The sequence below is a fragment of the Salvelinus alpinus genome, chromosome 3, assembly GCF_045679555.1.
Source record: "Salvelinus alpinus chromosome 3, SLU_Salpinus.1, whole genome shotgun sequence".
Classification (NCBI taxonomy): domain Eukaryota; kingdom Metazoa; phylum Chordata; class Actinopteri; order Salmoniformes; family Salmonidae; genus Salvelinus; species Salvelinus alpinus.
In genome coordinates this window covers 95,239,122-95,311,210 of record NC_092088.1, presented here as the reverse complement: position 1 = coordinate 95,311,210, position 72,089 = coordinate 95,239,122, and the positions used below count along the sequence as shown (strand labels likewise).

At 41.6% G+C, this 72,089-nt stretch overlaps 2 protein-coding genes across 2 annotated transcripts; one reads left to right on the top strand and one right to left on the bottom strand.

Annotated features, from left to right (window-relative positions):
• Positions 1-24,591: 24,591 nt before the first annotated feature.
• Positions 24,592-42,912, bottom strand: LOC139571560 (carbohydrate sulfotransferase 3-like). Its single transcript, XM_071394546.1, has 4 exons — positions 42,429-42,912; positions 28,045-28,282; positions 27,521-27,700; positions 24,592-26,374 (listed from the first exon to the last, which is right to left on the bottom strand). The coding sequence occupies exons 2-4, from the start codon at positions 28,122-28,124 to the stop codon at positions 25,300-25,302; spliced, it is 1,335 nt and encodes a 444-aa protein (XP_071250647.1). The 5' UTR covers positions 28,125-28,282; positions 42,429-42,912; the 3' UTR covers positions 24,592-25,299.
• A 475-nt stretch (positions 42,913-43,387) lies between these two features.
• On the top strand, positions 43,388-68,282 carry LOC139571561 (growth hormone-inducible transmembrane protein-like). The gene is made up of 9 exons (XM_071394547.1): positions 43,388-43,504; positions 46,791-46,934; positions 57,494-57,596; positions 57,805-57,916; positions 62,773-62,914; positions 64,498-64,606; positions 64,989-65,177; positions 66,079-66,250; positions 67,540-68,282. Exons 1-9 carry the CDS (start codon positions 43,403-43,405, stop codon positions 67,622-67,624), a joined length of 1,158 nt encoding a protein of 385 aa, XP_071250648.1. The 5' UTR covers positions 43,388-43,402; the 3' UTR covers positions 67,625-68,282.
• Positions 68,283-72,089: the final 3,807 nt, after the last annotated feature.

The following is a 72,089-nucleotide window of genomic DNA, read 5'->3' as shown; positions in this document are numbered from 1 at the left end:
GACTATCACTACATGTTTCTGGCTATCGACAGCTCCATTAAGATAATAACGACTAGCTCCATTAAGATAATAACGACTAGCTCCATTAAGATAATAACGATTAGCTCCATTAAGATAATAACCACTAGCTCCATTAAGATAATAACGACTAGCTCCATTAAGATAATAACGACTAGCTCCATTAAGATAATAACGATTAGCTCCATTAAGATAATAACCACTAGCTCCATTAAGATAATAACGACTAGCTCCATTAAGATAATAACCACTAGCTCCATTAAGATAATAACCACTAGCTCCATTAAGATAATAACCACTAGCTCCATTAAGATAATAACCACTAGCTCCATTAAGATAATAACGACTAGCTCCATTAAGATAATAACCACTAGCTCCATTAAGATAATAACGACTAGCTCCATTAAGATAATAACCACTAGCTCCATTAAGATAATAACCACTAGCTCCATTAAGATAATAACGACTAGCTCCATTAAGATAATAACGACTAGCTCCATTAAGATAATAACCACTAGCTCCATTAAGATAATAACCACTAGCTCCATTAAGATAATAACCACTAGCTCCATTAAGATAATAACGACTAGCTCCATTAAGATAATAACCACTAGCTCCATTAAGATAATAACGACTAGCTCCATTAAGATAATAACCACTAGCTCCATTAAGATAATAACCACTAGCTCCATTAAGATAATAACCACTAGCTCCATTAAGATAATAACCACTAGCTCCATTAAGATAATAACCACTAGCTCCATTAAGATAATAACGACTAGCTCCATTAAGATAATAACCACTAGCTCCATTAAGATAATAACCACTAGCTCCATTAAGATAATAACGACTAGCTCCATTAAGATAATAACGACTAGCTCCATTAAGATAATAACCACTAGCTCCATTAAGATAATAACGACTAGCTCCATTAAGATAATAACCACTAGCTCCATTAAGATAATAACCACTAGCTCCATTAAGATAATAACGACTAGCTCCATTAAGATAATAACGACTAGCTCCATTAAGATAATAACCACTAGCTCCATTAAGATAATAACCACTAGCTCCATTAAGATAATAACCACTAGCTCCATTAAGATAATAACGACTAGCTCCATTAAGATAATAACCACTAGCTCCATTAAGATAATAACGACTAGCTCCATTAAGATAATAACCACTAGCTCCATTAAGATAATAACCACTAGCTCCATTAAGATAATAACAACTAGCTCCATTAAGATAATAACCACTAGCTCCATTAAGATAATAACCACTAGCTCCATTAAGATAATAACGACTAGCTCCATTAAGATAATAACCACTAGCTCCATTAAGATAATAACCACTAGCTCCATTAAGATAATAACGACTAGCTCCATTAAGATAATAACGACTAGCTCCATTAAGATAATAACGACTAGCTCCATTAAGATAATAACGACTAGCCCCATTAAGATAATAACGACTAGCTCCATTAAGATAATAACGACTAGCTCCATTAAGATAATAACGACTAGCTCCATTAAGATAATAACGACTAGCTCCATTAAGATAATAACGACTAGCTCCATTAAGATAATAACGACTAGCTCCATTAAGATAATAACGACTAGCTCCATTAAGATAATAATGACTAGCTCCATTAAGATAATAACAATTAGCTCCATTAAGATAATAACGACTAGCTCCATTAAGATAATAACGACTAGCTCCATTATGATAATAACGACTAGCTCCATTAAGATAATAACCACTAGCTCCATTAAGATAATAACGATTAGCTCCATTAAGATAATAACGACTAGCTCCATTAAGATAATAACCACTAGCTCCAGTAAGATAATAACGACTAGCTCCATTAAGATAATAACCACTAGCTCCATTAAGATAATAACGATTAGCTCCATTAAGATAATAACGACTAGCTCCATTAAGATAATAACGACTAGCTCCATTAAGATAATAATGACTAGCTCCATTAAGATAATAACGACTAGCTCCATTAAGATAATAACGACTAGCTCCATTAAGATAATAACAACTAGCTCCATTAAGATAATAATGACTAGCTCCATTAAGATAATAACGACTAGCTCCATTAAGATAATAACGACTAGCTCCATTAAGATAATAATGACTAGCTCCATTAAGATAATAACGACTAGCTCCATTAAGATAATAACGACTAGCTCCAATAAGATAATAATGACTAGCTCCATTAAGATAATAATGACTAGCTCCATTAAGATAATAACGACTAGCTCCATTATGATAATAACGACTAGCTCCATTAATAAGATAATAATGACTAGCTCCATTAAGATAATAACCACTAGCTCCATTAAGATAATAACCACTAGCTCCATTAAGATAATAACGACTAGCTCCATTAAGATAATAACGACTAGCTCCAATAAGATAATAACGACTAGCTCCAATAAGATAATAATGACTAGCTCCATTATGATAATAACGACTAGCTCCATTAAGATAATAACGACTAGCTCCATTAAACCATCCTCTACAATCTACAATAGGCCTGATAAAACATCCTCTATAACCTACAAAAGGCCTGTTCAAACATCCTCTATAATCTACAATAGGCCTGTTAAATACTGCAGTGCATCTCCTCCTCATGGACTGCACCAGATTTGCCAGTTCTTGCTGTGAGATGTTACCCCACTCTTCCAACAAGGCACCTACAAGTTCCCGGACATTTCTGGAGGGAATGGCCCTAGCCCTCACTCTCCGATCCAACAGGTCCCAGACGTTCTCAATGGGATTGAGATCTGGGCTCTTCGCTGGCCATGGCAGAACACTGACATTCCTGTCTTGCAGGAAATCACGCACAGAACGAGCAGTATGGCTGGTGGCATTGTCGTGCTGGAGGGTCATGTCAGGGTGAGCCTGCAGGAAGGGTACCACATGAGGGTGGAGGATGTCTTCACTGTAACGCACAGCATTGAGATTGCCTGCAATGACAACAAGCTCAGTCCGATGATGCTGTGGCACACCGCCCCAGACCATGACGAACCCTCCACCTCCAAATCGATCCCGCTCCAGAGTACAGGCCTCGGTGTAAATCTCATTCCTTCGACGATAAACGCGAATCTGAACATCACCCCTGGTGAGACAAAACCGCGACTCGTCAGTGAAGAGCACTTTTTGCCAGTCCTGTCTGGTCCAGCGACGGTGGGTTTGTGCCCATAGGCAACGCTGTTGCCGGTGATGTCTGGTGAGGACCTGCCTTACAACAGGCCTAAAAGCCCTCAGTCCAGCCTCTCTCAGCCTATTGCGGAGAGTCTGAGCACTGATGGAGGGATTGTGCGTTCCTGGTGTAACTCGGGCAGTTGTTGTTGCCATCCTGTACCTGTCCCACAGGTGTGATGTTCGGATGTACTGATCCTGTGCAGGTGTTGTTACTCGTGGTCTGCCACTGCGAGGACGATCAGCTGTCCGTCCTGTCTCCCTGTAGCGCTGTCTTAGGCGTCTCACAATACGGACATTGCAATTTATTGCCCTGGCCACATCTGCAGTCCTCATGCCTCCTTGCAGCATGCCTAAGGCACGTTCACGCAGATGAGCAGGGGCCCTGGGCATCTTTCTTTTGGTGTTTTTCAGAGTCAGTAGAAAGGCCTCTTTAGTGTCCTAAGTTTTCATAACTGTGACCTTAATTGCCTACCCTCTGTAAACTGTTAGTGTCTTAACGACAGTTCCACAAGTGCATGTTCATAATAAGTTTTATGGTTCATTGAACAATCATGGGAAACAGTGTTTAAACCCTTTACAATGAAGATCTGTGAAGTTATTTTGGATTTTTATGAATTATCTTTGAAAGACAGGGTTCTGAAAAATGTACGTTTCTTTTTTTGCTGAGTTTATATGTGGTCCAAAGACAGAAAATAAGATTCACACTTATTTTTAATATGCGTTAAGTTAACAAAGTGGTTGGGTTTATATAATAAAGGAGTTAGCACTGAAAGAGAGATCAAAAATAAGTTTCAGCAACCACTTATTGTTAAATATACAGTAAGCATACCTATAGTAGTTATTATGTGTGCTTCACGGCGTCAGCAGTTAAAGGGTTTGATTTAGTTCTACTTTCTGCACGCACGACAGACACTGAGAGGTGGCCTATGTTAGCATCCTGTTGTAAACCCTATATCTGATATTCACATGTTCACCTAAGCACTGTGCTCTCGCTCTCTGTTTCTCTCTGCTATTCTCTCTCTCTCCTATTCTCTCTCTCTCTCTCTCTCTCTCCTATTCTCTCTCTCTCCCTGTATCTCTCTCGCTCTCTCTCTCTCCCTCTCTCTCTGTATCTCTCTCTCTCTCTCCCTCTCGCTCCGTATCTCTCTCTCTCCCTGTATCTCTCTCTCTCCCTGTATCTCTCTCTCTCCCTCTCTCTCCCTGTATCTCTCTCTCTCCCTGTATCTCTCTCTCTCCCTATATCTCTCTCTCTCTCCCTGTATCTCTCTCTCTCCCTGTATCTCTCTCTCCCTCTCTCTCCCTGTATCTCTCTCTCTCTCTCTCTCTCTGTATCTCTCTCTCTCCCTCTCTCTCTGTATCTCTCTCTCTCCCTGTATCTCTCTCTCTCCCTCTCTCTCCCTGTATCTCTCTCTCTCCCTGTATCTCTCTCTCTCTATCTCTCTCTCTCCCTGTATCTCTCTCTCCCTGTATCTCTCTCTCTCCCTGTATCTCTCTCTCTCCCTCTCTTTCCCTGTATCTCACTCTCTCCCTCTCTCTCTGTATCTCTCTCTCTCGCGCGCTCTCTCTCTCTCGCGCTCTCTCTCTCTCTCTCTGTATCTCTCTCTCTCTACCCCTCTCTCTCTCTGTATCGCTCTCTCTCTCTCTCTGTATCTCTCTGTATCTCTCTCTCTGTATCTCTCTCTCTCTGTATCTCTCTCTGAAGTGATTTCAACCACAACAACACTTTCTTTTCCTGTTTATGCCACAAATCAGGGCTGCAACTCTGCAACTGAAAGAGGTTGGTTCTGTTGTTACAGTCCTCAGACATTGAGAGTGACTGAAAATGAAAGTGTGAAACAGTGTAACAGTGATAACTGCATTTCTAGACATTTGATTTAAGAGTAGTCTAATGAGATATTACTGTAATGAGTTACTATTGTCATGACGTTTTTTTTAAAGCGGTGTAACAATAATTAAAGATTGGCCATTCCGGCTCAGACAGGGATTTTAACTTACAGTACCTTTATAACAATAATCAAAGATTGGCCATTCCGGCTCAGACAGGGCTTCTAACTTACAGTACTTTATAACAATAATCAAAGATGGGCCATTTTGGCTCAGGCAGGGCTTCTAACTTACAGTACTTTATAACAATAATCAAAGATGGGCCATTTTGGCTCAGGCAGGGCTTCTAACTTACAGTACTTTATAACAATAATCAAAGATGTGCCATTTTGGAGCAGACAGGGCTTCTAACTTACAGTACTTTATAACAATATTCAAAGTTTGATTCCTTTGAAGATTTAACAGAGTTTCTGTAAACAAATACCATTTCATTTCCAGGCGTAACATCAAATTGGCCTGTCTGGCTTTAATAACATGTTACCATTAAGACAGTAGCTCTGAGTCTGAGTGGTAAAGCGATAATGAAAAACAGGTTTCATTGCAGAGAACTTTATTTAAAGCTACAAAATGCCAGCCAACAATGACATCCCATGTAAAGTGTCCATAATAGGCACTAGCCTACAGATTTCTAAACTCAAAGCGTCATAGTCTGATTCTGTCTATTCAAACATGACTTTGTCATTTTTATCAACCTTCAATTAGCCAAATATTCTTCAAACAGCAATTATCTAATAAAAGAACAGGCCCCTGTCCTTGAATTAGGTGCCGCAAGTATTTGTCTGATGTGAGTCTAGCCAAGTCTAGATTTCCCCTCCGTTTAGTATCGCTGTGACACAGATGCCAGAGGATGCTATGACTTTGATCTAATCCGCCCACTGCTCCTCCTCCTTTTCATCCTCTAGTAACTTTGAGGAGATATAACCATATAACAGGGAGGAGATATAACCATATAACAGGGAGGAGATATGACCATATAACAGGGAGGAGATATAACCATATAACAGGGAGGGGGAGATATAACCATATAACAGGGAGGAGATATAACCATATAACAGGGAGGAGGAGATATAACCATATAACAGGGAGGAGATATAACCATATAACAGGGAGGAGATATAACCATATAACAGGGAGGAGATATAACCATATAACAGGGAGGAGATATAACCATATAACAGGGAGGAGGAGGAGATATAACCATATAACAGGGAGGAGGAGATATAACCATATAACAGGGAGGAGATATAACCATATAACAGGGAGGAGATATAACCATATAACAGGGAGGAGATATAACCATATAACAGGGAGGAGATATAACCATATAACAGGGAGGAGGAGGAGATATAACCATATAACAGGGAGGAGATATAACCATATAACAGGGAGGAGATATAACCATATAACAGGGAGGAGATATAACCATATAACAGGGAGGAGGAGGAGATATAACTATATAACAGGGAGGAGGAGGAGATATAACCATATAACAGGGAGGAGATATAACCATATAACAGGGAGGAGGAGGAGATATAACCATATAACAGGGAGGAGGAGGAGATATAACCATATAACAGGGAGGAGATATAACCATATAACAGGAGGAGATATAACCATATAACAGGGAGGAGGAGGAGATATGACCATATAACAGGGAGGAGATATAACCATATAACAGGGAGGAGATATAACCATATAACAGGGAGGAGGAGGAGATATAACCATATAACAGGGAGGAGATATAACCATATAACAGGAGGAGATATAACCATATAACAGGGAGGAGGAGGAGATATAACCATATAACAGGGAGGAGGAGATATAACCATATAACAGGGAGGAGGAGATATAACCATATAACAGGGAGGAGATATAACCATATAACAGGAGGAGATATAACCATATAACAGGGAGGAGGAGGAGATATAACCATATAACAGGGAGGAGATATAACCATATAACAGGGAGGAGATATAACCATATAACAGGGAGGAGATATAACAATATAACAGGGAGGAGATATAACCATATACCAGGGAGGAGGAGATATAACCATATAACAGGGAGGAGATATAACCATATAACAGGGAGGAGATATAACCATATAACAAGGAGGAGATATAACCACATAACAGGGAGGAGGAGATATAACCATATAACAGGGAGGAGATATAACCATATAACAGGGAGGAGATATAACCATATAACAGGGAGGAGATATAACCATATAACAGGGAGGAGATATAACAATATAACAGGGAGGAGATATAACCATATACCAGGGAGGAGGAGATATAACCATATAACAGGGAGGAGATATAACCATATAACAGGGAGGAGATATAACAATATAACAGGGAGGAGATATAACCATATAACAGGGAGGAGGAGGAGATATAACCACATAACAGGGAGGAGGAGATATAACCATATAACAGGGAGGAGATATAACCATATAACAGGGAGGAGGAGGAGATATAACCATATAACAGGGAGGAGATATAACCATATAACAGGGAGGAGATATAACCATATAACAGGGAGGAGATATAACCATATAACAAGGAGGAGATATAACCACATAACAGGGAGGAGGAGATATAACAATATAACAGGGAGGAGGAGATATAACCATATAACAGGGAGGAGATATAACCATATAACAGGAAGGAGATATAACCATATAACAGGGAGGAGATATAACCATATAACAGGGAGGAGATATAACCATATAACAGGGAGGAGGAGGAGATATAACCATATAACAGGGAGGAGATATAACCATATAACAGGGAGGAGATATAACCATATAACAGGGAGGAGATATAACCATATAACAGGGAGGAGGAGGAGATATAACTATATAACAGGGAGGAGGAGGAGATATAACCATATAACAGGGAGGAGATATAACCATATAACAGGGAGGAGGAGGAGATATAACCATATAACAGGGAGGAGGAGGAGATATAACCATATAACAGGGAGGAGATATAACCATATAACAGGAGGAGATATAACCATATAACAGGGAGGAGGAGGAGATATGACCATATAACAGGGAGGAGATATAACCATATAACAGGGAGGAGATATAACCATATAACAGGGAGGAGGAGGAGATATAACCATATAACAGGGAGGAGATATAACCATATAACAGGAGGAGATATAACCATATAACAGGGAGGAGGAGGAGATATAACCATATAACAGGGAGGAGGAGATATAACCATATAACAGGGAGGAGGAGATATAACCATATAACAGGGAGGAGATATAACCATATAACAGGAGGAGATATAACCATATAACAGGGAGGAGGAGGAGATATAACCATATAACAGGGAGGAGATATAACCATATAACAGGGAGGAGATATAACCATATAACAGGGAGGAGATATAACCATATAACAGGGAGGAGATATAACCATATAACAGGGAGGAGATATAACCATATAACAAGGAGGAGATATAACCACATAACAGGGAGGAGGAGATATAACCATATAACAGGGAGGAGATATAACCATATAACAGGGAGGAGATATAACCATATAACAGGGAGGAGATATAACCATATAACAGGGAGGAGATATAACAATATAACAGGGAGGAGATATAACCATATACCAGGGAGGAGGAGATATAACCATATAACAGGGAGGAGATATAACCATATAACAGGGAGGAGATATAACAATATAACAGGGAGGAGATATAACCATATAACAGGGAGGAGATATAACCATATAACAAGGAGGAGATATAACCACATAACAGGGAGGAGGAGATATAACAATATAACAGGGAGGAGGAGATATAACCATATAACAGGGAGGAGATATAACCATATAACAGGAAGGAGATATAACCATATAACAGGGAGGAGATATAACCATATAACAGGGAGGAGATATAACCATATAACAGGGAGGAGATATAACCATATAACAGGGAGGAGATATAACCATATAACAGGGAGGAGATATAACCATATAACAGGGAGGAGGAGATATAACCATATAACAGGGAGGAGATATAACCATATAACAGGGAGGAGATATAACCATATAACAGGGAGGAGATATAACCATATAACAGGGAGGAGATATAACCATATAACAGGGAGGAGGAGATATAACCATATAACAGGGAGGAGATATAACCATATAACAGGGAGGAGATATAACAATATAACAGGGAGGAGATATAACCATATACCAGGGAGGAGATATAACCATATAACAGGGAGGAGATATAACCATATAACAGGGAGGAGATATAACCATATAACAGGGAGGAGGAGATAATACAATATAACAGGGCAGGGATGCAGGAGGGGGGAGTTTGGATTGAGATGCCCTTATTTCACTGGAACTCGTTCTAAGGAGTAGGAGAGCTTTAATTCAGTGGAAAGTGGTTGTTTCTGTGCTATATTTGCCCCACCCGACCTTCCAGAGGAGGACTCCACCCTCCCTGCCTCCCCACATAAAGCCACGGCTGCAATATAGGAGTTTATGAATGCCCTGCTTCACCTCAGTACGTTTCTCCCAAGAGGACTCAGATCTCTGATTCCACGGAAAGGGTTTGTGTGTGTGTGTGTGTGTGTGTGTGTGTGTCTGTGTGTCTGTGTGTGTGTGTGTGTGTGTGTGTGTGTGTGTGTGTGTGTGTGTGTGTGTGTGTGTGTGTGTGTGTGTGTGTGTGTGTGTGTGAGCTAAGGGAGAGATGCATAATCAACCAGTCTACTTGAGATAGACCTACAAAAGGACCAGTGATTTTGTGAATGTGTGGTTGCGTTGATTTAGGGGTGTTGCTGTGGTAGCCTACATATGTTATGGTGTATACAAGAACACGCTGTTTATGACTCCATGTGTGTGTGTGTATGTCCTTGCCTGAGTGTGAGCGCGTGTCTGTGAGAGTGTGTGTGCCTCTAGTTGTGTGTGTGCCCCTGCATCTGTGTCGCAGACGATAGGCTCCCATTGGTTTATGTAGGCAGGCGTTGTCAGGTGGAGGCAAAAATCACTCTGACCATATTATATGTAAAGATGGAGGAAATTGCTAGGTTGGGAAGACTTAAATAGCTAGGCCAGCACCATTGTAAACATGCTGTTAGCTGAGCAGCTGGCTCCTACAACCACCGTGCTTCCAGCTTCCTCCAAGGCAAGGTTGGAGGGTTGGTTGGAGGGTTGGGCTATGTACAAGCACATGCTGTGGACGGAGGTCGAGGGGAAGTAAAAATGGGATACGCTCAATCAAATTCATTCTCTGAACTGGAGAAAATGAATAAGTCACACTTATTAAACAGAAGTGTGCCACAAACCCCAGTGTGCCACAAACCCCAAACTGTCAAGTCTCCTGTCCCGGTTCTCACAGACCTCTTGGTTGGGGGTTCTTTCATAGAGCTTCCATGAAATGACCAGTCATTCAAAAAGTAGGCTACTGTTTGATTCTACTGTTAAGTCATAATAGAAAATGAATTGCATGTCTGAATCAGAACCATACATCTAGAATGTATTTTCACATTCTAAACATATTGCTCTGATTCAGGGCTCTCCGACCGGGAGGTGAACAGTACTACATTGTTTCAGAGTGCGTGGCAAGGAATAAGTTAGTCCTAAATATTTCCAAAACTAAAAGCATTACATTTGGGACAAAAATCATTCACTAAAACCTAAACCTCAACTGAATCTTGTAATAAATAATGTAGACATTTAGCAAGTTGAGGTGACTAAACAGATTGATTCAACAGTAGCTAAGATGGGGAGAAGTCTGTCCATAACAAAGCACTGCTCTGCCTTCTTAACAACACTATCAACAAGGCAGGTCCTACAGACCCTAGTTTTGTCGCACCTGGAATACTGTGTGATCAGGTACCACAAAAAGGGACTCAGGAAAATTGTAATTGGCTCAGAACAGGGCAGCACGGCTGGCCCTTGGATGTACACAGAGAGCTAACATTAATAATATGCATGTCAATCTCTCCTAGCTCAAAGTGGAGGAGAGATTGACTTCATCACTACCTGTATTTATGAGAGGTGTTGACAAGTTGACTGCACCACGCTGTCTGTTTGAACTGCTGGCGCACAGCACGGACACCAACGCATACCCCACAAGACATGCCACCAAAGGTCTCTTCACAGTCCCCAAGTCCAGAACAGACTATGGGAGGTGCACAGTACTACCTAGAGCCATGACTACATGGAACTCTATTCCACATCAAGTGGTTCGACCGTGATCTAGCAGAGTTACTCCACCTCAAGAACTGCATTTGGTGAAAGGCTCGGCACACACATACTCAGGCTGACTGGCTCTCCTTCAGGCAAATGAGAAATAAGTGCACTCAGGCTATCCGGAAGGCCAAAGTTAGTTACTTTAAGGAGCAGTTCTCTCTCTGTGGGTCTAACCCCAAGAAGTTCTGGAAAATGGTTAAAGACCTGGAGAATAAACCCTCCTCCTCACAGCTGCCCGTGTCCCTTAATGTTAACGATGTGGTTGTTACTGACAAGAAGCACATGGCTGAGCTCTTTAATCACCACTTCTTAAAAAACTTCTTAGGGATCAGCGTCCCGTCCACGGGACAGTTGTAAATCATGCTGCGCCTTGTGTCAAGATCGCAGATTCTAGAGAAACAGCAAATGCCGGTACATATAAGTGTCTTATATCGGCTGAAAGCTTAAATTATTGTTAATATAACTGCACTGTCCAATTTACAGTAGCTATTACTGCAAAAAAATGCCATGCTATTGTTTGAAGGGAGCTCCTAACAACAAAACACTTTCTTCAATGCAATAGGTTTGATAAATTCACCTCTGAAGGTGAAATGTGTACTTACATTCTGAAATCTTGCTCATATCCTAAAAAGGGTCCATATAGCATGCACAATCGATTTTGTATTTCCACTCGTTCAATCTGCAAAGAAAGTAATCTGTGAAAATATAACCCTAAACGTTGTTTCAACCGGTCAAATCATGTCCGTAAGTATTGCTCAGAGATCCTAGAATGTAACCAGATTTCACTATATCATTAGGGGTGTAGTATATCCTATAGGACACCGTATTTGGTCAGAGAGCGACGCCTTCATGGCACGCCGATGACGTGGCTGGTCTTCATTTGACCGACTGTATCTTTGTCAAATAAGCACCAATCGGGGTGAAACAAAGCTAGCTAGATAGCCAATGAGCTGGGCTTTATGGGAGTATCCTGAAACCCTGTGTCTGTTGCAAAATGCAGGTGCTAACCTTTTGCGACAGCATGCCTTTTCCTTTTGGACAAAAATTATAAGAGTTATGAAGTTATGAAAACTGGTTGTTTTGCAAATGTTGAACTTATAATATGGCTACTAATACTGCAAAAGCTAAATCAAAGTCCAAGTATACAGATTTGACAATATTCTTTCAGAAAAATGTAATATGAATGCAAAGGTCTCCTTCACGATTTGCCCAAATGTACCTGGGTGACTTCGCACTAAATGTCATGGAGAATGCTCGTACTTCAAGTACCATCGGAATTACAACCAGAGTGATGGCTAGAACTTGGACCTTTCTCAACAGTTGTTTTTTTATTTTGTATTTTCTTCTACCAGATCTATTGTGTTATATTCTCCTACATTCAATTCACATTTCCACAAACTTGAAAGTGCTTCCTTTCAAATGGTACCAAGAATATGCATATCCTTGCTTCAGGGCCTGAGCTACAGGCAGTTAGATTTGGTATGTCATTTTAGGCGAAATGTTTTAAAAAGGGGGCTATCCCTAAGAAGTCAGGATTCCTATTTGACTCAGCAGTGCCTCCAACATTTCCTCATCTCCCATCCCTTCTAATGTGACTATCTCCGATGCTTCTCCCTATTTTTCCCCTGCCCCGCTACAAAGTTTCTCCCTGCAGGCAGTCACTGAGTCCAAGGTGCTAAAGGAGCTCCTTAAACTTGACCACCAAAAAACATCTGGGTCAGATGGTTTAGACCCTTTCTTCTTTACGATTGCTGCCCCTATCATAGCCAAGCCTATCTCCAACCTTTTTAACCTGTCTCTCCTTCTGGGGAGGTTCCCATTGCTCGGAAGGCAGCCACGGTTCATCCTTTATTTAAAGGGGGAGATCAAGCTGATCCTAACTGTTATATGCCCATTTCTATTTTGCCTTGTTTATCAAAACTGTTGGAAAAACTTGTCAATAATCAACTGACTGGCTTTCTTGATGTCTATAGTATTCTCTCTGGTATGCAATCTGGTTTCCGCTTATGGATGTGTCACTGCAACCTTAAAGGTCCTCAATGATGTCCCCATTGCCCTTGATTCTAAGCAATGTTGTGCTGCTATTTTTAATGACTTGGCCAAAGCTGTTGATACGGTAGACCCTTCCATTATTGTGGGCCGTCAAAGGAGTATTGGTGTCTCTGAGAGGTCTTTGGCCTGGTTTGCTAACTACCTCTCTCAAAGAGTGCAGTGTATAAAGTCAGAACATCTGCTGTCTCAGCCACTGCCTGTCACCAAGGGAGTACACCAAGGCTCAATCCTAGGACCCACACTCTTCTCAATTTACATCCACAACATAGCTCAGGCAGTAGGAAGCTCTCTTATCCATTTATATGCAGATGATACAGTCTTATACTCAGCTGGCCCATCCCCAGATGTTGTGCTAAATGCTCTACAACAAAGCTTTATTAGAGTCCAACAAGCTTTCTCTACCCTTAACCTTGTTCTGAAGACCTCCAAACAGAGGTCATGTGGTTTGGTAAGAATAATGCCCCTCTCCCCACAGTTGTGATTACTACCTCTGAGGGTTTAGAGCTTGAGGTAGTCACCTCATACAAGTACTTGGGAGTATGGCTAGACAGTACACTGTCCTTCTTTCAGCACATATCAAAGCTGCAGGCTAAAGTTACATATAGACTTGGTTTCCTCTATTGTAATCGCTCCTCTTTCACCCCAGCTGCCACACAAACCCTGATTCAGATGACCATCCTACCCATGCTAGATTACGGAGACATCATTTATAGATCGGCAGGTAAGGGTCCTCTCGAGCGGCTAGATGTTCTTTACCATTCGGACATCAGATTTGCCACCAATGCCCCTTATAGGACACATCACTGCACTCTATATTCTTCTGTAAACTGGTCATCTCTTTATACCCGTCGCGAGACCCACTGGTTGATACTTATTTATAAAACCCTCTTAGGCCTCACTCCCCCCTATCTGAGATATCTACTGCAGCCCTAATCCTCCACATACAACACCCGTTCTGCCAGTCACATTCTGTTAAAGGTCCCCAAAGCACACACATCCATGGGTCGCTCGTCTTTTCAGTTCACTGCAGCAAGCGACTGGAACGGGCTGCAACAAACACTCAAACTGGACAGTTTTATCTCAATCTCTTCATTCAAAGACTCAATCATGTACACTCTTACTGACAGTGGTGGCTGCTTTGTGTGATGCATTGTTGTCTCTACCTTCTTGCCCTTTGTGCTGTTGGCTGTGGCCTACCATGCTGTGTTGTCATGTGTTGCTGCATTGCTATGTTGTTGTCTTAGGTCTCTCTTTATGTAGTGTTGTGTTGTCATGTGTTGCTGCCATGCTATGTTGTTGTCTTAGGTCTCTCTTTATGCAGTGTTGTGGTGTCTCTCTTTATGTAGTGTTGTGTTGTCATGTGTTGCTGCCATGGTATGTTGTTGTCTTAGGTCTCTCTTTATGTAGTGTTGTGTTGTCATGTGTTGCTGCCATGGTATGTTGTTGTCTCAGGTCTCTCTTTATGTAGTGTTGTGTTGTCATGTGTTGCTGCCATGGTATGTTGTTGTCTTAGGTCTCTCTTTATGCAGTGTTGTGGTGTCTCTCTTTATGTAGTGTTGTGTTGTCTCTCTTTATGTAGTGTTGTGTTGTCTCTCTTTATGTAGTGTTGTGTTGTCTCTCTTTATGTAGTGTAGTGTTGTCTCTCTTTATGTAGTGTTGTGTTGTCTCTCTTTATGTAGTGTTGTGTTGTCTGTCTTTATGTAGTGTTGTGTTGTCTCTCTTTATGTAGTGTTGTGTTGTCTCTCTTTATGTAGTGTTGTCTCTCTTTATGTAGTGTTGTGTTGTCTCTCTTTATGTAGTGTTGTGTTGTCTCTCTTTATGTAGTGTTGTGTCTCTTTATGTAGTGTTGTGTTGTCTCTCTTTATGTAGTGTTGTGTTGTCTCTCTTTATGTAGTGTTGTGTTGTCTCTCTTTATGTAGTGTTGTGTTGTCTCTCTTTATGCAGTGTTGTGGTGTCTCTCTTTATGTAGTGTTGTGTTGTCTCTCTTTATGTAGTGTTGTGTTGTCTCTCTTTATGTAGTGTTGTGTTGTCTCTCTTTATGTAGTGTTGTGGTGTCTCTCTTTATGTAGTGTTGTGGTGTCTCTCTTTATGCAGTGTTGTGGTGTCTCTCTTTATGTAGTGTTGTGTTGTCTCTCTTTATGTAGTGTTGTGTTGTCTCTCTTTATGTAGTGTTGTGTTGTCTCTCTTTATGTAGTGTTGTGTTGTCTCTCTTTATGTAGTGTTGTGTTGTCTCTCTTTATGTAGTGTTGTGTTGTCTCTCTTTATGTAGTGTTGTGTTGTCTCTCTTTATGTAGTGTTGTGGTGTCTCTCTCTTGTCATGATGTGTGTTTTGTCCTGTATTTATATATATTTTTTATCCCAGCCCCCATCGCCGCAGGAGGCCTTTTGCCTTTTGGTAGGCGGTCATTGTAAATAAGAATTTGTTCTTAACTGATTTGCCAAGTTAAATAAAGGTTCAATAAATAAATACAATACATAAAAAGTAACTGATGCAAGCAGTAGGGAGGATATAACCATATATCTCCTCTAACCAGATTTATAAAACAGATAAAAATACACTTTATGGAACAGCGGGGACTGTGAAGCAACACAAACATAGGCACAGACACACACACAATAACATATGCACTATACACACACATACACATGTATTTTGTATTGTAGCTATGTGGTAGTGGAGTAGGGGCCTGAGGGCACACAGTGTGTTGTGAAATCTGTGAATGTATTGTAATGTTTTTAAAATTGTATAAACTGCCTTAATTTTGCCAGACCCCAGGAAGAGTAGCTGCTGCCTTGGTAGCAGCTAATGGGGATCCATAATAGACCCCAGGAAGAGTAGCTGCTGCCTTGGTAGCAGCTAATGGGGATCCATAGTAAACCTCAGGAAGAGTAGCTGCTGCCTTGGTAGCAGCTAATGGGGATCCATAGTAAACCTCAGGAAGAGTAGCTGCTGCCTTGGTAGCAGCTAATGGGGATCCATAATAAATACAAATAACAACCCTGTTCCTGGAGAGCTACCGATCTGTAGGTTTTTGCTCCAACTAACCTTATTAACCAGCTAATTATTAGAATCAGGTGTGCTACATTAGGGTTGGAGTGAAAACCTACAGGATGGTAGCTCTCCAGAAACAGGGTTGGAGAGTCCTGCTCTGGCCAGAAACAGGGTTGGAGAGCCCTGCTCTTACCAGAAACAGGTTTGGAGAGTCCTGCTCTGGCCAGAAACAGGGTTGGAGAGCCCTGCTCTGGCCAGAAACAGGGTTGGAGAGCCCTGCTCTGGCCAGAAACAGGGTTGGAGAGTCCTGCTCTGGCCAGAAACAGGGTTGGAGAGTCCTGCTCTGGCCAGAAACAGGGTTGGAGAGTCCCGCTCTGGCCAGAAACAGGGTTGGAGAGTCCTGCTCTGGCCAGAAACAGGGTTGGAGAGCCCAGCTCTTACCAGAAACAGGGTTGGAGAGCCCAGCTCTTACCAGAAACAGGGTTGGAGAGTCCTGCTCTGGCCAGAAACAGGGTTGGAGAGTCCTGCTCTGGCCAGGAACAGGGTTGGAGAGCCCAGCTCTTACCAGAAACAGGGTTGGAGAGCCCAGCTCTTACCAGAAACAGGGTTGGAGAGCCCAGCTCTGGCCAGAAACAGGGTTGGAGAGCCCAGCTCTTACCAGAAACAGGGTTGGAGAGCCCTGCTCTGGCCAGAAACAGGGTTGGAGAGTCCTGCTCTAGCCAGGAACAGGGTTGAAGAGCCCTGCTCTGGCCAGGAACAGGGTTGGAAAGCCCAGCTCTGGCCAGAAACAGGGTTGGAGAGTCCTGCTCTGGCAAGAAACAGGGTTGGAGAGCCCAGCTCTGGCCAGGAACATGGTTGGAGAGCCCTGCTCTGGCCAGGAACAGGGTTGGAGAGCCCAGCTCTGGCCAGAAACAGGGTTGGAGAGCCCAGCTCTGGGCTTAATGAATGTCTCCAATGTTCGTGGCTAGTTTGCTTCAAATCGGTTTGAGATTTCTCCATATGAATAAGCAATGCTACACTACACATAGAACAAATATTTGAAAAAAATGTCACCTTACAGTTTAAAACACATCTGACAGCAAAACAAGGAAACAACAAAAGTAGACTTGTCAGTATTCAATTTACTTGTACAGCCAAACAACCACATACAACAATAGTGAACTCCACTGAAATGAAAAGCAAAGGATTTAACTTAACACCACAATGAGAAAAGGCAAAGGCATACATATAGACAAAACCATAACGCCTCCCAATGGGCAACCTGTCCCCTACATAGTGCACTACCTATGACCAGATCCCTATGGGGCAGTGGTCAAAAATAGTGCACTATATACGGAATAGGATGCCATTTGGAACGTAGACCCAGTCTTTTAGTCCCCTGGTCCTCTTCTCGTCCATCATCACCAGCCAGGAGACTTGTGTCAAAGGACAGAAAGCTGCTGATAAACACACAATTCTGCAAACCAGCTGCAGGAGGAATGTATGTGTCTATTCCCTATGGTGCATTATGGGGAACAGGGTGCCTTTTGGGACGCACGTCGTCTGTACATACAGGACCGCTGAAGACATCTGTTTTTACAGAATGAGTCGCTACGCTCACCGTCCACTTCCACCACGTGAAACACTAACAGCCAATTAAAACTAAAACAGTAACATGCATGTACAGATACTCACTCACCTAGCTGATGTGGTCATGAGGCAGACCTGGGTTCAAATAGTATTCAAAATCATTTCAAATACTTTAGCTGGTGTTATTAACCAATAGAATAATCTCAAAACAGCCAACCCCGCCCATACGGCACTCCTGGCAGGCTAAAGCAAGTGCTAAAACCGTATGAAAGATTTCGACTACTATTTGAACCCAGGTCTGGAAGTAAGTGGTCCCATCAGTTAGTGGGGAGAAAACTATCCATCTATGTAGCATGTGCAAAAGCCATAGCCATAATCTCTCAATCTCAATACAAATAAAATAATATATTAAATTAACATGAAAGAACATCCCTTCTTTATAGGCAAATGCTATAGAAAATACAAGACCAAAACATTGGAATGTCCTGCTACTGTCTTGCTATCCACACACACAGAGCAAGCCATTCATTTAACTCCCTTCTCTACAGCTCAGTTCAAAATCAGCTACTGTTATTAACCCGTGGCTTGCTTGACAGAAAAATAAAAATAAATTAAACAGGGAAACTGTTCAAGGACTCAAGCTTGGCCACCCTACAACCAGATTTAAAAAGCTTGAATTAGTTGGGGTGAGAAGGTGGCAAAGGTGCATAACAAACAACTTTTCTACCATGTAGTACTCATATAACAAGGGGTTTTCTACCATGTAGTACTCATATAACAAGGGGTTTTCTACCATGTAGTACTCATATAACAAGGGGTTTTCTACCATGTAGTACTCATATAACAAGGGGTTTTCTACCATGTAGTACTCATATAACAAGGGGTTTTCTACCATGTAGTACTCATATAACAAGGGGTTTTCTACCATGTAGTACTCATATAACAAGGGGTTTTCTACCATGTAGTACTCATATAACAAGGGGTTTTCTACCATGTAGTACTCATATAACAAGGGGTTTTCTACCATGTAGTACTCATATAACAAGGGGTTTTCTACCATGTAGTACTCATATAACAAGGGGTTTTCTACCATGTAGTACTCATATAACAAGGGGTTTTCCTACCATGTAGTACTCATATAACAAGGGGTTTTCTACCATGTAGTACTCATATAACAAGGGTTTTCTACCATGTAGTACTCATATAACAAGGGGTTTCCTACCATGTAGTACTCATAACAATTGTTTTCTACCATGTAGTACTCATATAACAAGGGTTTTCTACCACCGTATTACTCATATAACAAGGGTTTACTACCATGTAGTACTCATATAACAATTGTTTTCTACCATGTAGTACTCATATAACAAGGGTTTTCTACCATGTAGTACTCATATAACAAGGGTTTACTACCATGTAGTACTCATATAACAAGGGGTTTCCTACCATGTAGTACTCATATAACAAGGGTTTTCTACCATGTAGTACTCATATACCAAGGGGTTTTCTACCATGTAGTACTCATATAACAAGGGGTTTTCTACCATGTAGTACTCATATAACAAGGGGTTTTCTACCATGTAGTACTCATATAAAAAAAAAAAATCTACCACCGTAGTACTCATATAACAAGGGGTTTTCTACCATGTAGTACTCATATAAAAAAAAAAATCTACCACCGTAGTACTCATATAACAAGGGGTTTTCTACCATGTAGTACTCATATAACAAGGGGTTTTCTACCATGTAGTACTCATATAACAAGGGTTTTCTACCATGTAGTACTCATATAACAAGGGGTTTTCTACCATGTAGTACTCATATAACAAAAGTTTTCTACCATGTAGTACTCATATAACAAGGGGTTTTCTACCACTGTATTACTCATATAACAAGGGTTTTCTACCATGTAGTACTCATATAACAAGGGGTTTCCTACCATGTAGTACTCATAACAATTGTTTTCTACCATGTAGTACTCATATAACAAGGGTTTACTACCATGTAGTACTCATATAACAATTGTTTTCTACCATGTAGTACTCATATAACAAGGGTTTTCTACCATGTAGTACTCATATAACAAGGGTTTACTACCATGTAGTACTCATATAACAAGGGGTTTCCTACCATGTAGTACTCATATAACAAGGGTTTTCTACCATGTAGTACTCATATACCAAGGGGTTTTCTACCATGTAGTACTCATATAACAAGGGGTTTTCTACCATGTAGTACTCATATAACAAGGGGTTTTCTACCATGTAGTACTCATATAAAAAAAAAAATCTACCACCGTAGTACTCATATAACAAGGGGTTTTCTACCATGTAGTACTCATATAAAAAAAAAATCTACCACCGTAGTACTCATATAACAAGGGGTTTTCTACCATGTAGTACTCATATAACAAGGGGTTTTCTACCATGTAGTACTCATATAACAAGGGTTTTCTACCATGTAGTACTCATATAACAAGGGGTTTTCTACCATGTAGTACTCATATAACAAAGGTTTTCTACCATGTAGTACTCATATAACAAGGGGTTTTCTACCACTGTATTACTCATATAACAAGGGTTTTCTACCATGTAGTACTCATATAACAAGGGTTTTCTACCACCGTATTACTCATATAACAATTGTTTTCTACCACCGTATTACTCATAAAACAAGGGGTTTTCTACCATGTAGTACTCATATAACAAGGGTTTTCTACCATGTAGTACTCATATAACAAGGGTTTTCTACCACCGTATTACTCATAAAACAAGGGGTTTTCTACCATGTAGTACTCATATAACAAGGGTTTTCTACCATGTAGTACTCATATAACAAGGGGTTTTCTACCATGTAGTACTCATATAACAAGGGGTTTTCTACCATGTAGTACTCATATAACAAGGGGTTTTCTACCATGTAGTACTCATATAACAAGGGGTTTTCTACCATGTAGTACTCATATAACAAGGGTTTTCCTACCATGTAGTACTCATATAACAAGGGTTTTCTACCATGTAGTACTCATATAAAAAAAAAAATCTACCACCGTAGTACTCATATAACAAGGGGTTTTCTACCATGTAGTACTCATATAAAAAAAAAATCTACCACCGTAGTACTCATATAACAAGGGGTTTTCTACCATGTAGTACTCATATAACAAGGGGTTTTCTACCATGTAGTACTCATATAACAAGGGTTTTCTACCATGTAGTACTCATATAACAAGGGGTTTTCTACCATGTAGTACTCATATAACAAAGGTTTTCTACCATGTAGTACTCATATAACAAGGGGTTTTCTACCACTGTATTACTCATATAACAAGGGTTTTCTACCATGTAGTACTCATATAACAAGGGGTTTTCTACCATGTAGTACTCATATAACAAGGGGTTTTCTACCATGTAGTACTCATATAAAAAAAAAAATCTACCACCGTAGTACTCATATAACAAGGGGTTTTCTACCATGTAGTACTCATATAAAAAAAAAAATCTACCACCGTAGTACTCATATAACAAGGGGTTTTCTACCATGTAGTACTCATATAACAAGGGGTTTTCTACCATGTAGTACTCATATAACAAGGGTTTTCTACCATGTAGTACTCATATAACAAGGGGTTTTCTACCATGTAGTACTCATATAACAAAAGTTTTCTACCATGTAGTACTCATATAACAAGGGGTTTTCTACCACTGTATTACTCATATAACAAGGGTTTTCTACCATGTAGTACTCATATAACAAGGGGTTTCCTACCATGTAGTACTCATAACAATTGTTTTCTACCATGTAGTACTCATATAACAAGGGTTTACTACCATGTAGTACTCATATAACAATTGTTTTCTACCATGTAGTACTCATATAACAAGGGTTTTCTACCATGTAGTACTCATATAACAAGGGTTTACTACCATGTAGTACTCATATAACAAGGGGTTTCCTACCATGTAGTACTCATATAACAAGGGTTTTCTACCATGTAGTACTCATATACCAAGGGGTTTTCTACCATGTAGTACTCATATAACAAGGGGTTTTCTACCATGTAGTACTCATATAACAAGGGGTTTTCTACCATGTAGTACTCATATAAAAAAAAAAATCTACCACCGTAGTACTCATATAACAAGGGGTTTTCTACCATGTAGTACTCATATAAAAAAAAAATCTACCACCGTAGTACTCATATAACAAGGGGTTTTCTACCATGTAGTACTCATATAACAAGGGGTTTTCTACCATGTAGTACTCATATAACAAGGGTTTTCTACCATGTAGTACTCATATAACAAGGGGTTTTCTACCATGTAGTACTCATATAACAAAGGTTTTCTACCATGTAGTACTCATATAACAAGGGGTTTTCTACCACTGTATTACTCATATAACAAGGGTTTTCTACCATGTAGTACTCATATAACAAGGGTTTTCTACCACCGTATTACTCATATAACAATTGTTTTCTACCACCGTATTACTCATAAAACAAGGGGTTTTCTACCATGTAGTACTCATATAACAAGGGTTTTCTACCATGTAGTACTCATATAACAAGGGTTTTCTACCACCGTATTACTCATAAAACAAGGGGTTTTCTACCATGTAGTACTCATATAACAAGGGTTTTCTACCATGTAGTACTCATATAACAAGGGGTTTTCTACCATGTAGTACTCATATAACAAGGGGTTTTCTACCATGTAGTACTCATATAACAAGGGGTTTTCTACCATGTAGTACTCATATAACAAGGGGTTTTCTACCATGTAGTACTCATATAACAAGGGTTTTCCTACCATGTAGTACTCATATAACAAGGGTTTTCTACCATGTAGTACTCATATAACAAGGGGTTTTCTACCATGTAGTACTCATATAACAAGGGGTTTTCTACCATGTAGTACTCATATAACAAGGGTTTTCTACCATGTAGTACTCATATAACAAGGGGTTTTCTACCATGTAGTACTCATATAACAAGGGGTTTTCTACCATGTAGTACTCATATAACAAGGGTTTTCTACCATGTAGTACTCATATAACAAGGGTTTACTACCATGTAGTACTCATATAACAAGGGGTTTCCTACCATGTAGTACTCATATAACAAGGGTTTTCTACCATGTAGTACTCATATACCAAGGGGTTTTCTACCATGTAGTACTCATATAACAAGGGGTTTTCTACCATGTAGTACTCATATAACAAGGGGTTTTCTACCATGTAGTACTCATATAAAAAAAAAAAATCTACCACCGTAGTACTCATATAACAAGGGGTTTTCTACCATGTAGTACTCATATAAAAAAAAAAATCTACCACCGTAGTACTCATATAACAAGGGGTTTTCTACCATGTAGTACTCATATAACAAGGGGTTTTCTACCATGTAGTACTCATATAACAAGGGTTTTCTACCATGTAGTACTCATATAACAAGGGGTTTTCTACCATGTAGTACTCATATAACAAAAGTTTTCTACCATGTAGTACTCATATAACAAGGGGTTTTCTACCACTGTATTACTCATATAACAAGGGTTTTCTACCATGTAGTACTCATATAACAAGGGGTTTCCTACCATGTAGTACTCATAACAATTGTTTTCTACCATGTAGTACTCATATAACAAGGGTTTACTACCATGTAGTACTCATATAACAATTGTTTTCTACCATGTAGTACTCATATAACAAGGGTTTTCTACCATGTAGTACTCATATAACAAGGGTTTACTACCATGTAGTACTCATATAACAAGGGGTTTCCTACCATGTAGTACTCATATAACAAGGGTTTTCTACCATGTAGTACTCATATACCAAGGGGTTTTCTACCATGTAGTACTCATATAACAAGGGGTTTTCTACCATGTAGTACTCATATAACAAGGGGTTTTCTACCATGTAGTACTCATATAAAAAAAAAAATCTACCACCGTAGTACTCATATAACAAGGGGTTTTCTACCATGTAGTACTCATATAAAAAAAAAATCTACCACCGTAGTACTCATATAACAAGGGGTTTTCTACCATGTAGTACTCATATAACAAGGGGTTTTCTACCATGTAGTACTCATATAACAAGGGTTTTCTACCATGTAGTACTCATATAACAAGGGGTTTTCTACCATGTAGTACTCATATAACAAAGGTTTTCTACCATGTAGTACTCATATAACAAGGGGTTTTCTACCACTGTATTACTCATATAACAAGGGTTTTCTACCATGTAGTACTCATATAACAAGGGTTTTCTACCACCGTATTACTCATATAACAATTGTTTTCTACCACCGTATTACTCATAAAACAAGGGGTTTTCTACCATGTAGTACTCATATAACAAGGGTTTTCTACCATGTAGTACTCATATAACAAGGGTTTTCTACCACCGTATTACTCATAAAACAAGGGGTTTTCTACCATGTAGTACTCATATAACAAGGGTTTTCTACCATGTAGTACTCATATAACAAGGGGTTTTCTACCATGTAGTACTCATATAACAAGGGGTTTTCTACCATGTAGTACTCATATAACAAGGGGTTTTCTACCATGTAGTACTCATATAACAAGGGGTTTTCTACCATGTAGTACTCATATAACAAGGGTTTTCCTACCATGTAGTACTCATATAACAAGGGTTTTCTACCATGTAGTACTCATATAACAAGGGGTTTTCTACCATGTAGTACTCATATAACAAGGGGTTTTCTACCATGTAGTACTCATATAACAAGGGTTTTCTACCATGTAGTACTCATATAACAAGGGGTTTTCTACCATGTAGTACTCATATAACAAGGGGTTTTCTACCATGTAGTACTCATATAACAAGGGGTTTTCTACCATGTAGTACTCATATAACAAGGGGTTTTCTACCATGTATTACTCATATAACAAGGGGTTTTCTACCATGTAGTACTCATATAACAAAGGGTTTTCTACCATGTAGTACTCATATAACAAGGGATTTTCTACCATGTAGTACTCATATAACAAGGGGTTTTCTACCATGTAGTACTAATGTAACAAGAGTTTTCTTTTGTTAAATGTCCCTGTAAAAAGTTAAGGTAGTACTCGCTTTTGTATTCATTCATTTTTATTACACACAAAAATGTGTATTTCCTTCTACACCCTGGAGTGTAACATGTTATCATTTAATATGTATCTATAAAGGGTCTTATACATTACTCTGTTGTATACTAGTACAGTCCCCAATAAATATCCTCACATATATCACTTCATAATCGCATCTGTTTGTCCACTTTGTCTGATGAGCAGAGTTCAGAGTTACCGTAAAATGTCTATTAAAAATTTTGTATGAAAATCTTTTCTTCGATCAAACTGATAGACTTGTCCGTCAGCATCGCCTCACTGTTCACAAACCTGTACCCAAACAGTTTCATCGTGGGTCCACAAACTCTCTGCACCACCTGGGCCAGTTTGTACGGTATGCTGAACCTCCATTTCTCTACTTGCTCGGAGGAGTTCTTCTGTGTTGAATAAACTCCACTCGCCTCATTGGAAGCCTGGGTGTTCTTTAGTACCCAGTCCTTCACCTGAGGAGTGAACGGGATCCCTGTGAACTTGTACATCTCCGCTGCCTTCCTCATAGGGAATCTAGCGATGTCCTCGTAACGTACTAGCATGTACCTCCGCCTCAGCCACGACGGCTGCCTCAGGCCAACCTCCGCAGACATCCTGATGTTGTCACAGTTCCCTTTCAGCTTCCTCACCTCGTCGTCGTCAACGGGCACGTCTCCGTCCACGGCCCACTTCTTCCAGTTGTTGTACTTGGCGGAGAAGGCCACCATGCGGGAGGCCAGAACCGCCCTGGGGTCCCTCACCAGCTGGATGAACTTGATATCCAGACGAGGGTCCTCAGCGAGGGGTCTCAGGGTCTCCAGCTGACGCACCCGGACGGATTTAATGGCCCTGTGCTCCTTCTGCTGGCATGACTCGGACGCCATGGTCAGGTTGAGGGGACCACACTTCCTGGTCCGGCAATGGTAGCGTTCAAAGACTTTCTTAACGAACGGGCTACAGACGGACTCCTCACAGAGAGAGCTGCTAGATTCTCTCCTGAACAGGGCTGAGGTGACGTGGTCTACAGGAAGTGGGTCAATAAAGCTCTCCAGAGGGGTGAAGTCACACAGGAAGAGCCCCTGGAGGACTTCCCGGTAGGCCCGGGCGGCGGCTGTGGCGTTGGTCCCGCCGCCCTCTAACGTCAGCGACCTCTCGACGTGCCACAGCGGCTCGAACAGGTAGAACATGTTGTCTCCCTGCTGGTTGAAGAACTCGCCCACGAAGGAGGAGCCTGTCCGCGTGGTGGCCAATAGGAGGATGTGTTTTCTGTTTCCTGCTGACCCCATGACGTCTGACCTACAATACAGTACAAAATACAAAACTTTATTGTCCAATGTCAATCAGATCGGATACATTTTGTTTTTTAACGTTATTCCCAACCACTTGGACATCACACATACAAATACTGATGAGGAGTGGGGACACCATTATGCTAGCTTCGGGAATGTCTTTACTGAGATCAAACATGATTAGTTACACACAGCATTATAGGTACTGTAGTATCAATCAATCAATCACATATATTTTATGAATCCCTTTTTACATCAGCAGTTGTCACAAAGTGCTTTTCAGAAACTCAGTCTAAGAAACAAGAGAGCAAGCAACGCAGAGGCAGAAGCACAGTGGCTAGGAAAAACTCCCTGGAAGGCAGGAACGTAGAAAGAAAACTAGAGGAACCAGGCTATGAGGAGTGCCCAGTCCTCTCCTGGCTGTACTGGGTAGAGAGTAACCAGGCTCTGAGGGGTGACCAGTCCTCTCCTGGCTGTACTGGGTAGAGAGTAACCAGGCTCTGAATGGTGACCAGTCCTCTTCTGACTGTACTGGGTAGAGAGGAACCAGGCTCTGAGGGGTGACCAGTCCTCTCCTGACTGTACTGGGTAGAGAGGAACTAGGCTCTGAGGGGTGACCAGTCCTCTCCTGGCTGTACTGGGTAGAGAGGAACCAGGCTCTGAGGGGTGACCAGTCCTCTCCTGACTGTACTGGGTAGAGAGGATCCAGTCTCTGAGGGGTGACCAGTCCTCTCCTGACTGTACTGGGTAGAGAGGAACCAGGCTCTGAGGGGTGACCAGTCCTCTTCTGACTGTACTGGGTAGAGAGGAACCAGGCTCTGAGGGATGACCAGTCCTCTCCTGGCTGTACTGGGTAGAGAGGAACCAGGCTCTGAAGGGTGGCCAGTCCCTTCCTGGCTGTTCTGGGTAGAGAGGAACCAGGCTCTGAGGGGTGACCAGTGCTCTCCTGACTGTACTGGGTAGAGAGGAACCAGTCTCTGAGGGGTGACCAGTCCTCTCCTGACTGTACTGGGTAGAGAGGAACTAGTCTCTGAGGGGTGACCAGTCCTCTCCTGGCTGTACAGGATGTAGATTTAAGAGTACATGTGGCCATTAAGGCCAGACTGTTTGTCTTACTGTATGATAAATAGTATATCATGCTACACACACAGACCTCTGCTCGGTGTAGTTCTCCAGGCGTCTCTTCATGAGGGTGAAGACAGGGTCCAGCTTACTCAGGGTAGTGAAGGAGGAGCCATTCAACTTCAGGAGACCCAGGGCTGAGGCTGGGGCAGAGTTACTGGGCTGGAGGGGTGTCTGGGGGGTCTGCTTTGGGGTGAGCTTGTCTGAAACCCTACAAGACAGGGTTGGCAGTGTTAAACAACATGTTTTATCGTTTTACAAGACCATCTTATCCACAGACAGTGAAATCAATTAAAGTCAGTAAACAATATATGCAATTGAAATCGAGACAACATGCCTACTTCATCCAATCAGACTACTTGGAAAACACAGCATGACACTTGATACCATTTTGTGAGTAGCTGAAACGAATGTCCCAAACACACCGCTCTGAATAAAGGTGAGTCTGTTCCAATCTGAGGGAGATCAGTACAGACAGACAGGCCTAATGCACATACACACAAACACACACACACACACTCTCTCTGTTGATCATGGAGATGGGCTTAGGTTTACCGTGAGATAATGTTGTTTTCCTTCTCAATGATGACCAGTGCCACAATGAAGACAAGGGAGATTGTGTATTTCATCCTCATCCTGTGATGTAGCTGTGCCGGGATCTGCTGCTGTCACGGAATGTCTTCTTAATAGCTTCTGCCAATCTTCTTCTCTCCTCCAGACTCCCGCTGCCTATTCAAAGAGTCCTCCAGTTGTCCGTTGTTGTATTTTCCATCGTATACACGGCTGCTTCATTCTGCAAAATGAGATTAGCATTACTAAACTGTCAGTCACACTTTCACGCTACAGTACTGTAAACGAGAACACAATCCTTAAAAACGACTTAAACTGTTATAGTATAGAGGACTTAAATTGTTATAGTATAGATGACTTAAATTGTTATAATATAAATGACTAACATTGTAATAGTATAGATGACTTAAATTGTTATAGTAACGTTTACATAAATTGTTATAGTATAGTTGTGTTAGATTATGTAAATCTTCTGAAAACTAATCTGTTGATAACCAGTCAAATAGAAGAGAAAGTATCACAGGTTCTACATACAGTATGCTATAGTATAACTTGATGTAAATGTATCAGTGCCCTGTCGCTTAGTCACCATGTTGGTGGTTTGAGGTGGGAGTTTAATAGCTGTGTTTTATGGGTCATGCTAGCTTCCCGTCAATTGGAGTAGGACCCATTTTCGGAGACGATAATATCATTTCATACCACAGTGGTGTAAGAATAGAAAGCGTCAGAGTGGTTTCACAGGGGGAATTTAATCTGCTACTTCCCTTGGGTCTGCCTGTGTTTTCTTTAGGGCTACTGGGGGATTTCAAGAACCCAAGCACAATGCTAGTGTTGAAAGCTGGTGTCCCTCTAGAGATAAAACAATGTTTGCTCAGACTGAGCCTCTCTCTGTCTATCAATCTCTCTGTCTTAAACCAATTACAATAATATTTAATATTGCATATAGGTCGATCGTATTGCATCTACATGGCGATAATAGCATAAAAATGTGTTGTAACATGACCCATACACAGAGGAACAAAATATCTAGGCTTTGAATGCAACCAATACTGTCAAACATTACACGGCCAAAGGTATGTGGACCCCTGCTCGTTGAACATCTCATTCCAAAATCATCGACAAACCATTTCTGTATGGCCCTCGCTCTGTGCATGGGGGCATTGTTATACTGAAACAGCCGTTGTTGCTCCTACACATTTCCACTTCACAATAACAGCGCTTACAGTTGACCGGGGCAGCTCTAGCAGGGCAGAAAGTCACTGAGCTCTTCAGTATGGGCCATTCTACGGCCAATGTTTGTCTATGGAGATTGCATGGTTGTGTGCTCGAGTTTATACACCTGTCAGCAACGGGTGTGGCTGAAATAGCCTAATCCACATACTGTTGGCCATGTAATGTATGTCACCAAGGTACCCAATCCACCAGCTGCTCCTTTATGTCAGCACTGAATGAGGTATTTTAAGAGAAGACTCAAGAGCACTCAGTGACATGTCCAGGAGGCTACCGGAACAAACCACTGTCTGGTGAAGACGTACTGTAGCCTGGTCTCAGATCTGTTGGTGCTGTCTTACCAACTCCTAATCATTTATTCAATGATGGAGATAGGAGTTCACAAGTTAACACAAACAGATCTGGGACCAGGCTATTCATGGGTTGTTGATTTCGTCACAATATTGTTTTGAACGTTTGTTTAGGACTGAGCATTCTACTCAATGCATCGTCAATGAGCGCTGATGAAGATTTCATCAAAAGGTGCATTACAGTGGCTTGTAAATACTATGACATTCAAAAGGAGGCAAATAATTAGTAGGAAAACCTTTCGTCATAATTTTGATGTCGCCCGATTAACATTAGATGCAATATAACGTTAGCTATCTAGCTAAGATTGAGGGGAGGCCACCGGATTTTAGCTAGCTAACGTCAGCATTGCCAGCTATTCTTTAAGAACTTTGCTAGCTAATGACAACATTGACATCTGTCTAAAGTCAATTTGACAACATGATAATGCTGGCAAAGATATTTCCTGCTAAATATTTGACTACTATTGTGTAATTTAGACTAAATAGCATTTAGCCTCCGTCCAGAATGATTAGGCTTATCACCACTTTAAAAGGATCCGCCCCTTTTTTAAATATCCGTCCCTTTTTTTAAATATTTAAATATAAATTACATACTCAAATCTAAGTGCCTGTAGTTCAGGACCTGAAGCAAGGATATGCATATTCTTGATACCATTTAAAAGGAAACACTTTGAAGGTTGTGGAAATGTGTAATGAATGTAGGAGAAAATATAACACATTAGATCTGGTAAAAGATAATACAAAGTAAAAGCCAACCGTTTTTTTTTTGTACCATCATCTTTAAAATGCAAGAGAAAGGCCATAATGTATTTAGATTTTGGCCACTAGATGGCAGCAGTGCATGTGCAACGTTTTAGACTGATCCAATGAACAATTGCATTTCTGCTCAAAATGTTGTATCAAGACTGCCCAAATGTGCCGAATTGGTTTATTGATAACTTTTCAAGTTCATAACTGTGCACTCTTAGCATGGTATTATTTCACTGTAATAGCTACTGTAAATTGTGTAAACAGTGCAGTTAGATTAACAAGAATGTAAGCTTTCTGCCAATATCAGATATGTCTATGTCCTGGGAAATGTTCTTGTTACTTACAACGTCATGCTAATCACATTAGCGCACATTAGCTCAACCGTCCCGAGGATGGGACACCGATCTGTAGAGATCCTTAAGGCACCACCATGGCGCCACCGGCAGATGGCGGCTTGAGAATGGCTTGAGAATGTTCTTGACGCGACCGAGTGACGGAGGTGCTATGAATAGCGAAGAAGGGCTTTCATTATTCCAACAGAGAGCTCCCAGACGGAGCACCTAAACAGTGACCTAACACTGCAGTAAAACAGTTACCTTTGAACAGGGGGATATATGGGAAACAGCACAGAGGCAAAACGTAAACAAAAATTGAGGGGGAAAACCTACTTGTCACGGGGCCATAAATTGTAACCATTATGAGACTGTGAGAGTGTGAGCAAGCAGAACTGCAGCAGGATATGAAACCTGGTATCAGTCCCAAATGACCCCCTATTCCCTTTATAGTGCACTACTTTTGACCACTTTTCCCTTTATAGTGCACTACTTTTGACCACTATTCCTTTTATAGTGCACTACTTTTGACCACTTTTCCCTTTATAGTGCACTACTTTTGACCACTGTTCCTTTTATAGTGCACTACTTTTGACCACTTTTCCTTTTATAGTGCACTACTTTTGACCACTATTCCTTTTATAGTGCACTACTTTTGACCACTTTTCCCTTTACAGTGCACTACTTTTGACCACTATTCCTTTTATAGTGCACTACTTTTGACCACTATTCCTTTTATAGTGCACTACTTTTGACCACTATTCCTTTTATAGTGCACTACTTTTGACCACTATTCCTTTTATAGTGCACTACTTTTGACCACTATTCCTTTTATAGTGCACTACTTTTGACCACTTTTCCCTTTATAGTGCACTACTTTTGACCACTGTTCCTTTTATAGTGCACTACTTTTGACCACTTTTCCTTTTATAGTGCACTACTTTTGACCACTATTCCTTTTATAGTGCACTACTTTTGACCACTTTTCCCTTTACAGTGCACTACTTTTGACCACTATTCCTTTTATAGTGCACTACTTTTGACCACTATTCCTTTTATAGTGCACTACTTTTGACCACTATTCCTTTTATAATGCACTACTTTTGACCACTATTCCTTTTATAGTGCACTACTTTTGACCACTATTCATTTTATAGTGCACTACTTTTGACCACTTTTCCCTTTACAGTGTACTACTTTTGACCACTATTCCTTTTAAAGTGCACTACCTTTGACCAGGGCCCATTGTAGGGAATAGGGTCCCATCTGGGATGCATCCCTAGCTGTACCTGGCTTGCAGAGTGAGTAGAGTCTATCCCATTGAAGACAAAGACGGATGTAATGAGGCCTATTTAGGGATATCCTGCCCATTCTGCTGCAGGATTACTATAATGTTACTGTTGGGATAATGTCAGCTTGGCTTTAATCCCTGACTAATGATCCAAGATGAAATGGGCAATCTGGGATTTAAACTCAAACAAAGCGGTCAACCCACCACTCTTTTTTCCTTAAACAACTGAAGGATGTGGCTGGAGAAATGTAACCACTCTTAAATTAAGTTATATTCTTCAAATATCAATGGCTATTATATCATTCATAAAAATACAAAATAAATGGATGTACCAATCCCAGATTTCCCCTTTAAACTCACTGCCTGCCATTAGAAATGGTATCTTACATGACGAGAGACTGTGGCTATTCACCCACATGACGAGAGACTGTGGCTATTCACCCACATGACGAGAGACTGTGGCTATTCACCCACATGACGAGAGACTGTGGCTATTCACCCACATGACGAGAGACTGTGGCTATTCACCCACATGACGAGAGACTGTGGCTATTCACCCACATGACGAGAGACTGTGGCTATTCACCCACATGACGAGAGACTGTGGCTATTCACCCACATGACGAGAGACTGTGGCTATTCACCCACATGACGAGAGACTGTGGCTATTCACCCACATGACGAGAGACTGTGGCTATTCACCCACATGACGAGAGACTGTGGCTATTCACCCACATGACGAGAGACTGTGGCTATTCACCCACATGACGAGAGACTGTGGCTATTCACCCACATGACGAGAGACTGTGGCTATTCACCCACATGACGAGAGACTGTGGCTATTCACCCACATGACGAGAGACTGTGGCTATTCACCCACATGACGAGAGACTGTGGCTATTCACCCACATGACGAGAGACTGTGGCTATTCACCCACATGACGAGAGACTGTGGCTATTCACCCACATGACGAGAGACTGTGGCTATTCACCCACATGACGAGAGACTGTGGCTATTCACCCACATGACGAGAGACTGTGGCTATTCACCCACATGACGAGAGACTGTGGCTATTCACCCACATGACGAGAGACTGTGGCTATTCACCCACATGACGAGAGACTGTGGCTATTCACCCACATGACGAGAGACTGTGGCTATTCACCCACATGACGAGAGACTGTGGCTATTCACCCACATGACGAGAGACTGTGGCTATTCACCCACATGACGAGAGACTGTGGCTATTCACCCACCGTAACAATTACTACATTGATTGAGGTGATGATTGAGGTGAAAATGTACATCATTATTGAAACGGTTTGATATAATGGCCCATTCAATGAAAAGAGACAGGTTAACCCGTTGTCTATGTGTCTGCCACCACAACTACCATGGTTTAGTGACAAACCAGCTGTAGGCCTACAACACTATGGTCTCTTTCTAATCAAATGTCTATCTAATATCGATTTCAGGAAAAGTGTATAAACATGAAGCAGAACTTGTAAACCATCTGATTTGAATCGTATAGCTGGCTAAAACTTGTATACTTTATGTTAATAAGTGTTTAAAAAGGCACTTCTGTGTGTTGTGTGTGAAAAGGTCCGTTTATTAGGTACCTCTAATGGTTGCTATAGTAACATGTGATCATTAATACTGTGTCCTAAATGGCACCCAATTCGCTACATAGTGCACGACTTCTGACCAGAGCCCTAAAGAGGTGCCCTATATAGGGAACAAGGAGCCATTGGGGCCACATAATTGTGGAAACGTCTGTTTATGAGGCCCCCCTGGCAGTAGCTACAGTAAACGGCTGTGATCATTAAGTAGGGGCTCTCGAGTGGTGCAGCGGTCTAAGGCACTGCATCTCAGTACTAGAGGTGTCAATACAGACCCTGGTTTGATTCCAGGCTGTATCACAACCGGCCGTGATTGAGAGTCCCGTAGGGCGGCGCACAATTGGCCCAGTGTCGTCCGGGTTAGGGTTTGGCCGGGGCAGGCCGTCATTGTAAATAAGAACTTGTTCTTAACTGACTTGACTAGTTCAATAAAGGTTAAATATATACAAAAGTATCCTGAGACCGTTAAAGATCCAAGGCCTGGCTGATTCCTCCATATGGATCAAATGGCACCCTATATAGTACACTACTTTTGACCAGCACCTTCTAAATTTGGGATTATAATGACAGAACTAAACCAGTTTGTATTTTGAGTTTTGTGGTTGCAAGTACAATTCGCAAATGTGTAATTGAATTTTGCAAGGTTGTATCATGATGTGTTAAATATTTAACAGTCGCAAACATGTTACTTGCCATTATCAGAATTATTACAAATCCATTTAACGAGTATGAATATTCTGCTGTGAATCAAAAATACACTTGCAGATTTTGTATCTGCGTGCGCTCTGAGTTCTCTCAATGTTGTCACGTTACCAAGAGATTAAAATCAAATCAAATTGTATTTGTCACATGCACCGAATACAACAGGTATTCGCACCTTTCAGTGAAATGATTACTTACAAGCCCTAAACCAACAATGTAGTTTTAAGAAAAATACCTAAAAAAACTAAAAGCGGCAGTAATAAGCTTGTAGAAAGTTTTGTAAGTTTGTAGAAAGAGATTCGCAAGTAAACATATTTTGATTTGAGCAGCTCTGAGGACAGGACCTTTTTCTCCAGACCAGTGGTGGAAAAAGTCCCCAATTTTCATACTTGAGTAAAAGTAAAGATACCTTAATAGAAAATGACTCGAGTGAAAGTGAGTCACCCAGTAAAATACGACTTGAGTAAATGTCACAATCGTTAGGCGAGACGGACCAAGGCGCAGCGGATGTTGAGTTCCACATATTTTAGTAGAAAGTGAAACTAAGCAAAGACAAACACAAACAAACAATAAACGAACCGTAACTACAGCGATGCTACGTGCACTAACTCAAAACAATATCCCATAAAACACAGGTGGAAAAATTCTACTTAAGTATGATCCCCAATTAGAGACAGAGATAGCCAGCTGCCTCCAATTGGGAATCATACCAAACACCAACATAGAAAAAACAAACTAGAACCCCACATAGAAAATATAAACTAGACTAAACCCCTAGTCACGCCCTGACCTACTCTACCATAGAAAATAAAGGCTTTCTATGGTCAGGACGTGACAGTAAAAGTGTAAAAGTATTTGGTTTTAAATATACTAAAGTATCAAAAGTAAATGTCATTGATAAAATATATTTAAGCATCAAAAGTAAAAGTATAATAATTTCAAGTTCCTAATATTAAGCAAACCAGACGGCATCATTACATTTAAAAAATATATATTTAAGGATAGCCAGGGGCACGCTCCAACACCCAGACATCCTTTACAAACGAAGGAGGTGTTTAGTGAGTCCACCAGATAAGAGACTGTAGGGATCACCAGGGATGTTCACCAGGGATGTGTGTGAATTAGACAATTTGTATTGTCCTGCTAAGCATTCAAAATGTAATGAGTACTTTTGGGTGTCAGGGAAAATGTTTGGAGTAAAAGGTACATCATTTTCTTTATGGAATGTAGTGAAGTAAAAGTAAAAGTTGTAAAAAATATAAATAGAAAAGTAAAGTACAGATACCCCAAAAAACGACTTAAGTAGTACTTTCAAGTAGTTTTACTTAAGTACTTTGCACCACTGCTCCTGAGCAATCAGTTCCCTCTGCCAAAACTATAGCTGCCTAACTATTGGCTGGGTTGTTTCATCAATCAAATCTCAGGAAGTAGCTAACCACATCAGCAAGAGAGGATGAGGTAAACACAACCAAAACGTTCTACTCTCTCTTTTATCTGCGTACATACATTTTTGGGGTGTAAAGGCAAGGCAGTAGTTTGTTTATCTTGTGAAATACAATGTACATTTCAGATGAACTCCAGACAAGCCATAGCATTGACAGCTGATATTGTGTTAGCTAGCTGGCCTCTGACGTTCATCCTAGCTTTACTATCAACTGGCTAGCTTTATCAGGCAGTTTTAGATGTGAGGGGAAAACGTCAATATTTTTTTGTTAACCATCTGATTGATGTAAAAATCTAGCCAATGGTTAGGTAGCTATGGTTTTGGCAGAAGGAACTGATTGGCCAGGAGTAAAAGGTCCTTTCCTCAGAGCTGCTCAAATCCAATTTTTTTAACTTGCGAATCTCTTTCTACAAACGTACAAAACTTTCTACAAGCTTAGGAATGTCTTGGTAACGTGACAACATTGAGAGAACTTAGAGCGTGCGCAGATTCAAAATCTGCAAGTGTAGTTTTGATTCACAGCAGAATAGTCATACTCGTAAATTAATAAAAACATGAGCTGGTGCACAACCAGAGAACATTATTTTATGTAGAGGTGCTGACTAATGGCGAAAAAACTATAAGCTATGGAAATAAAGAGAGTCACACTCTACAGTTGTGGCCAAAAGTTTTGAGAATGACACAAATATTAATCTTCAAAGAGGCTGCTGCCTCAGTTTGTATGATGGCAATTTGCATATACTCCAGAATGTTATGAACAGTGATCAGATGAATTGCAATTAATTGCAAAGTCCCTATTTGCCATGCAAATGATCTGAATCCCCCAAAAACATTTCCACTGCATTTCAGCCATGCCACAAAAGGACCAGCTGACATCATGTCAGTGATTCTCTCGTTAACACAGGTGTGAGTGTTGACGAGGACAAGTTTGGAGATCACTCTGTCATGCTGATTGAGTTCGAATAACAGACTGGAAGCTTCAAAAGGGGGGTGGTGCTTGGAATTATTGTTCTTCCTCTGTCAACCATGGTTACCTGCAAGGAAACACGTGCCATCATCATTGCTTTGCACAAAAAGGGCTTCACAGGCAAGGATATTGCTGCCAGTAAGATTGCACCTAAATCAACCATTTATCGGATCATCAAGAACTCCAAGGAGATTGGTTCAATTATTGTGAAGAAGGCTTCAGGGCGCCCAAGATAGTCCAGCAAGCGCCAGGACCGTCTCCTAAAGTTGATTCAGCTGCGGGATCGGGGCACCACCAGTACAGAGCATGCTCAGGAATGGCAGCAGGCAGATGTGAGTGCATCTGCACACACAGTGAGGTGAAGACTTTTGGAGGGTGGCCTGGTGCCAAGAAGGGCAGCAAAGAAGCCACTTCTCTCCAGGAAAAACATCAGAGACAGACTGATATTCTGAAAAAGGTACAGGGATTGGACTGCTGAGGTCTGGGGTAAAGTTATTTTCTCTGATGAATCCCCTTTCCGATTGCTTGGGGCATCCGGACAAAAGCTTGTCTGGAGAAGACAAGGTGAGCACTACCATCAGTCCTGTGTAAAGCCAACAGTAAAGCATGTGTGGGGTTGCTTCTCAGCCAAGGGAGTGGGATCACTCACAATTTTGCCTAAGAACACAGCCATGAATAAAGAATGGTACCAACACATCCTCCGAGAGCAACTTCTCCCAACCATCCAGGAACAGTTTGGTGACGAACAATGCATTTTCCAGCATGATGGAGCACCTTGCCATAAGGCAAAAGTGATAACTAAGTGGATCGGGGAACAAAACATCGATATTTTGGGTCCATGGCCAGGAAACTCCCCAGACCGTAATCCCATTGAGAACTTGTGGTCAATCCTCAAGAGGCAAACAAAACCCCACAAATTCTGACAAACTCCATGCATTGATTATGCAAGAATGGGCTGCCATCAGTCAGGATGTGGCCCAGAAGTTAATTGACAGCATGCCAGGGCAGATTGCAGAGGTCTTGAAAAAGAAGGGTCAAGACTGCAAATATTGACCCCTTGCATCAACTTCATGTAATTGTCAATAAAAGCCTTTGACACTTATGAAATGCTTGTAATTATACTTCAGTATTCCATAGTAACAGCTGACAAAAATATCTAAAGACACTGAAGCAGCAAACTTTGTGGAAATTAATATTTGTGTCATTCTCAAAACTTTTGGCCACGACTGTATATATAAACTCTGTGTAATTTATTAGATAAATCACCAACGTTTCAGCATGACTGTGCCTTCTTCAGGGCCTGTATGGTGACACACTTCTGCTTCAAGCTGCCTGCCTGAATACGGAGGCCTTCAGTAGTACCTTCCCTTTGATTACAGCAAGAGTCTCATTATCTCTGTCTTGTAACCATTTAACATGTACTGTATGTAACCACTCAGATTCATACAAACTGCAGCAAACACAACAACTGACAATTCACTTGTCTCTGGCTGCGTTTAGCCCAATTCTGATCTTTTTTCCACTAATTGGTATTTTATCAGATCAGAGCCTATGTTCGAAAGCAGTGCACTATACAGGGAATAGGTGCCATTTGGGACACAACCCCAGAGAGATGGCAGCTCCCATTAAAGATGAGGATGAAGCTGTTGTTGTAACTCCTGACCCAAAGACACTGCAGCCTTGGTGTATTTTAGACATTTTCACTCTGACACTATAGCCTTTGACATTAGCTTAGTGCTTTGTCATGTAACACACTGTACTTTACTGTAAAGTACCGTGATACGTGGTTACGTGGTTGACCGTGATACGTGGTTGTCTCACCCAGCGACCTTAAGATGAATGCACTAACTGTAAGTCGCTCTGGATAAGAGCCTCTGCTAAATGACTAAAATGTCAAACAAATGTACTCTACACTGTATCAACCATGGAAGTATATGGAAATGAAGAAAGACTAACACGTCCAAAGCCTGATTGCAGATGACCGGTTGTTCAGAGTAAACCACACTTAAAGGGATACTATAGGATTTTGGCAATGAAGCACTCTTATCTACCTTCCCGGAGTCAGAGGAACTCGTGGATACCATTTTTACGTCTCTGCGTGCAGTTTGAAGGAAGTTGCTAACTAGCGTTAACGCAATTGCTAGCTAGCGTTGGAAGTCTATGGTAACTGCTAACATGACTTCCAGTCATGGTGCCATCGATAGTTAGCATTAGCTTGCGAAACTACCTCTAACTTCCTGTGTGCCATCGCTAGTTAGCATTGGCTGCGAAACTACCTCTAACTTATTTTATACTGGATGCAGAGGCATACAAATGGTATCCATGTATTCATCCAAAATCCCAGTATCCCTGATGTTCCCCCCTTTCTGTCTTCTGAATTCCCATGATGCCTCAGATTTCCTATCTATTTTTTTGGTGCTATGAAGGCTGAGTTCCAACACCCTGTTGCAACCTCTGTCTGCCTCAGGCTGCTACTGTAGCCTGTCCAAAAGACTGCAAATCTTAACACACAAAATGATTAGACAAATCCTGTGAAATTCTCTCAAAAAGTGAATGAGTTATAGGACTTAGAGTAAAAGTTTTGAATTGGAACTAGACCCAGCACTCACTGTTGACGTGGACTAGTTGGTATTCACAAGTTGGACTTGGAGCACACTGAGTCTGTGTTTTCCCCCAGAGAGGAAATCTCCCTCTTACCATCTCCGTCTTACACCGTCTGCCCGCATGACACAGACACAAAGGTCACAGTTCAGACTGTAAAAAAACTTCTGGCCTGAGAGCACAGCATTGTTGTCACGACTCCCGCCGAAGTCTCCTCCCCCGCCTGTTCGGGGGGTGCTCGGCGGTCGTCGTCACCGGCCTACTAGCCGCCACCGATCCCTTTTTCCTTTTCTGTTAGTTTTGTCTTATTAGTTGCACCTGTTCCGATGTGTGTTTTCTTGATTTGCTTCCCTATGTAAGCGTGTGGAACCCGCCCTTTGTTGTGCAGGATTATTGTGTGCTCCGGACCGTGTTGACCCTGTGTTTGGGTTGGTCAGTGTTTTGTGCCCTGTGTTTTGGGCATTACCATTTTCGGTGCCGGAATAAAGTGCATTTTTCCCCTGGAACTCTCTGCTCTCTGCACCTGATTCCTACTAACACACCTAGTCAGCCGTGACAATTGTGATCTTTTTCAGCTCCAGAGTGGCGCAGTGGTCTAAGGCACTGCATCCCAGTGTGAGAGGCATCACTACAGTCCCTGGTTCAAATCCAGGCTGTATCACATCTGGCTGTGATTGGGAGTCCCATAGGGCACTGACAATTCGCCTAGCGTTGTCCGGGTTTGGCCGTCATTGTAAAAAAGATTTTTTTCTTAACTGACTTACCTAGTTAAATAAAGTTTAAATTAAAAAATATATAAATTTATTTCAAGTCTATAAGCAGGCCTTGTTTAATTCACTCCGTGGCTCTTTCCCAATTCATCCTTTCTCAATTCCCTGCATCCTTTCTCCTCAAAACACATTGGAGGATTAGGTCAGAAGGGATGGACCTTGGATCTTTTCCCCCAACGCTGTTTCAGAAGGAAGAGGACGCAAGGAATCATGGAAAGACTAATCGAGGAGGACATTTGAGTGCAGGCACTCAGCATTGTATAGCCATAGACCACAGCCAATGGGAGACATGCCATCCTCATATAGCCACCGACCACAGCCAATAGGAGACATGCCATCATCATATAGCCACAGATCACAACCAATGGGAGACATGCCATCATTATATAACCACAGACCACAGCCAATGGGAGACATGCCAGGGGAAATGCATTGAGAGCTTCCTGACGATTGCTTAACAATTGCCCATAGCTGGATGAAGATTGGTTCATTTGTTATTTGTCATACGGGTGATTTCTGGCATAGTTCAATAACACCATGTAACTGTGTGGGGTCCAATGGTTGTTCTCTAACATGTTGTATTTTTACCTTCAGTGAAAACTCTACTACAGTGCCTTAGAACGTTGTGCCACTCGGGATCATAGATTACTGTGAAAACCATCAAAATAACATCTAGGAAATAGTATTTTCTTTCAAATGGTTTCGTGATTGATAATGTAAGCCAGTACACACCAATTATCTGAGCTTATTATCCCATAGCAGCGTGGTGTCACAAAGAGCTCATCTTTATAGCGCTGCCATGGAAACATTCACAACCCACTGAGGCGTAGGACACATTTGATGATCAGCTCATGAAGGAACCACCATCTCCCCATTTATCAGCATGTTACAAATGCTTTTAATGGATGCCTCCTTCTTATGGCTCAAATATGATATTATTTTTTATTTTTTTTAATGAAAGAGGACTGAAGATAGAAGAGCCAGCATGACAATCACATTTGTAACCATTTCTCTGTGTGAAATTTCAATTAATGCAGTCAGCGAAGCTTGAAGAACATATGGTTTTATTTTCACCTGTTCTGGCGGTGCAAAGCAGTGTATCAAGTGAAATCTTGAATCATTTCAGAATAGAAGCGATCAGCTGTTTTTTTTTTTTTACCCTACCTTGACAAAGTAATTAACCGTTTACCATTGCAGGTATATTAGGCTACCATAGGCACCACAGACGTATAGCAACATGACTTCACTTCAGGTGATTTTGCCTTACCCCTATCAACAAACGTTTAGCTTAACATACTGTAATACTTTAATCACACAGGGCTTTTAAAGCATGATACTCTAGTCGACGTGTATGATAAAGTAGAGGCTGTGCCCCATGCCCCTATGGCAGGTTGTCTCATATTTACAGAGAGCAGTTCAGTGGTACGCTTTAATGGATCTAGCCTGGACTAAGATCTGTTTGTGCTGTCTCGCCAAACCCTATGGCCAAGAAAGTACAAACAGATCTGGAACCAGGCTAAGATTAAGATCAAGATTACTTTATTGGTCAATTGCACACAAGGTCCAACTGAAACTTCTGACTTTAACCAACCCCTCCAAAAGAAACACATACATGGACAGGTTTTGGAGCGGTGCAGGGGCTGCCACACTGGGTGTCCGGGAGATGTTGTTGAGAGGGGTTAAGTGCCTTGGTCAAGAGCACGACGGCAGGTAATGCATCTAGGATTTGAAACCAGCAACCTTCCGGTTGCCAGCTCACTTCCAGAAAGATTTGTCCTATCAGACCCGGGATTCAAACCAGCAACCTCGCAGCCACTGGCCCGCCTCTAACCACTAGGCTACCTGCCGCACCAGGCTGTATTGGATCCTGACAGGCTGGCACATTGACAGAGGGCAGCGCTGGTATCATATCACTGTGGGTTGTTTGATACCCTAGGGCCTAGAAGCTCTCATCCATTGGTGGTCCTTCCAGCTCATGCAGGTATATGCCCAGCCAGTGGTTTTTAGAAATCAATAGCCAAGGGCTATCGGTTGAGATACAGCACAAATATTGTCTAGTCATCCACACTGGATACAGTACATCATTTATACAGAAGGAAGTCCTCATACAGTAATTAGTAAATAGGCTAGTAATAAAGTAGGCATACGTCATCATAAATCATCAATAGACCATGCCATGTTATTTGTTCTCAAATAATGAAAAGTAGCAAACACTTTTTTTAAATAATGAAAACACTAAAGCAACAACTTTAAAAAAATAAATGAAAACATTTATTAAAAAAGAAATTGGTTTAAAACGGAGCATTCCTTACCATTTTATTTTGACGCTCTCAAGCAACCAGTCGCCTAATCGACAGTTGTGCGCTCGATAGGTTCCCTCATGGTCTAGTCTTCCAAAAGCACGCTGCCTTATTCACGAACAAAAGGCACCTTGTGTGGGAAAAGTTGATAAACTCCTCCATGTCCGTTAGGCTATTTCTAATATCCCCAAGAAGATTCCATAGACGAAGGTAGGCTACAAAAACACGCGAGCAAACTTTGACATTTTAGAAAGAAAAGTTTAGAAATAAAAATAATATCTCAAAACGTCCACACGAAAAATAAAAGTGGGGAAATCCGATCAATAATGAGATTAAATAAACTGGGGAAGATATATGTAACAAACAAAAAAAAACGTATTAAAGGTTGAATAATAATTATTTTACATCTCTAATCCCAACTAAAGGGCAAGAACTCCAACCGTGACCGAGTGTGTCGATCTTCCTCTAAAAATGGACACTGTAGTCACATGTGGAGAGGTTGGCCCCTCACCCATCGCTGTTTTTACATAGCCGAATTATAGAGGGCCACTCTTTCTCGGTCTCGCTCGCTTTCGCCTCCCTCGCTTCATCTTTCCCTCTCTCAATTCAATTCAGAGACCTTTATTGGCATGATAAACATATGTTTACATTGCCAAAGCAAGTGAAATAGATAAAAGTTAAATAAACAATCAGAAATGACAGTAAACATTACACGCACAGTAAACATGTATTTCTCTATCAACGTAAATGTACAATGACCCATTTAAAACAAATTTGATTTCCAAAGAGTCATAAGCAAGTTGAAACTGAAAGATATGCTATCCTAAAAAGTTGACTTGCAGAGGTTGCAGCACTTTTTGGTGGATGAAGATGTGCCGCCACCTGTTGGAATTAATTTTACACGTCTTTAGAATCTCTAGAAATAAAATAAAAAACGACCGAAGAACTACAAGTCACATAATTTCACTGAAATTCGTCCCTTGATTATGATGACATCGGTCAGAACGTTCACGAAACTGCGTCATATTACGTCAGTGAAGTGCGCACTTATCTCAAGGAAGGTGAACAGAAATCTAGCTACACGCTTGGTATGTAATATATTGCGATTTGACTTGTCTTTTAAACATTGTAAGTAGGATTACTGTGCTTTATTGTTGACATGATCAATCAATGTCTATTTGTAGCAACGCGTTCAAGGAGGAAACGAGGTTAACTTGTCAACTCGATATGATTCACAACAGCGATTAGCTACTATAGCGAGCAAGCTGCTAAATTAACTGACTTACGCAATGGTTACAAAACAAGGAACATTCTCTGCCAAATTCAATCAAATATATATTTTTTATGACTATGAAAGATAGGTTTGGTACTTTTGTGTTCATGATCCTGGTTATTTAACTTTTCCAAGCTTTGGGATTCTGTAGTTAGCTAATGTTAGCTAACATGCTGTGTTATGAAAACCAGAATGATCAGCTTGTAATCTAGCTATGTTTATCACTCGCCTTTGTATACTGAACAAAAATATAAAAGCAACAATTAAAAGATTTGACTGGGTTACAGTTCTTATAAGGAAATCAGTCAATTGAAATAAATAAATTAGTCCCTAATCTAATGATTTCAAGTTTCTGGGCAGGGGCACAGCCATTAGGGAGCCAGGCCCAGCCAATCAGAATGAGTTTTTCCACAAAAAAGGGCATTATTACAGACAGAAATTCGCCTCGGTTTCTTCAGCTGTTCGGGTGGCTGGTCTCAGACAATCCTGCAGGTGAAGAAGCCGGATGTGGAGGTCCTGGGCCGGCGTGGTTACATGTAGTCGGAGGTTTTGAGGCCGGTTGGACTACTGACAAATTCTGTAAAATGATTTTGGATGCGGCTTATGGTAGAGAAATTAACATTACATTCTCTGGCAACAGATCTTGTGGACATTTCTGCAGTCAGCATGCCAATTGCACGCTCCCTAAACTTGAGACATCTGTGGCATTGTGTTGTGTGACAAAACTGCACATTTTAGAGAGGCCTTTTGTCCCCAGCACAAGATATGCCTGTAATGATCATGCTGTTTAATCATCTTCTTGATATGCCAAACAATGGAAAACTGCTCACTAACAGGGATGTAAACAAATTTGAGCACCAAATTTGAGAGAAGTAAGCATTTTTGTGGGTATGAAACATTCCTGGGATCTTTTTTTCAGCTCATTTAACATGGGAGCAACACTTTACATGTTGTTTATATTTTGTTCCCTATAGAAAACGAGTTAGTGGCCTGACAATGACTGTGATAGCAAAGATTTTTTATAACTAACCCAAGATAGACCAGAAACTGTCGTTTCCAATGGGAGCAAATTAGTCATAGTTTTGGAAATGAACTGTATGGAGATCAAATATTTCATTGATGAGAAAATTCCGGCCACATCCTCTCATCACCATATTTGGTATTGAGTGGAAACGCCAACTGGATGCTTCATATTTACACATCCTTTAAAATATCTGTCTCATTGTTCTATCTGTGGTGATACCTCTGGTTCACAGTCTGAGATTATTGGCATATATTTGTCTGGAAAATTTCTTCTCACAAGCTCTACAAGCCAGAATGTTGAATACAATTATATTTTAACTTACTTTACCGGTTGTCTGTGCGGTTGCTCCTTTTGCAGGTTGGGATGTGAGACAATATATCCACAGGAAAGTTGAATTTCAAACTTTTCAGAGCGCTGGTATTGAGTTAATAGTTCTATCACCTGAGGCCTGTGCAGAACCATGTATTCACATGGACGAACTCTGCAAGCAAAGACCTACACTATAGAGACAGGCAGAGACTGCTTTTTCAATAGAAATCCCAGATCATGGCGACGTTGATTAGCTCATACGCAGAAACGTCATCGGCTCGTGCCAAACTGCGGATGTGTAGGCCATGAAATCAAAGGCACTCCTTCGATTTAAAGTTGTTTTTGAAGAAAATGAAAACGTGTCAGTTTGTCACTTTTACGAGGTTGAAGTAATAACATGTTCAACTACTGAAGACATTGGCTCCGATGTAGGTTGTGCCTTTTTAGATTGAGAAAGTTAACAACTAAGGAAGAATTGTTCACTTCTCTCGTTGACTTCTCAAACCCCGGCCTGGCCTGCTTGGTCTGTTTCGCAAGGGTACCCAGAAGTCTGGCGATGTTGCTACAAGTATCCATGCTTCTCCTGCCCGTATTTTCAAGTATCCATGCTTCTCCTGCCTGTATTTTCAAGTATCCATGCTTCTCCTGCCTGTATTTTCAAGTATCCATGCTTCTCCTGCCTGTATTTTCAAGTATCCATGCTTCTCCTGCCTGTATTTTCAAGTATCCATGCTTCTCCTGCCTGTATTTTCAAGTATCCATGCTTCTCCTGCCTGTATTTTCAAGTATCCATGCTTCTCCTGCCTGTATTTTCAAGTATCCATGCTTCTCCTGACCCTATGTTCAAGTATCCATGCTTCTCCTGACCCTATGTTCAAGTATCCATGCTTCTCCTGACCCTATGTTCAAGTATCCATGCTTCTCCTGACCCTATGTTCAAGTATCCATGCTTCTCCTGACCCTATTTTCAAGTATCCATGCTTCTCCTGACCCTATTTTCAAGTATCCATGCTTCTCCTGCCTGTATTTTCAAGTATCCATGCTTCTCCTGACCCTATGTTCAAGTATCCATGCTTCTCCTGACCCTATGTTCAAGTATCCATGCTTCTCCTGACCCTATTTTCAAGTATCCATGCTTCTCTTGACCCTATGTTCAAGTATCCATGCTTCTCCTGACCCTATGTTCAAGTATCCATGCTTCTCCTGCCTGTATTTTCATATTGTGCTCATGCTTCAGGTGATAGAAATGTGAACTCACTACCAGCGCTTTGAAAAGTTGACGTAATTATACTTTCCTGTAGAGATATTGTATCACATTCCTAAAAAGGAAAGTAAGTTAAAATATATTATGTATTTGACATTCTGGCTTGCTGAGGTCGTGAGAGGAAACCTTCCTGATCCAAACGCTCATTAATACCCGACGTAGAAATCAATGCAATTCAACATTTGGTTTTCAAGTTAGTGAACTAAAGTTAGCTGCTTTTAGCCACACGGTTGTATTTACATAGACAAGCGGTGCTCCCTATTGTATTGGGTTGCACAAAAACAGTCAGTGGGAAGCCAGATATTAAATACAATTCAATCAACTTACTGTGCCGGTGGGCAGGACAGTTGGTCATTATGACGGGGAATTTGAGACAAAATATCTAACAGAACGTTTCCAAATGTGTGTCTGTTGTAGACTGTGTCTGTTGTAGACCCATTTCCTCTCTGCTTACCTCATGCTTCAGGTGATAGAAATTGGGCTGTTTTCCGATTGTAATTCCAGAGCTTCATCATGACCATGTTGGTGAGGCTAGCATACCTGCGCAGTCTCCCTGTGTCCGGGCTACGTCCTATGTTGACCCAGGGCTCTCCAGCCCTGAGGAGCTCCACCCTGAAGAGCTGCCCGCCCCTCCTCAAGGTCCACCAGGTAACACATCAGGGATGGGCTTTTGACATTGTTGGACTGTTCCAGCACTCACATTTTTACTAAAATTAAATAAGGCATTTTTAGAACACAAGGCCTGCACTGGGGAAAACATATGTGCACATTTATCTATATGCCAACAGTTTGTAAAAATGCCTTATTGATCATAACCAGTACAGACAACACATCCTAATTGCTAAATTGCCTCAAATTTAAGCAATAAAAGACAAGTACAATTTGTTAATTTATTGAAACTGTAATATCAACTGGTTAAATTGTATTGTGGAACAACAATATTCAAAAAGGCAGTAATCTCAGAAGTGGCGCTTGCTTGTAGAAGCCTATGGCTGTGCAATGGTATTGCCTTGTTTTGTTAATTTAGCAGACGTTATGCTCTTATTTCTCGAGGCCTTATCAGTCAAGACATCTATTTTATAGTAAAAAACATTGTAATATAACAGAATAAAATAGAACAGAATAGTGTGACGTCATCTCGCATCTGGAACAGTTGCACTCAGTGATCATTTGAAACGGGGATCAATTTGGTAAATAGATTTTTTTTTAAATTCAGGGTTACAAAACACAATTGTTCTTTTCGATATACAGCCGTTCAATGTAGTTTATTCCACCTGCACTTTGGAATTTTCTAAATGGATTAGCAATTCCACATTGAGCACTGCATGGGGATGAATTACGGCTACGACATCTGTTTGGTGAGTAGGTCTAGGCTTAATGATTCTGATTTAAAGTACGCTCTTTATAAATCTAATGTTTTGGCATATTTTCAGTGTGAAAGCTGTCTGTTTACCCCTGGCCTAGGCTATAACCCTGCTAATCAATCCTGTTAATCCTGTTACCTACGCGCTGCAGGATTTTGTTCCAACTAGGCACCACACCTTTTTATTTATTTTATTTAACCTTTATTTAACTGGGCAAGTCAGTTAAGAACAAATTCTTATTTACAATGACGGCCAAACCCGGACACCGCTGGGCCGATTGTGTGCCGCCCTATTGGACTCCCAATCAATTGATCAGTTCAGTGATTCCCTGAATGAAACACACAAGGTCTTCCAGGTAAGCGAAATCCAAAACGTAAGGCCAGGGGGGGACTAGCAGTTCACAAAGTAGGGTCATCACTAGTTACCACAGCCACAAAGTCATAAACCCCTCTTATTTCTACAATTTGACAACCTAACCCTAGACCATAACCTTAACCGCACTGCTAACCTTATGTCTAACCCTAACGAAGACCAAAAGCACGTATTTTTTTTAATGAGTTTTTGCTATTTAGCCAATTTGGACTTTGTGGCTGTGGAAACTAGTGACAACCGCAAAGTAGCCTAAATAGACTGGACGCAGTTATTACCAACCTGCAGGTTGTTGCTGGAACACATATTTCCCTACTTCAGTCAACCAGTCCAGTTTGAGTTTGTGATAATGATGTTGACATTTATTTAACTTGTGGATCAATTAAATGTATCGATCAAATGTATTTTTTATTAATATTTAACAAATATCAACAAACAAAAGAGGAATAGTCACATGCAAACAAGCATACATACAAACTATTTATATTGCCAGGAATCCTAAACAAACAAATCATATTCATTAATAATACAAGTTTTAATTGCCTTTTTGTTTTTCATTTTAGTTAAAGTAGTGCAATATTGTTTAAATTCATTTATAAAGTGAAAAAAGTTAGGTTTTGAATTAGACCCTTTGCATTTGTGAATATGGAATTTACCTAGTATTATTAGCAGGTGAATTAAATATACTACATCTTTATGTCAGAATTTCTGAAACAAATCATTATATCAAAACCATTAAATCGTACAACCGGTCCTATTTTTTTTGTAACAAAATTCTGTATGTCAATCCAAAATATTCTACTATAAATACAGGCAAAAAACAAATGCAAAATGGTCTCCTTCTCCATTCCACAGAAATCACATTAGTCAGCTTGAATCTTTCCAAAACATGTTTCACAGGATAAATTCTATGTAACATTTTAAATGAAAATGTATTATTTAAAAATGTGTTTATGAAGCCCTTTTTACATCAGATGTCACGAAGTTGCTATACAGAAACTCAGCCTAAAACCCCAAACGACAAGCAATGCAGATGTAGAATCAGTTAGATTAGTTTTTATAGGCATTTATTTCGCGTGTTTAGAGGGAAACACCGTTGAATGAGTGAGACACCGAGGGGAAAGGGAATTTAGGGAGAAGAACTGTGGGATGCTTGGCTTGGTTTTCTTTGTTTTTTGTCCCGTAAATGTACGTGTACCAATGGAACGCTAGAGTCAAAACAATGTATTTCTATATCCAATAGTTTTGCAGTATTTAAAGAACAAAATGGATCTCTGGTTAAAGATTTAGTTTGGATGTCTATTCGGGTACACAATTACTCTTCCCCATCCCTAACAAACACACGCACACACACACGCACACACATACACACACACATACACACACACATACACTCGCTTAAGCCTCATCAGGTACAGTCATCCCTGACAGAGAAGTTGAATAAGACACACTTTACCAGTCAGAGCTCAAAACTACGACCAAAACACTTTCATTTGACTTGGCAGTGCGACACTAATTTTCTTTTTTTGGTCGCTAGGTTGCCAATTATTATTTATTTATTTAAAAAAAAAATGTTCTGGACACAGTACTTTTTGGTTCACAATTAGATTTTTTAAAATCAAGGTTTATTCAAACAGCAATGGGAACCAGATATTCCAAAATGTTGGTCCAAAGTGAATCTTCAGTCATCACGCGCTGTTCAAGTGAACGTTGCTAAAGGCTTTTGTTAGCAGTCGATGTTACTCTTCAATAACACAAACCCCAAAGCGTGACGGTTTCTATAGCTACTTCACGTCACACACATTCCCATGCAGTCACAATGCTGGCACAGGCTCAATGAGATCTTGAATCTCTCCTAAGGCGGCAAATATTTGGATATGTCAGTCAGTGTAGCTTGTTTTGGAGGTGTGTGTTTTTTCATATTTTCTCTGGTATTGTCTCTGTCACGTGTTGGCACCCTCCAATGCCCCCTTCTTTGCCTCAGGGTCTTTAGTATGTCATGTTTCAGCTGGGATGTCTCAGGGTCTTTAGTATGTCATGTTTCAGCTGGGATGTCTCAGGGTCTTTAGTATGTCATGTTTCAGCTGGCATGTCTCAGGGTCTTTAGCATGTCATGTTTCAGCTGGCATGTCTCGGGGTCTTTAGCATGTCATGTTTCAGCTGGCATGTCTCAGTGTCTTTAGTATGTCATGTTTCAGCTGGCATGTCTCAGGGTCTTTAGCATGTCATGTTTCAGCTGGCATGTCTCAGGGTCTTTAGCATGTCATATTTCAGCTGGCATGTCTCAGGGTCTTTAGCATGTCATGTTTCAGCTGGCATGTCTCAGGGTCTTTAGCATGTCATGTTTCAGCTGGCATGTCTCAGGGTCTTTAGTATGTCATGTTTCAGCTGGCATGTCTCAGGGTCTTTAGCATGTCATGTTTCAGCTGGCATGTCTCAGGGTCTTTAGCATGTCATGTTTCAGCTGGCATGTCTCAGGGTCTTTAGTATGTCATGTTTCAGCTGGCATGTCTCAGGGTCTTTAGTATGTCATGTTTCAGCTGGCATGTCTCAGGGTCTTTAGTATGTCATGTTTCAGCTGGCATGTCTCAGGGTCTTTAGTATGTCATGTTTCAGCTGGCATGTCTCAGGGTCTTTAGCATGTCATGTTTCAGCTGGCATGTCTCAGGGTCTTTGGTATGTCATGTTTCAGCTGGCATGTCTCAGGGTCTTCGGTATGTCATGTTTCAGCTGGCATGTCTCAGGGTCTTTAGTATGTCATGTTTCAGCTGGCATGTCTCAGGGTCTTTAGTATGTCATGTTTCAGCTGGCATGTCTCAGGGTCTTTGGTATGTCATGTTTCAGCTGGCATGTCTCAGGGTCTTTAGTATGTCATGTTTCAGCTGGCATGTCTCAGGGTCTTTAGTATGTCATGTTTCAGCTGGCATGTCTCAGGGTCTTTAGCATGTCATGTTTCAGCTGGCATGTCTCAGGGTCTTTAGCATGTCATGTTTCAGCTGGCATGTCTCAGGGTCTTTAGTATGTCATGTTTCAGCTGGCATGTCTCAGGGTCTTTAGTATGTCATGTTTCAGCTGGCATGTCTCAGGGTCTTTAGCATGTCATGTTTCAGCTGGCATGTCTCAGGGTCTTTGGTATGTCATGTTTCAGCTGGCATGTCTCAGGGTCTTCGGTATGTCATGTTTCAGCTGGCATGTCTCAGGGTCTTTAGTATGTCATGTTTCAGCTGGCATGTCTCAGGGTCTTTAGTATGTCATGTTTCAGCTGGCATGTCTCAGGGTCTTTGGTATGTCATGTTTCAGCTGGCATGTCTCAGGGTCTTTAGTATGTCATGTTTCAGCTGGCATGTCTCAGGGTCTTTAGTATGTCATGTTTCAGCTGGCATGTCTCAGGGTCTTTAGCATGTCATGTTTCAGCTGGCATGTCTCAGGGTCTTTAGCATGTCATGTTTCAGCTGGCATGTCTCAGGGTCTTTAGCATGTCATGTTTCAGCTGGCATGTCTCAGGGTCTTTAGCATGTCATGTTTCAGCTGGCATGTCTCAGGGTCTTTAGCATGTCATGTTTCAGCTGGCATGTCTCAGGGTCTTTAGCATGTCATGTTTCAGCTGGCATGTCTCAGGGTCTTTAGCATGTCATGTTTCAGCTGGCATGTCTCAGGGTCTTTAGCATGTCATGTTTCAGCTGGCATGTCTCAGGGTCTTTAAATCAAATGTTATTTGTCACATGCTTTGTGTAGAATACCAGTGAAATGCTTACTTATGGGCCCTTCCCAACAATGCAGAGAGGAAAATAAAAATAGTAAAACTAGGAACGATATCTTGTCTATATACACGTGTTACCGGTACCGAGTCGATGTGCAGGGTTATGAGGTAGTGATGTAGATATGTACATATAAGTAGGGATTAAGTTACTAGGCAACAGGATAGATAATAGACAATAACATCAGCGAATGTGATGAGTCAAGAGTTAGTCTGGGTAGCTATTGGTTCATTTATTACCAGTCGTATGGCTTGGGGGTAGAAGCTGTTCAGGATCCTGTTGGTTCCAGATTTGGTACACTGGTACCGCTTGCCGTGTGGTAGCAGAGAGAACAGTATGACTTGGGTGGCTGGAATCTTTGACAACTTTTAGGTTCTTCCTCTGACACCGCCTGGTATAGATGTCCTGGATGGCACGGGTCTTGGCCCCAGGGATGTACTGGGCAGTGTGCACTACCCTCTGTAGCGCCTTACGGTCAGATGCCAAGCAGTTTCCATACCAAGCGGTGATGCAGCCAATCAATATGCTCTCAATGGTGCAGCTATAGAACTTCTTGAGAATCTGAGGGCCCATACCAAGTCTTTTCAGCCTCCCGAGGGGGAGCTGAGCAAACTTAATGATGGTGTTGGAGCTATGCGTGGCCATGCTGTCATGGGTGAACAGGGAGTACAGGAGGGGACTATGCACGCACCCCTGAGGGGCCCCTATCTTCAGTGTCAGTTTGGTGGATGTGTTGTTGCCTACCCTCACCACCTGGGGGCGGCCTGTTAGGAAGTCCAGGATCCAGTTGCAGAGGGAGGTGAAAAAATCCTAAACTTTGAACATCCCACGGAGCACCATTAAATCCATTATTAAAATATGGAAGGAATATGGCACCACAACAAACCTGCCAAGAGAGGGCCGCCCACCAAAACTCACGGACCAGGCAAGGAGGGCATTAATCAGAGAGGCAACAAAGAGACAAAAAATAACCCTGAAGGAACTGCAAAGCTCCACAGCAGAGATTGGAGTATATGTGCATAGGACCACTTTTAAGCCGTACACTCCACAGAGCTGGGCTTTATGGAAGAGTGTCCAGAAAAAAATAACCGAACATATTTGGTGTTTGCCAAAAGACATGTGGGAGACTATACAAAAATATGGAAGAAGGTACTCTGGTCAGATGAGACTAAAATTGAGTTTTTTTGGCCATCAAGGAAACACTGTGTCTGGCGCAAACCCAACACGTCTCATCACCCCGAGAACACCATCCCCATCCCCATGTTTTTCATCTGCAGGGACTGGGAAGCTTGTTAGAATTGAAGGAATGATGAATGGCGCTAAATACAGAGAAATTCTTGAGGGAAACCTGTTTGTCTTCAAGAGATTTGACACTGGGACGGGGGAAACATTTTAAATGTCTTGGAATGGCCTAGTCAAAGCCCAGATTTCAATCCATTTGAGAATCTGTGGTATGACTTAAAGATTGCTGTACATCAGCGGAACTCATCCATCTTGAAGGAGCTGGAGCAGTTTTGCCTTGAAGAATGGGCAAAAATCCCTGTGGCTAGATGTGCCAGGCTTATAGAGACATACCCCAAGAGACTTGGAGCTGTATTTGCTGCAAAAGGTGTCTCTATAAACTATTGACAAATTGTAGACCTCCACAAGTCTGGTTCGTCCTTGGGGGCAATTTCCAAACTCCTGAAGGTATCACGTTCATCTGTACAAACAATAGTACGCAAGTATAAACACCATGGGACCACACAGCCGTCATACCGCTCAGGAAGGAGACGAGTTCTGTCTCCTAGAGATGAACGTTCTTTGGTGCGAAAAGTGCAAATCGGTCCCAGAACAACAGCAATGGACCTTGTGAAGATGCTGGAGGAAACGGGTACAAAGTATCTATTTTCACAGTAAAACGAGTCCTATATCAACATAACCTTAAATGCCGCTCAGCAAGGAAGAAGCCACTACTCCAAAACCGGCATAAAAAAGCCAGACTACGGTTTGCAGCTGCACATGGGTACAAAGGTTGTACTTTTTGGAGAAATGTCCTCTGGTCTGATGAAACAATAAGGATACTGTTTGGCCATAATGACCATTGTTATGTTTGGAGGAAAAAGGGGGATGCTTGCAAGCCGAAGAACACCATCCCAACCGTGAAGCATGGGGGTGGCAGCATTATGTTGTGGGGGTGCTTTGCTGCAGGAGGGTCTGGTGCATTTCACAAAATAGATGGCATCTTGAAGGGAAATTATGTAGATATATTGAAGCAACATCTCAAGACATCAGTCAGGAAGTTAAAATGGGTCTTCCAAATGGACAATGACTCCAAGCATACTTCCAAAGTTGTGGCAAAATGGCTTAAGGACAACAAAGTCATGGTATTGGAGTGGCCATCACAAAGCCCTGACCTCAATCCTATATAAACTTTGTGGGCAGAACTGAAAAAGCGTGTGCGAGCAAGGAGGCCTACAAACCTGACTCAGTTACATCAGCTCTGTCAGGAGGAATGGGCAAAAACTCACCCAACTTATTGTGGGAAGCTTGTGGAAGGCTACACAAAACGTTTGACCCAAGTTAAACAATTTAAAGGCAATGCTACCATATACTAATTGAGTGTATGAAAACTTCTGAATAAAAGCTGAAATAAATCATTCTCTACTATTATTCTGACATTTCACAATCTTAAAAGAAAGTGATGATCCTAACTGACCTAAGACAGGGAATGTTTACTAGGATTAAATGTCAGGAATTGTGAAAAACTGAGTTTAAATGTATTTGGCGAAGGTGTATGTAAACTTCCGACTTCAACTGTATTAATGAAGCCGGTGACTGATGTGGAAATCTGATGTCCAGAAGCTCTTTTCGGTCATAGGAAACGCTGTATAAAAAAAGTTACAATCAAAGCCCCCAAAAAATACACAAAATGGAAGAATCGGTCAAGAGCCTGTAAATCGGTTAAGAGCCTGTAAACTGTAAGCCACTATCCATTGCAGCGCCGTTTTCTTGCTAGGCTCGCAATTGAACTAAAGGGCAACTACATCTGCCAAATATATATATATATACAGTGGGGAGAACAAGTATTTGATACACTGCCGATTTTGCAGGTTTTCCTACTTACAAAGCATGTAGAGGTCTGTAATTTTTATCATAGGTACACTTCAACTATGAGAGACGGAATCTAAAACAAAAATCCAGAAAATCACATTGTATGATTTTTAAGTAATTAATTTGCATTTTATTGCATGACATAAGTATTTGATACATCAGAAAAGCAGAACTTAATATTTGGTACAGAAACCTTTGTTTGCAATTACAGAGATCATACGTTTCCTGTAGTTCTTGACTAGGTTTGCACACACTGCAGCAGGGATTTTGGCCCACTCCTCCCTACAGATCTTCTCCAGATCCTTCAGGTTTCGGGGCTGTCGCTGGGCAATATGGACTTTCAGCTCCCTCCAAAGATTTTCTATTGGGTTCAGGTCTGGAGACTGGCTAGGCCACTCCAGGACCTTGAGATGCTTCTTACGGAGCCACTCCTTAGTTGCCATGGCTGTGTGCTTCGTGTCGTTGTCATGCTGGAAGACCCAGCCACGACCCATCTTCAATGCTCTTACTGAGGGAAGGAGGTTGTTGGCCAAGATCTCGCGATACATGGCCCCATCCATCCTCCCCTCAATACGGTGCAGTCGTCCTGTCCCCTTTGCAGAAAAGCATCCCCAAAGAATGATGTTTCCACCTCCATGCTTCACGGTTGGGATGGTGTTCTTGGGGTTGTACTCATACTTCTTCTTCCTCCAAACACGGCGAGTGGAGTTAGACCAAAAAGCTCTATTTTTGTCTCATCAGACCACATGACCTTCTCCCATTCCTCCTTTGGATCATCCAGATGGTCATTGGCAAACTTCAGACAGGCCTGGACATGCACTGGCTTAAGCAGGGGGACTATGCGTGCGCTGCAGGATTTTAATCCATGACGGCGTAGTGTGTTACTAATGGTTTTCTTTGAGACTGTGGTCCCAGCTCTCTTCAGGTCATTGACCAGGTCCTGCCGTGTAGTTCTGGGCTGATCCCTCACCTTCCTCATGATCATTGATGCCCCACGAGGTGAAATCTTGCATGGAGCCCCAGACCGAGGGTGATTGACCGTCATCTTGAACTTCTTCCATTTTCTAATAATTGCGCCAACAGTTGTTTCCTTCTCACCAAGCTGCTTGCCTATTGTCCTGTAGCCCATCCCAGCCTTGTGCAGGTCTACAATTTTATCCCTGATGTCCTTACACAGCTCTCTGGTCTTGGCCATTGTGGAGAGGTTGGAATCTGTTTGATTGTGTGTGGACAGGTGTCTTTTATACAGGTAACGAGTTCAAACAGGTGCAGTTAATACAGGTAATGAGTGGAGAACAGGAGGGCTTCTTAAAGAAAAACTAACAGGTCTGTGAGAGCCGGAATTCTTACTGGTTGGTAGGTGATCAAATACTTATGTCATGCAATAAAATGCAAATTAATTATTTAAAAATCATACAATGTGATTTTCTGGATTTTTGTTTTAGATTCCGTCTCTCACAGTTGAAGTGTACCTATGATAAAAATTACAGACCTCTACATGCTTTGTAAGTAGGAAAACCTGCAAAATCGGCAGTGTATCAAATACTTGTTCTCCCCACTGTATATATTAGTTCCCAGACCTCCAAAAGTGGTCTCCTGATGTGGTTTAAGCATTGTTGACTTAGAACATCCATTGTTTTTAGTTTTTCTCTAAAAAGTGGGATTTGAGAGTGAAAACTAGGAAACCTAGAAAAACTAAACTGGGGGAACTAAATTTACCTAAAAAATAACACAGATTTTATAGGGCCCTACATCTGTAGACTGACTGTTCAAAATTTCTAACAATAAAACTATTTTTGAGATGGTTCTAAACAGTCAATGTAAATATGATATTTCCAAGTTGAAATTTAAAAAAAATTGTGTATAGATAGGCTACTTGCTCAGCCTGCAAATTAAAGATTTGCTTTCTGTGCCGGTATTCTTTTAATTCAGGACAGTAGTTTTCCGTTGGTACTGGCGCGGTGTGCCACTGGCAAATTGACCTGAATGCCAAGCCCTGCAAGGTCATGCTAATTAAAGTTGGCTAGTCATTATTAGCCTGGTCCTGTATGCAGGCACATTATGGGACACAGGTAATGACTAGAGCCGTGCCAGTACAGCTGATGATGATGATGATAAATGGATCAGTTTTATACAATAGTGAATGCATTACGGGGGGGGGGGGGTTCTACTAAGCTAACATATGGCGTTGTTTTAACATGGTCATACCATGGATCATTTAGCTATTTCATTGAGTTTTAGGACCCTTAAGATATCAAAAACAATTATATAATATATAATTTGAATTGAGCCTTACTGCTATTAGCCCATAGAACCACATTGAATAACAACTTCATACATGGATAAACAGATAACCCGTACATCTCTAGCTTAAACTGACACATTTTTATGGCGATGAAAGAAAGAAAAAAAAAATATATATATATATATTTTTGGGGAAATAATTTATTTATTTATTTATTTATTATGGTAATAAGATTTCTGCGGGGCTACGGACATCGACTTGTTTTTCTTTGAAAGACCCTACCTGTGGACAATTTGTATGTCTTCAATTGTAGGTCAACATGCCGTAATAATAACTGCTTATGTGTTATATTTAAGCTTTATTTTCCTCTTTCATCAGGGCTATTCCACCAAATCCAGATTTGGGTTCCGTCGTGGGAAAACGGCCAAGGACCAGCTCCAACAGGCCGCGTTCGAGCCAGCCACTGATACTGCCATCAGAAGTGAATACATTGACTTACTAAACCACTTTTAAATAAATGTCACCTCGCAACACACACGTCTGCTTGCTAGGGGGGGCAGGAGAGTGATGGACCTGTCATGTAAAAACAGGCCCATCTCACACCCCTCACAGTTACATCATGAAGTCAGCACATTGTGCTGGTCAGCAGCAGGTTTTAACTGCTGTATGTGTGCTATGTATTCCCTCAGTGGATTCCATGGGCAGGATGTTCCTGGCTGGAGGGGCTGCTGTAGGCCTGGGAGCTCTGTGCTACTACGGACTAGGCATGTCCAATGAGATCGGTGCCATCGAGAGGGCTGTGTAAGTGCTGATGCTTCCATTGGTAGTGTGTGTTGTACTGGTATTATCACATGGTAGTGTGTGTGTGTGTTGTACTGGTATTATCACATGGTAGTGTGTGTGTGTGTTGTACTGGTATTATCACATGGTAGTGTGTGTGTGTGTTGTACTGGTATTATCACATGGTAGTGTGTGTGTGTGTTGTACTGGTATTATCACATGGTAGTGTGTGTGTGTGTTGTACTGGTATTATCACATGGTAGTGTGTGTGTGTTGTACTGGTATTATCACATGGTAGTGTGTGTGTGTTGTACTGGTATTATCACATGGTAGTGTGTGTGTGTGTTGTACTGGTATTATCACATGGTAGTGTGTGTGTGTGTTGTACTGGTATTATCACATGGTAGTGTGTGTGTGTGTTGTACTGGTATTATCACATGGTAGTGTGTGTGTGTGTTGTACTGGTATTATCACATGGTAGTGTGTGTGTGTTGTACTGGTATTATCACATGGTAGTGTGTGTGTGTTGTACTGGTATTATCACATGGTAGTGTGTGTGTGTTGTACTGGTATTATCACATGGTAGTGTGTGTGTGTTGTACTGGTATTATCACATGGTGGTAGTGTGTGTTGTACTGGTATTATCACATGGTGGTAGTGTGTGTTGTACTGGTATTATCACATGGTGGTAGTGTGTGTTGTACTGGTATTATCACATGGTGGTAGTGTGTGTTGTACTGGTATTATCACATGGTGGTAGTGTGTGTTGTACTGGTATTATCACATGGTGGTAGTGTGTGTTGTACTGGTATTATCACATGGTGGTAGTGTGTGTGTGTGTTGTACTGGTATTATCACATGGTGGTAGTGTGTTTTGTACTGGTATTATCACATGGTAGTGTGTGTGTGTGTTGTACTGGTATTATCACATGGTAGTGTGTGTGTGTGTTGTACTGGTATTATCACATGGTAGTGTGTGTGTGTGTTGTACTGGTATTATCACATGGTAGTGTGTGTGTGTGTTGTACTGGTATTATCACATGGTGGTAGTGTGTGTTGTACTGGTATTATCACATGGTAGTGTGTGTGTGTGTGTGTGTTGTACTGGTATTATCACATGGTAGTGTGTGTGTGTGTGTGTGTTGTACTGGTATTATCACATGGTAGTGTGTGTGTGTGTGTGTTGTACTGGTATTATCACATGGTAGTGTGTGTGTGTGTTGTACTGGTATTATCACATGGTAGTGTGTGTGTGTGTTGTACTGGTATTATCACATGGTAGTGTGTGTGTGTGTGTGTGTGTGTTGTACTGGTATTATCACATGGTAGTGTGTGTGTGTTGTACTGGTATTATCACATGGTAGTGTGTGTGTGTTGTACTGGTATTATCACATGGTGGTAGTGTGTGTGTGTGTTGTACTGGTATTATCACATGGTGGTAGTGTGTGTGTGTGTTGTACTGGTATTATCACATGGTGGTAGTGTGTGTGTGTGTTGTACTGGTATTATCACATGGTGGTAGTGTGTGTGTGTGTTGTACTGGTATTATCACATGGTAGTGTGTGTGTGTGTTGTACTGGTATTATCACATGGTAGTGTGTGTGTGTGTGTTGTACTGGTATTATCACATGGTAGTGTGTGTGTGTGTGTTGTACTGGTATTATCACATGGTAGTGTGTGTGTGTGTGTTGTACTGGTATTATCACATGGTAGTGTGTGTGTGTGTGTTGTACTGGTATTATCACATGGTAGTGTGTGTGTGTGTGTGTTGTACTGGTATTATTACATGGTAGTGTGTGTGTGTGTGTTGTACTGGTATTATCACATGGTAGTGTGTGTGTGTTTGTGTGTTGTACTGGTATTATCACATGGTAGTGTGTGTGTGTGTGTGTGTTGTACTGGTATTATCACATGGTAGTGTGTGTGTGTGTGTTGTACTGGTATTATCACATGGTAGTGTGTGTGTGTGTGTTGTACTGGTATTATCACATGGTAGTGTGTGTGTGTGTGTTGTACTGGTATTATCACATGGTAGTGTGTGTGTGTGTGTGTTGTACTGGTATTATCACATGGTAGTGTGTGTGTGTGTGTGTGTGTTGTACTGGTATTATCACATGGTAGTGTGTGTGTGTTGTACTGGTATTATCACATGGTAGTGTGTTGTACTGGTATTATCACATGGTAGTGTGTTGTACTGGTATTATCACATGGTAGTGTGTTGTACTGGTATTATCACATGGTAGTGTGTGTGTGTTGTACTGGTATTATCACATGGTAGTGTGTTGTACTGGTATTATCACATGGTAGTGTGTTGTACTGGTATTATCACATGGTAGTGTGTTGTACTGGTATTATCACATGGTAGTGTGTTGTACTGGTATTATCACATGGTAGTGTGTTGTACTGGTATTATCACATGGTAGTGTGTTGTACTGGTATTATCACATGGTAGTGTGTTGTACTGGTATTATCACATGGTAGTGTGTTGTACTGGTATTATCACATGGTAGTGTGTTGTACTGGTATTATCACATGGTAGTGTGTTGTACTGGTATTATCACATGGTAGTGTGTTGTACTGGTATTATCACATGGTAGTGTGTTGTACTGGTATTATCACATGGTAGTGTGTTGTACTGGTATTATCACATGGTAGTGTGTTGTACTGGTATTATCACATGGTAGTGTGTTGTACTGGTATTATCACATGGTAGTGTGTTGTACTGGTATTATCACATGGTAGTGTGTTGTACTGGTATTATCACATGGTAGTGTGTTGTACTGGTATTATCACATGGTAGTGTGTTGTACTGGTATTATCACATGGTAGTGTGTTGTACTGGTATTATCACATGGTAGTGTGTTGTACTGGTATTATCACATGAAGTTACAGTGGTTTAACAATTCAACCGGTATCAAGTACATGTGTCATTGTTATTACTGCAGCTATTTCTGAGTAGTTCCATAGGTTTCACCACAACTCAAAGGAAAGTGTTACTTTATCTGTGTCCCAAATGGCACCCTATTCCCTACAGAGTGCACTCAGAGCCCTAATGATTCCTGGTTGAGTATAGTGCATACCTATTATGTAGGTATATCAACTAGAGGTCGACTGATTAGGATTTTTCAACACCGATACAGATTATTGGAGGACCAACATTTTTTTTATATATATATTTTTTTAATTATAATAATTTGTTTATATATTTATTTATTTATTTATTTGTAATAATGACAATTACAGCAATACTCAATGAACACAATAAAATCTATTTAGTCTCAAATAAATAATGAAACATGTTCAATTTACATTTACATTTAAGTCATTTAGCAGACGCTCTTATCCAGAGCGACTTACAAATTGGTTTAAATAATGCAAAAACACAGTGTTGGAGAAGGAAGTAAAAGTGCAATATGTGCCATGTAAGAAAGCTAACGTTTAAGTTCCTTGCTCAGAACATGAGAACATATGAAAGCTGGTGGTTCCTTTTAACATGAGTCTTCAATATTCCCAGGTAAGAAGTTTTAGGTTGTAGTTATTATAGGAATTATAGGACTATTTCTCTCTCTACCATTTGTATTTCATATACCTTTGACTATTGGATGTTCTTATAGGCACTTTAGTATTGCCAGTGTAACAGTATAGCTTCCGTCCCTCTCCTCGCCCCTCCCTGGGCTCGAACCAGGAGCACATCGACAACAGCCACCCTCGAAGCAGCGTTACCCATGCAGAGCAAGGGGAACAACTACTAAAAAAACTCAGAGCGAGTGACGTTTGAAACGCTATTATCGCGCACCCCGCTAACTAGCTAGCCATTTCACATCGTTTACACCAGCCTAATCTCTGGAGTTGATAGGCTTGAAGTCATAAACAGCGCAATGCTTGAAGCATTGTGAAGAGCTGCTGGCAAACGCAGTAAAGTGCTGTTTGAATGAACGCTTACGAGCCTGCTGGTGCCCACCATCGCTCAGTCAGACTGCTCTATCAAATCATAGACTTAATTATAATATAATAACACACAGAAATACGAGTCTTAGGTCATTAATATGGTCAAATCCAGAAACTATAATTTCGAAAACAAAATGTTTATTCTTTCAGTGAAATACGGAACCGTTCCGTATTTTATCTAACGGGTGGCATCCATAACTCTAAATATTGCTGTTACATTGCACAACCATCAATGTTATGTCTTAATTACGTAAAATTCTGGCAAATTAGTTCGCAATGAGCCAGGCGGCCCAAACTGCTGCATATACCCTGACGCTGCATATACCATACCCTGACTCTGTTGCACAGAACGCAAGAGAAGTGACACAATTTCCCTAGTTAAAATAAATTCATGTTAACAGGCAATATTAACTACATATGCAGGTTTAAAAATATATACTTGTGTATTGATTTTAAGAAAGGCATTGATGTTTATGGTTAGGTAATCATTGGTGCTTTTTTCGCGAATGCGCTTGTTAAATCACCCGTTTGGCGAAGTAGGCTGTGATTCGATGAGAAAGTAACAGGCACCGCATCGATTGTATGCAAAGCAGGACACGCTAGATAAACTAGTAATATCATCAACCATGTGTCGTTAACTAGTGATTATGTTAAGATTGATTGTTTTTTATAAGATACGTTTAATGCTAGCTAGCAACTTACCTTGGCTCCTTGCTGCACTCGCATAACAGGTGGTCAGCCTGCCACGCAGTCTCCTCGTGGAGTGCAATGTAATCGGCCATGATCGGTGTCCAAAAATGCAAGATACCCATTGTTATGAAAACTTAAAATCGGCCCTAATTAATCGGCCATTCCGATTAATTGGTCGACCTCTAATATCAACACGTGTTGTCCTCTGTAAATGTTTATTTTCCCTGTGTCTCCTCCAGTATCTGGCCCCAGTACGTGAAGGACAGGATTCACTCGACCTACATGTACTTTGCAGGCAGTGTGGGGATGACCGCTCTGTCAGCTGTAGCCGTCAGCAGGACCCCGGCCCTCATGGGTGTCATGATGAGAGGATCCTGGCTGGTAATTCACATTGTATTATTTCACCTGGATTTAACCAGGCAAGACAGCTTGTATTATTTCACCTGGATTAAACCAGTCAAGACAGCTTGTATTATTTCACCTGGATTTAACCAGTCAAGACAGCTTGTTTTATTTCACCTGGATTTAACCAGTCAAGACAGCTTGTATTATTTCACCTGGATTAAACCAGTCAAGACAGCTTGTTTTTAAAAGGTAGATTCAGCTAAATGACGTTGTCACGAGCAGCACCGCAGATATTGAGATGAGCGAGATGCAAGACTTCACTCTCACACAGTTACACAAAGATCTGCCATTTGCATAGATTTAGCTTTACACTGTTACAGCGGGGTAGCCACGGGACCAAAACAGCAGAGAAGCTGTTAGTGGGTAGCCAAGGGACCAAAACAGCAGAGAAGCTGTTACAGCAGGGTAGCCACGGGACCAAAACAGCAGAGAAGCTGTTACAGCGGGTAGCCAAGGCACCAAAACAGCAGAGACGCTGTTATAGCGGGGTAGCCAAGGGACCAAAACAGCAGAGAAGCTGTTACAGCGGGGTAGCCACGGGACCAAAACAGCAGAGAAGCTGTTTAAGCAGGGTAGCCACGGGACCAAAACAGCAGGGAAGCTGTTTAAGCGGGGTAGGCACGGTACCAAAACAGCAGAGAAGCGGTTACAGCAGGGTAGCCACGGTACCAAAACAGTAGAGAAGCTGTTACAGCGGGGTAGCCACGGGACCAAAACAGCAGAGAAGCTGTTTAAGCAGGGTAGCCACGGGACCAAAACAGCAGGGAAGTTGTTTAAGCGGGGTAGCCACGGGACCAAAACAGCAGAGAAGCTGTTACAGCGGGTAGCCAAGGCACCAAAACAGCAGAGACGCTGTTATAGCGGGGTAGCCAAGGGACCAAAACAGCAGAGAAGCTGTTACAGCGGGGTAGCCACGGGACCAAAACAGCAGAGAAGCTGTTTAAGCAGGGTAGCCACGGGACCAAAACAGCAGGGAAGCTGTTTAAGCGGGGTAGCCACGGTACCAAAACAGCAGAGAAGCGGTTACAGCAGGGTAGCCACGGTACCAAAACAGTAGAGAAGCTGTTACAGCGGGGTAGCCAAGGGACCAAAACAGCAGAGAAGCTGTTACAGCGGGGTAGCCAAGGGACCAAAACAGCAGAGAAGTTGAGCCTCACGCTTCAACGCTTTTAGTTGTTGTGGAAATTGACCCACTATGCTGTTGACCCACTATGCTGTTGACTCACTATGCTGTTGACCCACTATGCTGTTGACCCACTATGCTGTTTACTTTCTGCATCTACGTCATATCGCTGAGTTTACCTTCAAGGAAATATTAGTATTTACGATGATTATTGCCACTGGGCTAATGACTAAAAATATATCTGCATTCACTGAATGTTATTAACCCATATAAAGGAAAGTAGTGGTTTGAGGGCCCACCTAACCTCATTGTGTTGATACATCTGGTGCTGATTTTCAAATCATTGTGAATGATTTCCAGACACTTTTCAATAGCCACTGTGGGTATTTTTTTTGTTGTTGAAATAATATAGACATTTGTCATTTTTTTTCACTAGGCTATTGGAGCTACCTTTGCAGCCATGATTGGAGCAGGCATGCTGGTCAGATCTATCTCTTATGACCAGAGCCCAGGAGCCAAACATCTAGCCTGGATGCTACATGCAGGTGTTGGACTGCTTTACCTTCTCACTTTATCAAGCGTTTGTCAATTGAAACGTCCCACTTGCTTATTTTCACCACTAGAGGGCAGTACTATCAAGGTTCAGAATACCCTGACTATGCAGCAGCAGTTGACTTGAATGGAACAGGGTTTTCTAGTACTTACTGACACTGGTGCTGTGCCTGTGAGAATATTCTGAGAAGACTGTTAAATACCAGATCTGTTTTCTTTAAATAGAACATCTTGTGATATATATATATAACCTCTTTATTTGGACCTCAGATGATAAATAGCTGTGTAGCTAAAATCTGCTGCTTTTTCATGTTTGATGTACGTACATGGTCCCTTTTTTAAACTAACCCAATCCATTTGTCCCTGTGTTTCCAGGTGTGATGGGAGCGGTCATAGCCCCCATGACTCTGCTAGGTGGGCCCCTGATGATGAGGGCAGCCTGGTACACAGCGGGCATTGTGGGGGGTCTGTCCACCGTGGCCATGTGTGCCCCCAGTGAGAAGTTCCTCAACATGGGAGGACCCCTAGCGGTGGGCTTCGGAGTCGTCTTCGCCTCCTCCATCGGTTAGTATCTTTAGATCAATACCCCTGGCTGTGGGTTTCACTGGTCTCCACCTCCATCAGTTAGTATCTTTAGATCAATAACCCTGGCCGTGGGTTTCACTGGTCTCCACCACCTCCATCAGTTAGTATCTTTAGATCAATAACCCTGGCTGTGGGTTTCACTGGTCTCCACCTCCATCGGTTAGTATCTTTAGATCAATAACCCTGGCTGTGGGTTTCACTGGTCTCCATCTCCATCGGTTAGTATCTTTAGATCAATAACCCTGGCCGTGGGTTTCACTGGTCTCCACCTCCATCGGTTAGTATCTTTAGATCAATAACCCTGGCTGTGGGTTTCACTGGTCTCCACCTCCATCGGTTAGTATCTTTAGATCAATACCCCTGGCGGTGGGCTTCGGAGTCGTCTTCGCCTCCTCCATCGGTTAGTATCTTTAGATCAATACCCCTGGCTGTGGGTTTCACTGGTCTCCACCTCCTCCATCAGTTAGTATCTTTAGATCAATATCCCTGGCTGTGGGTTTCACTGGTCTCCACCACCACCATCGGTTAGTAGGCATTTTATTATGGTCCAATTCACAAAGGAACATAAAATGCAGGGATGTAAACATCATACTTTTAGAGGACAACTAAATGGTTATTGCCTTTTTTAAAAGTGTTTATCAATGAAAAACAACATGGTGGACAGACATCAATGAAGTGTATTGAACCGTAACCTTTTGTTCCATCAAACCCAGTGAATTGTTAGTGGAGTATTCAGGAGTATCTTCTTTTTCAAACAGCATTATTTAGGATCTGGCTCTCTGCTGACAAACACCCGTGACACGTCATTTCCCCTCAGTTATTAATTGAGCTTGAGGACATGGTGTTAATACAATGTCCTCTCCACTCTCTCTGTCCCCAGGCTCAATGTTCCTGCCCCCTACCTCAGCGATGGGAGCAGGCCTGTACTCCATCGCTATCTACGGGGGTCTGGTCCTCTTCAGCCTGTTCCTGCTCTACGACACCCAGAAGGTCATCAAGCGGGCGGAGACGTACCCCATGTACGGGATGCAGAAATACGACCCCATCAACTCGTAAGTGACGTCTGCAGAGTAATCTTTACTGCTGTGTCTGATTTCTGTACCTTACTGTTCAAACAGATATAGAGAACTAGTCCTGTTCTGTACCTTACTGTTTAAACAGATAGTCAACTAGTCCTGTTCTGTACCTTACTGTTTAAACAGATAGTCAACTAGTCCTGTTCTGTACCTTACTGTTTAAACAGATAGTCAACAAGCAGTATAATACTGTCAATACCATTTTGATGCAGTATAATACTGTCAATACCATTATGATGCAGTATAATACTGTCAATACCATTTTGATGCAGTATAATACTGTCAATACCATTATGATGCAGTATAATACTGTCAATACCATTATGATGCAGTATAATACTGTCAATACCATTTTGATGCAGTATAATACTGTCAATACCATTTTGATGCAGTATAATACTGTCAATACCATTTTGATGCAGTATAATACTGTCAATACCATTTTGATGCAGTATAATACTGTCAATACCATTTTGATGCAGTATAATACTGTCAATACCATTTTGATGCAGTATAATACTGTCAATACCATTTTGATGCAGTATAATACTGTCAATACCATTTTGATGCAGTATAATACTGTCAATACCATTTTGATGCAGTATAATACTGTCAATACCATTATGATGCAGTATAATACTGTCAATACCATTTTGATGCAGTATAATACTGTCAATACCATTATGATGCAGTATAATACTGTCAATACCATTTTGATGCAGTATAATACTGTCAATACCATTTTGATGCAGTATAATACTGTCAATACCATTTTGATGTAGTATAATACTGTCAATACCATTATGATGCAGTCCTAATATACTAAATACATTATGATACAGTATATTATACTAAATACCATTGATACAGTATAATTTTGGCCTACTATACAGTATACTGTCCTACTACACTAATTACCATTATGATTCAGTAGGATGTTATACTAAATACCATTTATACAGTATAATTCTGACCTAGTGGTGTTTATCCTGTCTTGTATAGTGATATATGAAACTGACGATTGGTGCTCTGTGGTGTTTATCCTGTCTTGTATAGTGATATATGAAACTGATGGTTGGTGCTCTGTGGTGTTTATCCTGTCTTGTATAGTGATATGAAACTGATGGTTGGTGCTCTGTGGTGTTTATCCTGTCTTGTATAGTGATATGAAACTGATGGTTGGTGCTCTGTGGTGTTTATCCTGTCTTGTATAGTGATATATGAAACTGACAGTTGGTGCTCTGTGGTGTTATCCTGTCCTGTAGGTGCATGGGGATCTACATGGACACGCTGAACATCTTCATGAGGATGGTGATGATTCTGTCCGGCGGCGGAAACAGAAAGAAATAAAGACGTTCCAGTCTGACTTCCACGTTAAACCTTCAAACTTCCACAGAGTTGAACAACAACGATGTCTTCTACAATTAGCACCATACACCAGATGTTACATACTTTTAGTTTGAAAACCTATTTTCAACTCGCACAATAATAAATGTGTTGCTTTTGTGTGAAGAAGAGGATTGCAATTTCCTAGAACATATTGCCACTCATCCAAGTAAGGAAGACAATTTGCTCTGTTCTATATTCAGAATGTTAAAAATATGCTTTTGTCTTGATTCTGAGGGAGGCATATTTAGAAGTCAGGATTGTTCATGGAGATATCTGTCAACATCACAGATCGCCCCTCAGTCTCCTTCTCTAATTGTTCCTTTATATTTTATATATATTTATTTTCACTTGAGGTGGGTGTTCCCATTCCTGACAAGCAAGACAAAGATGGGCAAACATCAGATATATCATCCCTCAACCTTGTACTTCTTCTAGCCTCCACACATACAATACGTGTGCCTATGTACTTAACTCCTTGACAGAGACTGAACTTGGATGTGTTGTATCGGGCCGATCCTTGGATGGGTTGTGCTTTGACATGTTGTTTCTGTTAGAATGAAAGTGATTGAAAGTGATCTACGCTGTTCTGGTATCATTCAATAAAGTGAAAGAGAATACAGTTGGTGTATTTACATTGAGCTATTTCATGAAAACAAAATGGACATTTTTGAAGCATATTGATCAGTGTTACTCTCTGAATAATTTGTGTGATACTGTCGAGGCTCGTCTTGACTGTTTTCAGTAACATCTTGGTCAGGAGAATCTCCACTAAGTAACAGGACGAGGAAAATAATCACGGTCACCTTTATTCACCATTTAAATGTACCAGCAGGAAAGCCTAACCTGTCTGGATAAAAATCACTGACAGGAGGAAAGCCTAACCTGTCTGGATAAAGATCACTGAGAGGAGGAAGGCCTAACCTGTCTGGATAAAGATCACTGACAGGAGGAAAGCCTAACCTGTCTGGATAAAGATCACTGAGAGGAGGAAGGCCTAACCTGTCTGGATAAAGATCACTGACAGGAGGAAAGCCTAACCTGTCTGGATAAAGATCACTGACAGGAGGAACGCCTAACCTGTCTGGATAAAGATCACTGACAGTAGGAAAGCCTAACCTGTCTGGATAAAGATCACTGAGAGGAGGAAAGCCTAACCTGTCTGGATAAAGGTCACTGACAGGAGGAAAGCCCTTCTGGATAAAGATCACTGATAGGAGGAAAGCCCTTCTGGATAAAGATCACTGACAGGAGGAAAGCCCTTCTGGATAAAGATCACTGACAGGAGGAAAGCCTAACCTGTCTGGATAAAGATCACGGATAGGAGGAAAGCCCTTCTGGATAAAGATCACTGACAGGAGGAAAGCCTAACCTGTCTGGATAAAGAACACTGACGGGAGGAAAGCCTAACATGTCTGGATAAAGAACACTGACAGGAGGAAAGCCTAACGTGTCTGGAGAAAGGAGATCACTGACAGTATTGTAAATATTGAATTTCTGCCTTAATTTTGCCTTGGCAGCAGCTAATGGGGATCTATAATAAATACAAATACCACAGGCCCTGGACACCACACGCCAGGCCGTGGACACCACACCACACGCTAGGCCCTGGACACCACACGCCAGGCCCTGGACACCACACGGAAGGCCGTGGACACCACACGGAAGGCCGTGGACACCACACGCCAGGCCGTGGACACCACACCACACGCCAGGCCCTGGACACCACACGCCAGGCCCTGGACACCACACGGAAGGCCGTGGACACCACACGGAAGGCCGTGGACACCACACGCCAGGCCCTGGACACCACACGCCAGACCCTGGACACCACACGGAAGGCCGTGGACACCACACGCCAGGCCCTGGACACCACACGCCAGACCCTGGACACCACACGGAAGGCCGTGGACACCACACGCCAGGCCCTGGACACCACACGGAAGGCCGTGAACACCACACGCCAGACCCTGGACACCACACGGAAGGCCATGAACACCACACGCCAGGCCGTGGACGCCACACGCCAGGCCGTGAACACCATGGTCGGGGCAAGCACAGTCAGAACCACACTCAGCTTAGAGGAGGTGGTGCAACACCAGAGGCTGGTTGCTCGCTGGCCTCTACCACGTTTCCTTGGCCTCCTATCTGAAAGGACTGGATAGGTGGAAGCACAGCCTTATTACTATGGACTACTGGAGGGCAATTGACTAATTAGTCATTGTAGGTTTTGTAATGCACACACATTTTTGTGCACAAATGGGAGTTTATCAATTTTACTGTCTGGATTTCATTAATATAATCAGATGGAAGAAAAAGCAGGAAATACACTTACATCATAATATCAGAACATCATAATATCAGAACATCACAACATCAGAACATACTATCAGAACATCACAATATCAGAACATCATAATATCAGAACATCATAATATCAGAACATCACAGCATCAAAACATCAGAACATCAGAACATACTATCAGAACATCACAATATCAGAACATCACAGCATCAAAACATCACAGCATCAAAACATCACAATATCAGAACATCACAGCATCAGAACATCACAGCATCAAAACATCACAATATCAGAACATCAGAAATATAAGAACATCACAATATCAGAACATCACAATATCACAACGTTAGAACATCAAAATATTCTGCCAGTGCCAACTATATAATATACACTGCTCAAAAAAATAAAGGGAACACTAAAATAACACATCCTAGATCTGAATGAATGAAATATTCTTATTAAATACTTTTTTCTTTACATAGTTGAATGTGCTGACAACAAAATCACACAAAAATGATCAATGTAAATCAAATTTATCAACCCATGGAGGTCTGGATTTGGAGTCACACTCAAAATTAAAGTGGAAAACCACACTACAGGCTGATCCAACTTTGATGTAATGTCCTTAATACAAGTCAAAATGAGGCTCAGTAGTGTGTGTGGCCTCCACGTGCCTGCATGACCTCCCTACAACGCCTGGGCATGCTCCTGATGAGGTGGCGGATGGTCTGCTGAGGGATCTCCTCCCAGACCTGGACTAAAGCATCCACCAACTCCTGGACAGTCTGTGGTGCAACGTGGCGTTGGTGGATGGAGCGAGACATGATGTCCCAGATGTGCTCAATTGGATTCAGGTCTGGGGAACGGGCGGGCCAGTCCATAGCATCAATGCCTTCCTCTTGCAGGAACTGCTGACACACTCCAGCCACATGAGGTCTAGCATTGTCTTGCATTAGGAGGAACCCAGGGCCAACCGCACCAGCATATGGTCTCACAAGAGGTCTGAGGATCTCATCTCGGTACCTAATGGCAGTCAGGCGAGCACATGGAGGGCTGTGCGGCCCCCCAAAGAAATGCCACCCCATACCATGACTCACCCACCGCCAAACCGGTCATGCTGGAGGATGTTGCAGGCAGCAGAACGTTCTCTACGGCGTCTCCAGACTCTGTCACGTCTGTCACATGTGCTCATGTGCTCAGTGTGAACCTGCTTTCATCTGTGAAGAGCACAGGGCGCCAGTGGCGAATTTGCCAATCTTGGTGTTCTCTGGCAAATGCCAAACATCCTGCACGGTGTTGGGCTGTAAGCACTTCCCCACCTGTGGACGTCGGGCCCTCATACCACCCTCATGGAGTCTGTTTTTGACCGTTTGAGCAGACACATGCACATTTGTGGCCTGCTGGAGGTCATTTTGCAGGGCTCTGGCAGTGCTCCACCTGCTCCTCCTTGCACAAAGGCGGAGGTAGCGGTCCTGCTGCTGGGTTGTTGCCCTCCTACGGCCTCCTCCACGTCTGCTGATGTACTGGCCTGTCTCCTGGTAGCGCCTCCATGCTCTGGACACTACGCTGACAGACACAGCAAACCTTCTTGCCACAGCTCGCATTGATGTGCCATCCTGGATGAGCTGCACTACCTGAGCCACTTGTGTGGGTTGTAGACTCCGTCTCATGCTACCACTAGAGTGAGAGCACCGCCAGCATTCAAAAGTGACCAAAACATCAGCCAGGAAGCATAGGAACTGAGAAGTGGTCTGTGGTCACCACCTGCAGAACCACTCCTTTATTGGGGGTGTCTTGCTAATTGCCTATAATTTCCACCTTTTGTCTATTCCATTTGCACAACAGCATGTGAAATTTATTGTCAATCAGTGTTGCTTCCTAAGTGGAAAGTTTGATTTCACAGAAGTGTGATTGACTTGGAGTTACATTGTGTTGTTTAAGTGTTCCCTTTATTTTTTTGAGCAGTGTATAATGATCTGGATTGATAGTTTTGACTTGTCTTTTATACATCAACATGTAGTTTATGTGGCCTGCTGTAATTAACCACTCTGGAAACTGTCTCTAGGCAACACTGGTGATGTCAATGCAGATCAGACATGTCACCGTGTTTAGATAGTAGATAAT

Excerpts from the sequence above, each read along its gene's own strand:
- LOC139571560 (XM_071394546.1), bottom strand. The coding sequence starts at position 28,124 with ATGAGGATGAAATACACAATCTCCCTTGTCTTCATTGTGGCACTGGTC. Across the intron at positions 27,701-28,044 it reads GAAAACAACATTATCTCACG|GGTTTCAGACAAGCTCACCC; the intron begins GTAAACCTAAGC and ends CCTGTCTTGTAG. Across the intron at positions 26,375-27,520 it reads GAGAACTACACCGAGCAGAG|GTCAGACGTCATGGGGTCAG; the intron begins GTCTGTGTGTGT and ends ACTGTATTGTAG.
- LOC139571561 (XM_071394547.1), top strand. The coding sequence starts at position 43,403 with ATGATGACATCGGTCAGAACGTTCACGAAACTGCGTCATATTACGTCA. Across the intron at positions 57,597-57,804 it reads CACTGATACTGCCATCAGAA|TGGATTCCATGGGCAGGATG; the intron begins GTGAATACATTG and ends GTATTCCCTCAG. Across the intron at positions 66,251-67,539 it reads AAATACGACCCCATCAACTC|GTGCATGGGGATCTACATGG; the intron begins GTAAGTGACGTC and ends CCTGTCCTGTAG.